Source organism: Ammospiza caudacuta, chromosome 31 (genome assembly GCF_027887145.1).
Source record: "Ammospiza caudacuta isolate bAmmCau1 chromosome 31, bAmmCau1.pri, whole genome shotgun sequence".
NCBI classification, from domain to species: Eukaryota; Metazoa; Chordata; class Aves; order Passeriformes; family Passerellidae; genus Ammospiza; species Ammospiza caudacuta.
Window position 1 is genome coordinate 548,377 of NC_080623.1, and position 71,427 is coordinate 619,803.

Consider the following 71,427-nt stretch of genomic DNA (forward strand, 5'->3'; position numbering starts at 1 on the left):
AGGTGAAAAGTGTGTGAGGCCAAAGCTGAAGGAAAAACTCGCATGCCGAGACAGCAAGGAGACAGAGAAAGAAAAACAGAAAAGACCACAAGGTCGATTTGCCCCCGACTTAGAAATTCCTTTGATAAAGAAGAACTGCTGCTAAATGTCACACGGAATGAATATGTATGAACCTATTGTGAAACTGTATGCATATGCATTTGGAAGGGGGATAAAAGAAGACCCGAGGTCTTCAGAGGTACGCTTGCCTTTTTGGGAGGCTTGCATCCGGCGCGCGTCGTAATAAAAGCATACCGGGCTTTACAACTTTTACAAAGTTGTGAGGTTTCTTCTTTTCTCCGCAAAACATTATGGCTAGCCAGGCAGGAGTTCTCTGTCCCTGCAGGGGCAGGGGGGATAGACGGACCTCCAAGGCGCGCCCTAGGATTTTTTTTCCTGGTGGGGCTCCGCTTGTCTCAACTTGCCACTTGCGACGACAGACAACTGCGGCCTGCGGAGGAAGATACGGTATGATACTGAGGGGCCCCTGGGGGAGGGAAAGGAGAGCAAGGGAGTAAACCACCCAGAGACGTCTAGGTTCAGCTGATGGAGCAGCTGTATTAGAGACGGGGTTCATCGTTCTGATAGAGCAGAACCACTAGTGGCTCTGGGGGTGAGCCAGGTGAACCCATGTATGTGTGTATTGGGGGTTCATTGTTCTGATAGAGCAGAACCGCTGAGCCTGTGTGTGTTTTGTTTGTGTGTGTGTGTGATGTCCAGACACTGTGTTGCTGTATGGTTAATGTGTGCATTGTGTGGTCAGTGCACTGTGTTTGCAATCGTGCAAGTGTATAAGTGTATGGTGTATAAAAGAGAGTAGATCTACAGTGCTATACGGTGCGGGGGGGTCGGTACTACCCATGTTTGAAGCAGCCGAGTGAGGCCTGAGGCACCGGCTGCAGCAGGCTGTGGGGGCAGGGAGAGAAGTGCCCCGCGGAGAAGTGAGTGGAGGAATGTCAGTGATGGTATTTATCGTGTTTAAATGTAGTGATTTGTGTAGATTTGGTACATTTTAACTGTGAGTATGAGCTCAGAGAGTTCCTTTGCCTTGGATGTTTTGATTTGATCTCTAGACTGTGTGCTGTTATTTTGATTGTGTCCAGGAAAAACTGATGTAAATGCCGCATTATGGTATGCTGTGTTGTGTCGAGAAAAGTGAGCACTTTGAGAGATATGCCCTTTCCCAGTGATTTTGTGTGGTGATTTTCTTCCGCTGCATTGTAGTAATTTGATTCTCAGATTGTATAGTAGTATTTGTGGAGATTTTAAGATTTCATTGCAACAAGAGTAGCATCTTACACAGGAGAACTATAGTACGGTGATTCATGCTTAACTACAATAAAGCGAATCAAAGGAATTCCAAGAATTCTCCCCCTCACAGCAATTAAAGCCTTGACTCTAGTGAATTTGAGATAAAAGGGGGGGGGGGGGGGGTGCGGGTGCGTGTGTCTGTGGGCATATCAGAATTTCGGCTGTGACTAGCACAGCCTTTTTGCAAAGCAGTAAAACAAGTGTAAGTAGACACAGTGCTTAATTAGATTGTGCAAGAAGAGAACTAGAAAAGACTGATGTCTTGTTTGATCAGGACATAGTGTCTATGTCACGTTTTTGATTAGCATGCTGCGTGAGGTGACAGTGGCTGTCCCCTGGGCACAGGGACAGCTCTGGCTGCCCTGTCTCCCCAGGGAACACGGGAATGACCTGTGGGCAAAAGCTGGATGTGCAGGTATTATTGCAGTGCAGTGTTTGTGAGAAACGCTGGTATTGCTGTTGTAATAAGCGTCAGGGCACATGCCCCGAGTGCAAATTAGAGGTTTCTGATCAGAACCTAAGGTCTTAGAGCTTGTGTGTGGGAATCACATCTGATACTTGCCACCTGGAGCTGTGTGTGTGTAGGAGGAAAACTGAGAAACTACTGTGAAGGTCTGTAAAAAGAGGTTTGAGTGGAAGCGAGATAGGGCAGGGAGAAAGAGGTAATGAGAACTGACCAGAGCAAAGAGGTTCCTAAATTAGCCCCTTTTGGGAGGGGCTTACTGGGAGAAGGCTGCCAGTAGGAGAAGCTCAGAAAATAAAAAGATTTTTAATACTTCATTGCAGTAAGTACTGTTTTATAATAGGAAGATAAATGGGAAAGGGTTTTTGTATGCTGAAATGTCTTTTTGTTTTAAGAAATCACCCAGAATGGCAAAGAGACTGCGAGATCAGACCGCCCTCTGGTCTTGGCCCTTGAAAAGGAAAACAAGGCAAAGAGAAAGCAAATCAAACATGTTGTTCAGCATGCAGCATAAGATAGCAACATATGAAATCAGGCAAGGATTATCATGCTGAAATGCAAAGCAATCACAGTTCACAAAATGAGTACATATGATTTGCTAAAGGCTCCTCCCAAGGTAAGGGAGGAAGGGTAAAGATGACCTCCCCAAAAGGGAAGAATTTTTGTTGACACAAGGGTCATATATTCAGTTTTAATAAAGCTTTAGTACCTGTGGAGAATGTTTATGTTGTAGTGTGGGGAATGAACAATAGGCCAGTCTGAGAAGGCATACTTGTGCAAAGCTTTAAAGTAACATGTGTACTATGTGTACCTAAGAGCTTTTGTACAATTCGCTCAATTTGCTAAACATTCTCAAATGAGAAAGGTTACTCTGGAGGCAAATGATATAAAGAGGTTAAGCTTAACATTAACAGACACTGAAATTAAAGACATTAGTAATGAGATATTAGAATAAGTAAACAAGTGTTTTCAAGGGTATGGGCCTCTGCTCTACCAGGGAGAGTGAAAGATGCTCCCCCATGAGCATCAAGCTTAAGGAAAGAACACAACTAGTAAGAACTGAGTAGTACCCTCAAAAGGAAGATAAGGAAGGAATCAGCCCAATAACTGATAGTACTGGATTAAGGGCTGTCAATAAGATAACACAGAATTTACACCCTGTGGTAGCAAATCCATATACCTTACTAACTTGTTTAACACCTGAGCTAACCTGGTTCACTGTTTTAGGCCTAAGAGATGCCTTCTTTTGCCTCCCTATCCACGAAGCCAGCCAGAAAATTTTTGCATTCAAACACAAGCTCACATAGTCCATGTGCCTGAAGGCTTCAAGATTCCCCACTCCGATTGGAGAACAGCTTGCAAAGACCCAGAGTCCCGGGAAGCTCCACGAGAGGAAAGGAGGCTGTTGCAGTACGTGGACGATCTTCTAGTAGCTACTCGGACAAGGGAAGCAGGAGAAACCTGGACGGTAAGCCTTTTGAATTTCCTAGGACTCCAAGGATGCAGAGTCTCAAAGAAAAAGGCACAGGTAGTGAAACAGAAGGTAATCTACCTGGGGTAAGAAGTGAGTGCTGAGCAGCAGACTTTAAGGCAGGGAAGCCCTATGCCAAACCCTGAAACCCCAGACAACGAAAGAACTCTGAACCTTCTTAGGCATGGCAGGGTAGTGCCAGCTGTGGGTTTATAATTATGGACTGTTCGCCAGACCCCTCTATGCTCTTATTGCCGATGGAAACTGAGATCTCCAGTGGACAAGAGACGCCACACGGGCCTTTCACCAGCTAAAGAGTGCCCTCATGTTGGCTCCAGCTTTGAAACTTCCAGATGTAAGTAAAGCACTCTTTCTATTTTTCCACGCAAGGAATTGCCCTGGGAATATTGGCTCAGGACTTGGGTCCATGCTGGAGGGCAGCTGCTTACTTCTCTAAGCAACTAGATGCAACACCCAAAGGATGGCCAGGTTGCCTCAGAGCTGTAGCAGCAGTTGTGCTGAATATTCAAGAGGCACGTAAGTTTACCCTGGGACAAAAATTACGTGCTAGTGTCCCACACAGTGTCCACAGTACTGGAAGTAAAGGGTGGCCACTGGCTTTCACCGCAGAAGTTTCTGAAATACCAGGCCATCATGGTAGAGCATGATGTAGAGATAGTGGTGACTAATATTGTCAACCCAGCTTCCTTTCTCAGCGGAAATCAAGGAGAAGCAGTACACCACGATTGCCTAGAGACCATTGAAGCTACGTACTCCAGCCACCCAGACTTAAAGGACACTCCTCTGGACGATGCAGAGACCTGGTCCACTGACGGGAGCAGCTACGTTGCCAATGGGAAGCAACATGCTGGGTATGCAGTGACCACCTACAGAGAGGTAATTGAGTCTGGACCCTTACCAACAGGGACCTCTGCGCAGAAGGCTGAGATAATTACCCTGACCCGTGCTCTGGAAAGGGCAAAAGGGAGGAGAATAACCATCTACACAGACTTGAGGTATGCATTTGGAGTCATACATGCACATAGAGCCATCCGGAAGGAGAGGGGACTGCTGACCTCACAGGGAAAGAAGAGACAATCCAGATGTTGGAAGCAGTTCAGCTACCTGGGAAAGCATATTAAGGCACACCAGAGAGTGAGCTTAAAATTGGAGGAAAGAAATGAGCTGGCGGATGGAGAGGCAAAGAAAGCAGCAAAGGGTGAGGTACAGATTTTCCTTGAAGGTAAGCCATAATACAATAATACTAATCAAAAGAGATGTACAACTGCAAGGGGTGGGCTACATTGAAAGAGAGCTAGTAATCCCTTCCCATTTTCATGGTTACTAGTGAAGGAAGGGCACTAGAAAATACACTAGGGCCTAACTACTTAAAAGCCTTTTATAGAGTGTGGCTCCTCTCTCAAAATGACCAAGGCTGCGAGTGATACTGAGTGCATTGAAATGAAGTGTTGACTTTGAAGCAGTAATTTCCGCAGGCTTTCTAGAACACACATCTGATTGAAAGAATCGTTGTATCATTGTCAGGAATTTATATGCCACTATCACTCAGGTGAGCTGATAATGTGATCCTTGCCTCCAGACTAACCTCAAAATACCCCCCCCGGGCCGAAACTCGGTCAGACTGGGAGAGGCCATGGGCCTGGACAGCGGTGGCAAATCAACTTTTCAGAACTCCCAAGGAAAGGGGGGTATCAGTATTTACTGGTATTAATAGATACATTTTCAGGGTGGCCAGAAACATTCCCCACCAGAACTGTAAAAGCTCAAGAGGTGACCAGATTATTTTTGCAAGAAATAATACCACATTTCAGAGTTCCAGCCACAATATCCTCAGATAAAGAATCACATTTCATTTCCAAAATAGTGCAATAGATTAGTAGCCATCTGGAGCAGGGAGTTAGCCTGGGGATGATGTATATGTTAAGTCTCTTACAGAGAAGACTTCAGAACCTCAGTGGGAGAGACCACTGCAAGTACTTCTCACCACCTTCACTGCAATCAAAATCAAGGAGCAGAATGCCTGGATCCATCACTCTCGGGCGAAGAAGGCCCAGAAGCCCCTTCAGGAGTGACACCAGGAGACAATGAACTGAGACTAAAACTTACTTGGGCAAAATGAGTATATTGCGGTCGGGAGTAGTTCATACTTTAGTTTACAGGATTGTTTTGTATGGAATTATAACTGAAGTTTTAGGACTAGAGAGTACCTCTATCCAAAGCAATGCTGAATGGCCTTGGTCCCTGGCATTTAATCATTATACTGGATCCATGGGAAAACCTTCTGAGATAAAAGATTTAAACATATCTACTGTAGTAATCCACGAGAATCAGGTATGTGAGGAGCAAGAATAGCAGGAACAGGAACTGTGAACACTTCAAGGAATCTGAGGAGAAGAAATCAAAGTAAAGTGCTGGGTCATCAATAGGACGGCTTATGGGAGACCAGATGTAATTAGTGTCTGAACCTCCCCTGGTGTATATGAGCACCAGCAAGTCTGTAATAACCTAAGTGAATCAGACTGTTTGTGTAATTTCACCTTGATGCAGCCTGTAGAAGTGACCTGCCTTTGAGCTCGAATTGCTATCAGACTTGCATTTGAATTCAAAGTGGACACTGCACTCTTTACCACAGCAGGGCCTTATACACCCCATACTAGTTCAGACTCTACCCAAACTCCAAACTTGAACCTAACGTAGTAAAGAATGTGACTGAACAACCGCTATTATTCAATCCAGAATGGTCTCTCAAATGTGTGGAGTTGATAATGCAAATTAACATCTCAAAAATCCAACCAGCCTGCTCCTCCTTCCTAAAAACTTCCTTTGAGGGCTGGACAACATGGTTACAAAAACAGGAATATCTCAGGAGCAGAACAAGAAAGGAAGGAGCCAGCTCTCCTGGTGCCTAAAACCAAGAACACCAGGAAATCAGTTTCCTTAGGTCATTTTCCAAGCTGGTTGGCTGAACACTCAGGCAATGGCTGGTAAAGGGTGCTGAACTGCAGGTGGTAAATTAACCCAAGCAAGGAAGGTGATTTTCTTTATTTATAGCTATCCCTTTTCCTACTGAAATTTGGATCAGTGATTGTCCCAGTCTGAGGTAGTTGGATTCTGCTTAAAAAAGGTAGAGAGAGAGACCCCCCCCTCAGAGCTCAGCAGCAGGCTGTAGGATTTTGAGCATCACTTTTGTGCTGAGTGTTTCAAGTAGCAGAAACCTGATCCCAGTTTCTTCTGAGGCACTGCAATGAATTTAGGCTCTTCTCTCAGACTTCCCCTTCATTATTTACTTGAGGCTTGGACCTGAAGCTAGGGGCAAGGTGGGTGAGGTTTTGTAGACCAGGAGAGACATTCCTGCTTGCCACACATCTGGGAAATCAGGTGCTTTGGAGGGGGAAAGAGATTCGCTGAGGTCTCTACATTTCAGAACAAACATCTGCCTCAAGTATGACCTAAACCTCTGTCAGATACACTTGTGAAGTGTGTCTGAATTGGCAGTGTGAGCCCAGCACATCCCTCTGGCAGGGAGGGATAGTCCTGGACAGAAAGCAGTTCCTGTTCCCCATAACAAACATCTAACTGGCATATTAGGGACAAGATTAGGAGTTTTAAATGGAATTGATTCAGAAATACTGATGAATAAACTGGCCACTGCAGCAGGTAGCCTAACAAAATTGAAGCAGCCTTTATAGTAATCTCTATTGGCATTAGGAACTTGCCAGTGACAGATTTCAAAAGTACTGCCAAAGTAAGGAAGTATGAAAAGGCCGGGGACCAAGACCACAAGTTGATAGTAGAAGCACTTAGTATAGTTGAAGATAATGTGTCTTTAGCTTTCAGTTGTATACAAGCACAGTTATGGATACAAGCAACAGCAGCTCTGATCATATGGGAAAGGGGTGAAGGTAATTTTCCAGCTGAAATTCAAGAAATTGTGTGGGATAATGCAATTCATTTTGAAAGGAAGTTTCAATCTTGGTGGACTATGGTGAATTTCACCTATGATCCTGTTTCTGATGTGGCCGCTGCCTTTGTGCTTACCATACGTAATGCCACTGTTTATGTTACCCATCCGATCATTGCCCTAGGATTAAACCATGAAAAAACAATACTCTGTCCTTCAGAACATAGAGTGTGGGCACAAAAGATGAATGAAAAGTGGCAGACAGTAAACTTAGAATCCTGCATTACTAGAGAACAAATGGGATTCATTTGTGAAAGCAATACTATTAATGCTCAGGATGTGTGTTTGGACACTGAACAGAGTATTTGTCACTTTGAAATTCATCCAGGTACTGACCAGAAAACTGTGCTTGTATATACTGGAAAAGGGTGTGTGTGTCTGAGGACTGCCTGTGCTGCTGTACAAATTGATAGCAATGATGTTATTCTGTCTAGTAGAAACCATTCTAATTTCTGTATTTGTAATTTTGTTAAGATTATCGGGTGTGATTTTTCTTATTTGGTACCAGTGATATCCCACCAGCTGATTAAAGCCAATTACACACTGTATCACAGACTACCACCTACTCCTATTGAGATGAACCTTACATTAGTGAAAAAATTAATTAAGCACCAAGACCTATTGGAAGGCTTGAGAGAAATCCAAGAAAGAGGAAAGAAAACCTTAATTACTGTCCAACATGATACAAAGGAGATAACCAGAGTTCTACAAAGAATAAAACAAAATATGGATCATCACTGGTGAGATGTGATCTTTGGGTGGTCACCAACTGCGAATGGAATCTTTAATAAGTTGTGCCACCCCATTGTAGTTTTACTAATATTAGTTGGGATAAGCTTAGGATTATATATTATATTGTTAATTTGGAACTGGAGAATGCTACAACGAATAGCTGTACTAACATCTTTGTCAAACGTACATGGTGAAGCATTAAAAGACACTTACTGTCGTGAAGATTTTCATTAAGTAAAAGAATTTACTTATTTCCTAGGAAAGGGGGGAATGAGACAGAGTAAAGATCCATTCTGAATTAGGTGAAGTGTCTAAGAAAGGTGAAAAGTCTGTGAGGCCAAAGCTGAAGGAAAAACTCGCATGCCGAGACAGCAAGGAGACAGAGAAAGAAAAACAGAAAAGACCACAAGGTCGATTTGCCCCCGACTTAGAAATTCCTTTGATAAAGAAGAACTGCTGCTAAATGTCACACGGAATGAATATGTATGAACCTATTGTGAAATTGTATGCATATGCATTTGGAAGGGGGATAAAAGAAGACCCGAGGTCTTCAGAGGCACACTTGCCTTTTTGGGAGGCTTGCGTCTGGCACGCGTCGTAATAAAAGCATACCGAGCTTTACAACTTTTACAAAGTTGTGAGGTTTCTTCTTTTCTCCACAAAACAAGGCCCCCCCTGGCCCTCACGTGACCATGCAAACCCTGCGCTGCTCCTGCCCACCAATCCCAGCTCGCGATCGCTCCCTGATTAGCATAACCACACCCTTTACTCCGCCCCTGCCCCCCGCCGGCTGTAGCCGCGTCCAGGCACTGTTTGCTCCCAGTTCCCTCCCAGTGCTCCCAGTAAGAGTGGCACCGGCAGGGAGAGCGCTCCCAGTTCTTGCCCGCTGCTCTCACCATCGCTCCCAGTGCTCCCAGTATCGCTCCTAGCTGAAATAAACAGGGCCAGGAGACTTCTTCTCCTTTCTAATGCCTTTATTAAAGGTGTTCAGCTCAGGATTGGGCGGCTCGGCAGGGCTGCAGTCCCCGTCGTCTCTCCCACGGCGGCTCAGAGGAGGAAGATATGCGCAGCTTTGTCCACTAGGGGCAGAGCTGGGGATCAGGTCCTCGTGGGAGCCTTTAGGGCCTGGTGATCCCTTCCAGTTGTTGGTTTGATCCGGGTCTTGCTTGCTCCCAGACCGGGCCCGGGGGCTCTCAAAGACAGGGTGAGGAACAATGAAGGTTTCCAGCATCTCTGCAGGCCTAGCACTCCGCTCCTCACATCCAGACATCACTCCAGTCTCTCAACTCTTATTTGGCTCGTTGTATTTGGGGTTTTCTCCGTGAGTTTGGAGTTGGGGTCCCACAAAAAATGCTGGTCTTGGAGTCACTTTGCATAACCCCCCCCACCTTCTCAGGTGTCTTCACTATTCTGGGAAAGGTACAACTTAGCCTCGGGCAAGGCTCTGCTAATACAAAAGGAGCGATTAACCTCAACGACCCGTGATTACAATAACAAAACACGCAGGACTTGGGCAGGGACAGTGATCTGGCTGCCTTTTTGTAACTTTTTCTCACAAAAAAAATATTAACCGAATTTTTGTTCATAACAGTCCCCCCTCTTTTTCTTTGATCAAGCTTAAATTCTAAGCTCACATCAACTCACAATTTTTTGTTTTGAATCTACTATATATCTCTTGTGCACTTTGGTAATCATGGTTACTTAACCTTGTTACTTTTCTTGGTTTCTTCAGGTTCGTCTGCACGGCCAGTGCTATTTTACTAAAACAGATAAATAAGCATAGTAAAAAGAGCAATCCTCCAAGTACACACACAGCAAGAAAAACTACCTTTTCCCATACATCCTTTTTGAAAATCTTCAGGTTCTCCCACTCACTGGGATCAAGTGTAGGAGTTTGTTCTTCATTATTTACACATGCTAATCTTTTTATTTCATTTGAAATGTTCCTAATAATTGAATTCTTTATTTTTAATACTGCCTGGAGCCGGATTACTTTGTTTAACATAGATATTGGGATTCGAACTTGGCTTTTACAATTTTGGATTTTCTCCATTTCTATTTCACTTTGCCTGTTTTGTTTAATTTCTCCCAAATCATTATATATAGGAACTCCCAAACTTGATCCAGTTTCTTTGGGTAATAAGAAAATTGGTTTTATCACTCTAGCGGCGCAGCTGCCAGACCAGATCAAACCTAGGGGTTTAGAGCTCCCCCTGAAATGTGTTCCAAAAGGGGTTTATCTCTTTTCCAGTACACTCATATAAGTACTTGTAAAAACCAATTTTTCTTACCATTTTCACCATTTCTTTGCTTTTTACTAGATCTGCTGAGCTTGTCTCAGCAGCATCACATTCAAAGCACAACCAGGCTTCCCCTATAGGGCACACTCCTAGGAGTGGCTGCCTAAAAGTGGCAGTATTGTGTGCTCTCCAATACACTCTGCTATTTTTCTGATAAAGGACCAATTGGGAGGGGTTAACACAATCAGGGTTAGAACTGATGTGGACTCTCGACAAGGAGCTCACTTCCTTCTCTTAGAGGGGTTGGTAGTGTTCACTGCACGGCTCAGCTGGGCTCCCCAGAGCACCACCAGCAATCAGAGCCATCATTACTACCCTTCCCAAGAGTCTGATATGGGTCATCTTGCACAGCCTGCCCACCCGGCCTTGCCTCTTGGGGAATTTTTTTACTGAGAAGAAGCTTCCAAGCTCTTTAGAGTCCCTTCTACCCACTTCTCTGGTTAAACCTCTCTTGGTCTGTTCCCTACCAATTTTGGTTTCCCCTCCAGGGGAGTGTCCTGTAGAGGATTAACCTGGAGTCTTTAGAATTAAATTGGGGAACTTAAACCAGAATCACTTATTTACAGTCTTAAACTTTTTTCCAACATAGTTTACACATAACAGTTTTGAAACATTTTAAGCAATATTAGAACTCTTGATACCAATTTTTTCCCACACAGTTCAGTCTTTTTGACTCTTCCTTCTGAGAGCCAACTTTAAATCCTTTGGTCCTTTTATCACAGTATACTCAGGTGATTTAGCTTGTGAAGAAGATGAATCTTGTCCAGCGCTGGGGGGTGAGAGTGGTGTGGACTCTGGTCCAATGCCAGAGGGGGAAGCTGATGTTGGATCTGGTCCTGTACCTGGGGGTGAGACTGGCCCTTTTATTCTTGTAATGTGAGTCCAACCTTTTTCTTTGGTCCGCACAGCTGAATTTGTGATCAGGAGCACCTGGGCCTTCAAATTTAGGCATTAATGTTCCTGTATTCCATGATTTTATCAAAACCCAATCTCCTGGGCTAATGTTGTGAACTTTGGTGTCAAGAGGGGAAGTTTGAGGAAGGTATCCTTTTTTTCTAATTCCTTCCAGAGTTCTTCCAATTCTTTCTAAATACTTTCTGGTAGCTTCTTCTCCTTCCAGATAGTCTCCTGTGCTATAAGGTGTTAACAAGAATGGCAGCCCAAACATCATTTCATAAGGTGAAATTCTTATGTCAGACCGAGGTCTTGTTCTGATGCGCAATAGCGTTAGGGGCAAACACTTCAGCCAATTCATTTTTGTTTCTTCAATCAATTTAGTTAACACATTTTTGAGAGTTTTGTTCATTCGCTCCACCCTCCCAGAACTCTGGGGGTGCCACGGAGTATGCAACCTCCATTTCATTCCTAAAGCCCCAGTTATATTTTGTAATGTTTGGGACACAAAATGTGGACCTCGGTCTGAATCTATGGTGTTCACCATACCATATCTGGGGATAATGTTCTCTAGGATTGCTTTTGCTACGACTTGAGCTGTTTCCCTTCTGGTCAGGAAGGCTTCTACCCAGTGTGTTAGATGATCAACTATAACCAATAAATATCTGTACCCTTGCATTGGGGGCATCTCAGTGAAATCTATCTGTATGCTTTGGAAGGGTCTCAAGGCTAATTCCCTTCCTCCAGATGCTACTTTTCTCATAACTTTCTGGTTCACTTTTTGACAAATGACACACCCTCTTGTAACAGCTTTAGCCAGGCTATATACACCAATGCATAGGTTATTTCTTAAGAAATGATCACATAGTCCTTGGACTCCCCAGTGAGTTATTTTATGTAGTTCTGTTAGCACTGTCCGAGCCAGTGCTTTATTCAAAAACACCCGTCCATCTGAGGTTAACCATTCTCCCTGATGTAACTTTAAATCTTTTATAGCTTCTAATTCTTCTTCACTAAATACAGGTTCTTCCCCTTTTTCAGGTGTCATTTTTGCCTTCAAAATTTTTACTGGATCCCCTGGTTCTAAAGCTGCTTCTTTGGCTATCTGATCAGCCAGTCGGTTTCCTCTAACTTCTAAACTGTCTCCTCTTTGGTGCCCCTTTATATGGACCACTGCTATTTCTGTAGGTTTCTGTAGAGCTTCTAATACTGATCGGACTAGGTTCTCATGGGCTAAGCTCTTTCCCTTTGAACTTAAATACCCACGTTCCTCCCATATTTTCGCAAATGTGTGAACTGTCCCATACGCATAGTGGGAATCTGTATAAATGGTTCCCCGGTCCCCCTCCAGTAAGTCCAGTCCCCTTTTCAGGGCATATATTTCACAACTTTGGGCTGACCAGTTTGGGGATAGTTTCCCTTTTTCTGCAATTTGTAATGTTTCTCCATCTATAATGGCATAACCTGAAGCTCTTTTTCCATTTACTACCCTCGAAGAGTCATCCATGAATAAGCTTCTTCCAGTTGCTAGAGGCTGATCTTCCCTAAATTATCTTGTTCCCTGGCTATTGCCTCATCGAGACTGAGCTTTCTACAAAACCTCCTGACGTGTCCTGCCTTTCCACAGTAATAGCAATGTCGCTCTCTCAAAGAGCCTTGAGGTGTCTCCATCCCGCTTGCACCTGACAGTACTGACCTATCCTTGCCTCCTCCTGGTGGTGGACCTGCCCACCCTGCATTTTCTCTAGCTACAGCAACCATGACCTTAGCCTTGGCCTTTGCTTTTTCTTCCTCCCTCCTTAAATACACCTTCAATGCCTCTTTTAATAACTCATTAATGTCCTTCTCTTGCCAATCTTCCATCTTTTCCAGTTTTCTCCTTATATCAGGCCAAGATTTGGTAACAAATTGGACTTTTAGCAGCATTTGACCTTCTGGGGTGTCTGGGTCTATTCTAGAGTACAACTGGAAGTTCCGCCTTAGGCGATTAAGCCAGGCAGCAGGAGCTTCATCTTTCTCCTGTGTACCCTCAAATGCCAATTGGGTGTTAGTTCCTTTTGGAACTGACTCTTTGATCCCCCGAATTATCAAAGACCTATATTCCATCATGGCCTTCCTCCTCTCCTCCTGGTTAGGGTTCCAGCTGGGATCCGTTAGTGGAATTTCTGTTCACCTGTTGGCACCTGGGATCCTGGACTGTTATCTTTCTCCCAAATTCTGAGGCCAGCTGCCCTAATCATCTGGACCTCTTCTGGGGAAAATAATATACTCAGGATGGAATTAATCTCCCCCCAAGTGTAGATATTTGGACCTAGAAATTGATACACTTGGTTGGCTATGCCCACTGGGTCCTCAACTAAATGCCCCAACTCTTTCTTGAATCCTCTCACCTCAGAAGCAGTTAGGGGAACATTCACAAAGCCAACACCTCCCGCCACTCCTCCCATAGGAACCTCTCTGAGGGGAAAGAGTCTCTCTGCCTTGGAGGTCTTGGATCTGGTGCTACAGTACGGCCCATCTTCAGATGCCAAACTACTTTGAGGGATATCTGGGTTACCCTGAACTTTCTGCCCATCAGCAGGTGCATTAGCTGATAGCTGTTTATTGGGCGAGGAGGCATTTGTGTCCCAGCTAGGAGGAGGTAAAGGGACAGCAATAGGAGGGGTAGAAGAGCCTGAGCGGATACTAAGCGGAGCTGGAGAAGGGGTGGGGAATGCAGCAGGTGGAGTAGGCACTTGTGGTGATGCAGAAGGAACTGAAGGAAATACTGGGTTTATCATAGCGGAAGCTGAAGAGGTAGAAGGAGGAATTTGAGCAGGTGGTAATGAGATGGCAGCTGGGGGAAGAACCTTGTTTGAGGAGCTTCAGCCTCCTCCACTGAACTTCAAATTTCTGCCTGATGCTCAGGAATTTATACTGAAACAACTGCCCGACCTCTTGATTGCCCAACTTTCCCAACATCAGGTCTTACATCTATCGGGACTTGAACACACGAAGCCTCGGCCTTAAGAAACCGGGTCGTGCCATTTGAGGTTCCTGAAGAAGAGGATTATAAAGTGGAGGGGCAGAAGGAGGCAAATAATCCAGGGGGTCCCATCTTTTACTAGTCCTATCATCCCCTCCTTCATTTCCCTCTTTCTTCCTCTGTACCTTACAAATTCGCATCCCTTCATCCCCAACAGTGCTCTTTAACCAGCAAGATACATACAGTAATTGCTCATGATCAGTATCGCCTTGAGCTGTCAGATAATTATTTAATTGTTGGCACATCCACTTATCCTTTGTCCCACACCAAGGCCATCCTCCTTGCAACTCTAATTCTGGCCACACTTCCACACAATAATGGATCATTTCCACTTTATCTAATCCCTCTGTGGCCTCTATAGAATCCCATTTTACTAACAATTCGTGCCTGACTCCCTCAGTCAGGAAAAATAACTGCCTGATTTTTAGTTTGCCTAACCCGCCAATTTTTAGGCTGCACCGTATCAGGACTTAAAAGCAAACCACAGCCTCCTTCGCTGGGGTTTCTGCCTGACTCCTTTGTCAGGACTTACTTTGCCTGCAGGGCTTGTGAACCACCTGAATCCTTCTCGGGACGGACAAATCTTATTCGAATCCTAAGGATGCTAAGACTAAGCTGCATGAACGGGGTTCTTTCTTTGTCTCCACATCAAAATGGAGCATCTCCAGCCAAGAAAAAAAGCCAATCTTGGCCTGTCTTGGTTTGTGCTAAGAGAAGAAGAACGATGTAGAGAAATCCAAACAAACAAACAAAAAAAACCAAAAGGCACAAAATATTCATGACTGTGGGAAGGAATCCGCCAGGTCACTGCCACATAAAATCCTCCCTATCGCTCGCTCTAGTCCAAGTCTTCATCATGCAAAGGTGCCTAAAAACGAGATTGACCAAAAGCTGTGTTTGGCCTTGATTGTAGCACTACTAACAATTCTCCTAAGGGACTATTGGGATGTATATACCTCAGTCTCTTGCCGGTCTTTTTACTATTACACCCTCCAATTTTCCAGGTTTCAATAAAAAAAGTCCCAAGGGTGCCTCTACTGACTGGGAATTTCAAAAAAACCTCTCTGAATTACCTGGGAGAGGCTGAAAATTTCTGTTCAGTGGCAAGCTGTGATTTTAAAAAATTGAATCCCTGTTGGATACCTTGGCTTTCCTTCCCAGACTTGCCTGCCAGCTGCTTTTGCTCTAGAGGGAACTTGCTGGAGTAGGGATGGGTTGGAAAATTGGTGTGTGTGTGTTAAATGTGCCAAGGAGGATTTACTGCAGCTTCTCCCTCTTTTTGGCACAGGTATCCCCCACTCCAAAGGCCAACAACTCCCTGCCACCACTGCCTCTGTATGACCAGCCTCCCACCAGTCCCTATCCCAGCCCGGATAAAAGAGGATCCCAGTTTTTCCCCAGGTCTCCGTCGACGAACGGTGAGAAATTTGCAAACGTTTTGGGAAAGGCTTCCTTTAGAAACCTTTCAGAAAAAAGGAGCATTTTTACAACATAAATTCAGCAATACTGAGGGGCTTCTTTGTAATGGGGTGTTGCTTATTCCCTCAGAAAACAGCTTTGGTTCAGAGTCTCCTGGATTCTCTCAACCTCCACGAATTCCTGCAGAAAGTTCCTATGGCAAACTGCGGCCTGTAAGTGACCAGCAAATTCTATGGGTTGTATTGATAAAATATTTTATAAAATATTATGTAAGGTTATATTATTACATTAATAATATATTATAATAATTTTATAAATATTATAAAATATTGATGTTCAAAGGGTAGCATTCCCTAAACAGAGCTGAAAAAGAGGTGGAGAGCAAATGCCAGAGGAGGTCAGTCCTATGGTTTATACAGTTCCTTTCCTGTATATTTGGGATTCTGTTTATTTCCACCCCCTTTGGTTTGAGGAGTTTGGGTTCATGATCCCTAATGATGAAGATTTTGTGTTGGTTTTGCTGCCTGGAAAAGGGAAATTTGCCAGAAAAGGAAGGGAAGAATTAAATCACTTAGAACTTGACAAATTCCATCTCCTACGATTAACTTTGAAATCAAGTTGTGGGGTTTTCAAATCCCTTAACCAAATCATACTAAAACATAACATTTTCCTTTTCTTGACTTTCTCAGTGAATGAGGTTGCAGAAAAAGAGCATTTTTGGATATTCAAATAATATATTCTGGCCGGGTTTCTCACGAACAGCCAGAAACGCAGTACTAAGGGGTCCACTCTCAGGTCGAGGGTCTGGCTGCCGGCCTCGTCTCACTCACACACACATGTGCACATCTCCCACTCCCGCCACCGGATTTCTCACCAGTCTGGTGCTCCGGTGCTGCTCTGCATCACTGCTCCTGAGCCGATCCCTCTGGTCCTGATAGCCAGCTGTCCTCTGAAGATCCAAGATGACCAGTCCTGAGTCCTCTTGCGGCGTGGCTATTCCGGACGAGCGCCCCCAGCTGAAATAAACAGGGCCAGGAGACTTCTTCTCCTTTCTAATGCCTTTATTAAAAGTGATCAGCTCAGGATTGGGCGGCTTGGCAGGGCTGCAGTCCCCGTCGTCTCTCCCACGGCGGCTCAGAGGAGGAAGATATGCGCAGCTTTGTCCACTAGGGGCAGAGCTGGGGATCAGGTCCTCGTGGGAGCCTTTAGGGCCTGGTGATCCCTTCCAGTTGTTGGTTTGATCCGGGTCTTGCTTGCTCCCAGACCGGGCCCGGGGGCTCTCAAAGACAGGGTGAGGAACAATGAAGGTTTCCAGCATCTCTGCAGGCCTAGCACTCCGCTCCTCACATCCAGACATCACTCCAGTCTCTCAACTCTTATTTGGCTCGTTGTATTTGGGGTTTTCTCCGTGAGTTTGGAGTTGGGGTCCCACAAAAAATGCTGGTCTTGGAGTCACTTTGCATAACCCCCCCCACCTTCTCAGGTGTCTTCACTATTCTGGGAAAGGTACAACTTAGCCTCAGGCAAGGCTCTACTAATACAAAAGGAGTGATTAGCCTCAACAAACCGTGATTACAATGACAAAACACGCAGAACTTGGGCAGGGACAGTGATCTGGCTGCCTTTTTGTAACTTTTTATATTAACCGAATTTTTGTTCATAACACCAGCCGCGCGGGCCGGGGCCACTTTGGAACACCCCCAGGGCAGAGTGCAGCTGCTTTTGGGTACCGGCACTGCCCGGGCTGGGCTGGAAGCAGAACAGTAGCGGGAGGGAGAGGAGGGACAGAGGAGGAGGAAAAGGAAAGGGAAAGGGCCAGAGAGGAGCGGGAAGTAGAGGAAGCGGAGGGCCAGAGCAGGAGGAAGAGGAACAGCGGAGGAGAAGCTGCAGCACCAACCCCACGCAGTTCCCCCGCTCAGGCCGCGGCTGCCCCGGTTCCGCCCCTCCGGAGCCCGCAGGTGAGCGGGGAGGGGGAGTTGCCCCAAGCCCATGGCGGGCGGGTCTCCGAGAGGGTTTTTTGGCGGGGCGGGGATGTTTGGATCGTGCAGGAGCCCAAAGCAGAGCCGGAAATGGCCCTGCAGGGATCTCGGGAGGTCCCACGGGGCGCTGGCCTGGTACCAGCAGGGAGGGGGCGATCCCGGCTCTGGGGATCCCCAGGAGAGCCGGGGGGGAAATGCGGGAGCCCAGGAGCGGGAAGAGCCCCGGAAAGGGGCGATCCCGGTGCAGAGGGACCCCCGGCAGCCGGGAGGGGTGCGGGAGGCTGGGGATGAGCGGGGTCCGGGCCCCTCGAGCCTGAAAGGGGCGCTGGCTTCTCCAGCTGCCCTTGGACACCGGGTCCATCACACCCAACATGCTCAGCACTTGTTTTGCTCCCCAAACCAGGACTTCCCATTCCCAAACCTTGGCCAGGTGGAGGAGGAGGCTGTGAGGAGGAAGGAGATGGCCCAGGGCACCTAGGCAAGTGAGGAGAAGTCAGTGCCCATTTCCCCCTCTGTCCTGCTCCATCTTCCAGCCCAGCATGGCCCCCGGCTGCAGGACAACCCCACTGCTGATGCTGTCCAGTCAGGGATGCACTTGGGGGAATCTCCTTCCCCTTCCCTCTGGCACAGAGGCAAATCCCATCCTCTCCTTGTCCTTCCTCCTCCAGGGAAGGAGCTGAGGATGGAGAGCAGGGAGGACAAATCCCCACGGCAGAACCTCTTGGCAGAGGCCATTTTGAGTGGCTCCACAGGACAGGAATCCAATGGGGAGGAAAAGTTCTGGAGATCCCACACAAGGAGAGGCTGCAAACGTGGATCACGGGGATCTGAGGAGGAAAGACCCACCCTGTTCCAGGGAGGCGGCCAGAGCTTGGAGCCAGGGGTCCCTGAGCAGCTTCAGGATGGGGAGAAGCCCCACAAGTGCTCAGAATGTGGGAAGAGCTTCAGCAAGAGATGCCACCTGACCTACCATTATAGAATCCACACTGGGGAACGGCCCTATGAGTGTGGGCAGTGTGGGAAGAGCTTCAGCCACAACTCCAGCCTGAGCTGCCACCAGCACGTCCACCCGGGGGAACGGCCCTACGGATGTCCTGACTGTGGGAAGAGCTTCAGAGCCAGATCCAGCCTGATTTTCCACCAGAGGAGCCACACAGGGGAAAAGCCCTATGAGTGTGACAAATGCAGAAGAGCTTTCAGAGTAGCTCCAGCCTCCTCCTGCACCAGTGCACTCACACCGAGGAGAGGCCCTTCCACTGCCCCCACTGCGGGAAGGGATTCAGGCACAAGCACAGCCTCCTCAGGCACCAGCTCATCCACTCCGGGGAGAGGCCCTATGAGTGTCCCAGGTGTGGGAAGAGCTTCAGTTTGAGGTCCAGCCTGATTATCCACCACAGCAGCCACACGAAGGAACGACCCTACAAGTGTGGGGAGTGTGGGAAGAGCTTTGCCTGCAACTCCAGCCGGATCTGCCACCAGAAGATTCACAAAGGGAAGAGGCCGTACCAGTGTGATAAATGCAGGAAGAGGTTTAAGACCACCTCCAATCTCCTCCAGCACCAGCGCATTCAACACAGAGGAGAGGCCCTTCCGCTGCCTCAGCTGTAGGAAGGGCTTCAGGGAGAACTCCACCCTCATCAGGCACTGGCTCATCCACACTGGAGAGAGGCCCTACGAGTGTCCCCAGTGTGGGAAGAGCTTCAAGACCAGCTATGAAGTGACTGCCCACCAGCGGAGCCACATGGGGGAATGGCCCTACAGGTGTGGGGAGTGTGGGAAGAGCTTCAGGACGAGCTCCCACCTGACTGCCCACCAGCACATCCACAGCGGGGAGAGGCCCTACGGGTGTCCCCAGTGTGGGAAGAGCTTCTCCCAGAGGTCAGCCTTGACCCAGCACCAATGCAGCGAGCACTGAGGGAAGCTGTGGGAGTGTCCCCAGGGCAGGAAGAGCTTTGTGTGCTACTCCAGATGCACAGCTCCATCCCTCATTGGAGGATCAGCACTGGATGATCCCCAGTGACCCCAGTGGGCAGAGCCCTGGTGACCTTTGGTGCCAGTGATCTGTGTTAGGAAGAGACCTGGCTGGCTCCTGGCTCCCCATGAGCACCTGGACACATCCACAGACCAGCATCAGAAATCCATTGTGGAGAGCTGTTGCCCTGATTTTTTAAGATTTTCTAAGCCTTCTGATGTTTATATTCTTGTAACAAACTTTCTCACACACTTCCTGTAAATAACTTATTGTTTTGCATTCTTTGATGGAGGAGGAGAAATTTGATGGTCTGTTGGTTTGTCCAGAGTCATTGGAGAGGTGGGACTTTCACCCTCTGATCCACTGTCACTTTTGGAAAACTATAAATGTTGGAGTCAGAAAATAAACTTTCCTTTTTTCACCTTGACAACAGTGGTATGTGCGCTCGTGTTGTTTTGTGTCTTATAGTGACTTCGAGCAGATTTGTTGACTTCTGACCCCAGAAAAATCTCACTTTTTGCGTCTTTTGGTGGCATCAAGTAACACTGGATGGCCTTGGAGGTCTTCTCCAACATAAATCCATCATTTTAATTCTCTCTGCCCCACAGGCATCTTCCACAACCAAATCAGGTCGGATTGGGGCAAAACCCATGATTTTGGAGACAGTGGGGTAGAAACCCCTCCAAAAAAGGTTCTTCCCACCCACCCAAGCACGTGGATGCTCTTCTGGCAGGGACACATAAATCCTTTTGTTTTGGCCTTCAAACACAAAGGTTTCTGTTCATCCCTTTGAAAACCCTGAAATTGGGGTAAAAATCAAGACATTGAACTAAGGCTTGGATGGGCACGTGTGGGGACACAGCCTTGGGTGGGGACCTGGGTTGGAAATGGCCATGGACAGGGTCATGGGGGGACACAGCCATGGATGGTGACATGGGAGGACATGAACATGGATGGGGACATGAACTGGGAAAGCATCAGTGCCACCACAGTGCCACCAGCACCTTTATCTCAGCCATGGCGCTGCTTGATGCAGTTCCTGCCACCACGTCCTCCCTGCCACCATTGTGGTGTCCCAACCAAATGTCACCCCCAAGCAGGGCAGGATGGGAGCTTGTTCAGCTGGTGACAAGGGGCCCAGGAGTGAGTGACAGCCACCAGGGTGTCCCAGGGCCACCGCGCTCAGGGGACCCCAACCGCCCCTGGGGACAGGGCAAGGGTCAGTGTCACCCACAGGGGCCATGCAGGGCCATGCTGGTGTCACTGGAGGCATCCTGGTGGCAGCATCCCCACAGGTGTAGGGACATTGTCCCCTGGTGCATGTCCTGCTGGCATCATGTCTGTTACATGTTGGTGACCCAAGTTACATCATCCTTGTTCTCCTCCCCAGTTCTAGAATGTTCCCCACTCCCACTTTCCTATTGGTTCCCGTTCCCTTCAGCTCCTCCCCTGAATCCCAGTTGGTTGTTGCCCTTTTGTCCCGCCTTTGCACTGCCCTTGTTCCCTCTGCCCATTGGCCTCAGACCCAAAGTGTGGTGGTGTTTGCAGGGGCCCCAAGATGAGGGAAAAGATGAGAATCTTGACTCCGTGTTTCAGAAGGCTGATTTATTATTTTATAATCTATTAAAAGAAAATGATATATTGAAACTACACTCAAAGAATAGAAGAGAGGATTTCATCAGAAGGCCAGCAAGGAATAGAAAAGAATGATAACAAAATCTCGTGACTCTCAGAGAGTCTGAGCCAGCTGACTGTGATTGGCCATTAATTAGAAACAACCAACATGGACCAATCAAAGATGCACCTGTTGCATTCCACAGCAGCAGATAATTATTGTTTTTCTTTTCCTCTGAGGCTTCTCAGCTTCTCAGGAGAAAACTCCTGGCAAAGTGATTTTTCAGAAAATACCATGGCAACACCAAAGCTCCACCTCCCTTGTCCCATATAAAACCCTGGACCCTGCTTTGTTCTTGGTTCTTGGTGCCTGGAGCCCTTGGGTGTGCTGGCCGATAAAGCACCACTGGAACTCCCAGCATGGATCCCCTCCCGCCTGTTTTCCCCTGAACTGCAATCGCCACCGGCTGGTGCTCGCTGGGCCATCCCTGCCCTAGAGGAGATGCTCTGGGGAAGGCAGTGCCTGGGGCTGGGATGGGCTCTGGGCACTGCTTTGGGCTGGGGAGACTGAACTTCCTTCCCAGGGGCTTCTCCGGGGCAGGGCTTGGGTTTGGCCTGGAAACAGAGGGAAGGTTCCAGGAGGTTTTTGTTCCTACCCAGAGCCGAGGCCTTTCCTGTTCCTCATCCTGCCCTGGCAGCGAGGGGCTGGGGGAGCAGCAGAAAGGGGCAGAGACACAGCTGGGACAGGGACTTTGACTCCTGCCCAGGGCATTCCCAGAACGTGTGGAAGAAGGATCAGTCTGGAAAGAGGGGGAAGGAGCAGAAAGGGGGGGATGCTGGCAGTGATGGCATTTGTGTGCCCTGCTCACCTGGGCACAGACGAACACCCACCTGCCTGTGGGAAGCAGGGAATGAATTCCTGGCTTTGCTTCCTTGCACAGCTTTTCCTTCCCCCATGGACCTGTCTGTGTCTGAGCCCAGGAGTTTGGGCCCTTTGTCTCTTTCACTCCCTGGATTCTCCCCCCTGGGTGCTCCAGGGAACTGGGCCTGAGGCCAGAGAGAGAGACAGGAGAGATGGAGCCGTGCACTGCTGCCATGGCCACAAGCAGGGCACCCTCATCCATTAATGAAAACAGGCACAGAAAGGGGCAGATGTGATTTTACACCCTTCCCTGCTGTTTGCATTTCCTGCAAGCTTTCTGCAGTGTTGCTGGCAATATTTTTGTACTTTTTCAGGTGATTGACACAGCACCTCACAGGACACACTCACAGGATCAGGAGAATTATGTGATACACCATGGATTCATGTCCCTAAAAAATACCAAGGCTCTAATTGATTAGTTACTGTTTGAGTCTAGAAGTGGGCAGTACAAACTTCTCATTTTTCACTTTCAGGTGCTCATGGGGAAAGCACAGCATATTCTTCCAGGTCTTTGCACAATATTTGTTAGCTACGTACAATAACAAATCTCATTTGCATCACTGCTCAACAGCTCAACATAAGGAACCCAAACTACTGGCCTATCCCTAAGACTACACAAAAATAATAAAACATATGTTTTGCTTCCCACTTCAGCTGCATTTGGGATTTTTGATTTTTCATGATATTTTAAGATGTACTTGTAGTTTTCTTGTTATGTCTAGGCTCTGAAGTAGGGTTTGTCATTGTTGTGAAACCAAGATTAATCAAGGATTAATACAGAAATAGATGTTCTAAACTATCCTTGTACTTGTGCTGGTCCCTAGGAAGGCCCAGTGGGTGATTTCTGTCTGTGTTCAAATATGTAAAGCAACAACAAATAGTCCCACACTTTATATTTCAGATAAACAATTTAATGGCATCTTAACATTGTCTTCACAATCTTATAACATGCATATTTTACTCCTTATGAAGCTGAAATCTTTTTAAATACAAGTAATTCTACTGAAATTGTAGAAGTTTCAAAACCATTTTAACATACTGAAAATAAAAAAATCTAAAAGACCGGTCTAACAGCCATTAAAATGCAGGAAAAAGCAAGTGGACTTCAGTAAAAGAACATTCATTTAACAGCTACATTTTCTCCACTAAGTATTTATGTGTTAAGAGAAACAGAGTAAATGTAAAAGAACAGAAGTTATTTAAAACTAGAATTTCTAATGCTAGAAACAGCTTTGAAACAACTTTCTATGTAGTTCTATTTATTTCCAAATTTAAAACTGGCCAATTTTTTTCCCAACATTTTGAAGCACAAGGGAGGAAAGGTGCAAAATGCTCTGCAGGGGTTGCAGTTATGGATCTCTAAAGTTTATTTGTGTAAAGGAATGAACATAGTATTAAACACACTGAGTATGACAGAAAAATGCAACAAATCACTAACTCTGAGAGAAAAACAGCCCTGCAAGAAATGCCAGGGCACTGGATATTTCTGCATTTTAAGCAAAGAGCTTTACAGCATCTTTAATTTTCCTTTTCCTGTCCATTTTGGAGAGGGCAGTCCAGCCTGCCTCGCGCATTCTCCTCATGGTTTTGAGTTTCAGAGCAGAGCCTGGAGATTGCACACTGCATGGAGCTGGGCTCTAGGAAGGAAAATAAAGCCATCCTTTAGTTTCTGTTAACAATCTGATTAACTGCTTGGTTTAATCTTAGGAAAGGCTAACATACCTTTTTTGGTGCTGTGGAATGTAGTTGTGAAGCTTGTGGATAATCTTTGTACAAATTTTTAAACATTTCTTCTTCCGAGACTATGCTCTATTAAATTAAAAGTTAAAAGTTAAATTGAAAGTTACTTAGTCACACTATATTAAAAATACTTTTTCTTTCCCCCTAAGGATATTAAACTATGAAAAAAAAAGTTAAGATGTCATTATGAGGCTTAACAGTTCCATAAAAAGAATGTTAATTATGTACATACAGCTACAATTCCAGAAAGAACCAATAAATTAAAAATATACACATAAATATTGGCTTGAATGTGGAAGCCCAAACTCTTTATTTCCATTCTCAGCCCCAGCAGTGAGCACAAAGAGCTGCTCAGCACATGATTTGTTCTCTGGCTCTTACCAGGAGGTCAGTGTGCTCAGAGCTGTCTGACTGAGTGTCCAGCTGCACAAGCACTTTCTGCTTTTTCCTGCTGCTCTGCTCTGCAGGCAGGTTTGTGCTTCTTCCACTCTGCATTTTATCCCTTGGAGGAGTCTTTATAACATATGTCTGGGAAAGAAAATGTTTCTCTTTTTAGATTATATTTTATGGGGTAAGTATGGAATCTAAAGCCAAACTCAGGACCCAGTTTACAGTCTGAGTGTCCAAGAATTCACCTGAGAGAAATGGTGGAACTCTGATCTTTCCATCCAAACATGGAGCAAAGATCCAAACAAAGTGGGGTGGGGTATAAATATCATTTTTTATACTATTTTTGTTGCCAAATGAGGAGAATGAAGGGGAAGCTATGGAAGAGCTGAGTTTCATGGCACATTGTATTTAAGTTCCCCATGCTTATCTGCAGAAATTTAGGTTATTCTGAACTGTAGCCACTCCATTGGACTCTATCAAACATCAAAGAAAATGGGAACAAACAAAACTGCAGGAAAAGGCTTCCAGAGAAAGACTGATAGCTATATCAAGATTGGTGTTACTTAAAATAGTTTTTTCATTAGAAGTTAAACTGAGAAGCATTGAATGGTCCAGTGCAACCCTTTTTTTGACAGATAACATCAAAATGCTGCTGGATTCCATTGTTCCAATATGAAAACCACAAGTGAACTCCTGACAGGAAGAAGGGTGAGTTCTGCAGTCAGGACTACTTTGATACTTTGACCATTTTTACAGCTATATCAGCTTTTTTCTCTTCCATAGAGGAAAAGTGCCTTTACAAATGGACACTTTTAATATAAGTAAAACAATTGTAGAGAATAAAAAAATCAACAACTGAGCAAGAAAAATTACACACTGGGAGCCCTTCCAGAAACTGCTCTCTAATATCTCCATGGAATGGTGTGACCCTTTAAAATCCCTTCTTATCCCAGGGGAAAAAAAAAAATCATCTACAGAGAAGTAAGAAATACAGGTAGAAAAATGCAACCAGAAAAATTCACTGTTAGGAGTTACAAAACTTCAATGTTGGACTGCCCAAGGGGCTTCCTGTTCAGAAGAACACATTTTTTATTTTTACTTTTATCTTTTTAATTTTAGGAATATAATTTGGAGACTTTCTATTTTTTACATGAATAGATTCACTGTATAGATCTAAACAAGGTTTAGGAGTACCAGGAACATAAGTCTGTATTTTCTATAATTTAAAAAGTTTGAAGTCAAAAGCATTCCAATGTCTTTTGTTGAATGCAAATAAACATGTCATTGTCATGGCATTTCAATTGATTCTACACATATAAACACTCCCAAATTCTAAAAGCAATTAAAAAGTTCAAGTTACCTTGTGTTTCTTTTCACTTTCAGGAATCATACTGCCAGAGTGCTCTTTTACGAAATTCTCCTACAAAAGAGTTATGTGACAGCAAGGAAATATTTATTTGATTTCAGTTGTTAAAAATGTTCTTGGTGTAATGACAGAGCACAGTCTATAATCACAGACTGCTACAAAGTTCACACAAAAATATGACCAGATTTAGCACAACCCCAGCATTCCAAAGTCACTATTTTTCTGTTCAGTTTCATTTCTAATCCAGCTCTTCCCACAGCACAAGCCCAGGCCACACCTCTCACGCCCACTGCTCAGGGAATAAAAAACTCCACCTTTTCTTCCATTTCTGCTTTCAGTTGTTCCTTAAGGGAGGACAGTTCCTTTTTCAAACATGACAGCTCATTTTCCTACAAACCATTAAATACAGGACAGGGTTAACTATGCACAGCCCAGAACAGTCCCAAGTGAGACAGGGACTAATTAACAGGGACACTCATTAGGTACACAAGATAATTCTATTTGCTTTTCAGCCCTATACTTGAAGCTTTGCTTTAGCTTGTTTAAAAAAGACTGAAGCACTGTTAGAAACAGGTACTTGATCAGAAGTGTTCAAGGTAATACCTTAAAACCCTTGGGAGAACAGGGGTGAGAGGGCACAATCTAAATATTTAAAACAAAAGTTTCCTATTCAAAGTGGGGAGTCAGAACATGACCCACTACCTGGAGGAGCAGACACAAACACACTGCTACTCCAATTTCTTTTTAGAAACATTTTGAGTTTTTAGTGCCCAGAATAAGATCTGGTGCAGCAGGTTGGGTGGGATTGCTACTAGTAAAAATTCAAACCACACTGGAAAAGTTCCCAGAGAACTGTCTCTGGTGGGAAAGACCCCAGAGCACAGCAGGAAAAGAAACTTTTGAAGCAAACTGAAAAAAGATCTTTAGAAGTCACACACTGACTGAAAATCACATCTTTTGTCTCTCTGTGCTGTGGGTGGGCAAGAGGGAGGGATTGGGAAAAAAAAGTGTTTTAAAGGTTTATTTTAATTCTCATTACTCACTTTTAATTCTATTAATAATATTTTTTTTATACTATTTAAGTTTGAATCTGCTTTACCCTCAAAGTGTTTTTCTCCTAATCTTTATCTCAACTCAGTCTCTGAATTTTTCTTTCCCCTCCACTGCTCAACTACAGCAGAGAAAAATGAGTGAATGTTTTTTTGTGTGTGCCTGGCACTTAGCCAGTATAAAACCACTCCACAAGGACATCAGCCCCTTCACTGAATTATTGACCATTGCAAAGTACTCCTTACCAGTGCTCTTTCTGATGATATCTGCTTTTGCTGTTTCATTTTGTATACTTTTAACTCTGCATCTTTTTCTTCAACCAATTTATCATATTCATTCTGTGGTAAAAAAACCAAACCAACAACAAACTCAAAACATGTGACTAAATGTTACAATTATGGAGTTATCCAGTCTTAAAACATCATTTTTTCAAACCAGGCTCTTAAGATTCAGAAAGAAAAGATTCGTTGATGCTTCTGCACAAACTGTAAAACAGAAAATGCTCAATTCAAATATTATTTTGTGGACTGGCAGAGAGTGCTTTATTTCTGTGGAGCAACATGTGCTCAGCACTAAGAGCCAGCTGTGCCATCTTTATTAATGCATCTGCTAAAGATATTGCAAAATGAGGAATAGAAAGGTAAACTAAAATGTGTCAGGCTAAACTGCTGACAGTCACTAGGTAACCTCTGAGAAAGAGGCCAAACTGATACTGAAAAATATTGCATTCACAGGTATCAAAGGAAGCCTGAATTGAAAAAAAATCTAAAAATCCCAGAAGTTTAGATGACCGGAATTATCTGCCCATAGGAATCTTTTCAAAATCTTCAATGAATTTGATTTTAGATGATGCAAAGTCCAGCATGTGTTCAGCTTCCTTTTCCCAGACTCAGGCCTGTTTCTGCTTTTGAAAGGTCATTAACGTGGTGTCACAAGTTATAAACATGGTATTGACATGGTATCACACATTGCAAACCACAGGAAGCAGGAAAATCTCTGACCTTGTGCTTTTCCATCAGTGCCACCATCTCAGTTATCTTGTGCTGACATCTGGCATCAGTTTCTCTCTGTATCATTGCAGTTTCATCACAAAGCAACCTCATCTTTTCTACCTGTCAGTAATAAATTGCATTTCATTCATCAACATAACAATATATTTTTTTTTAAATCTTAATTTCTTCTTCCCCCTGTGGGTACAAAGTTTGCAGTCCCACTTGGGCTTTATTTGCTTTTAAGATCCCTTTCAAATGCCTCATCTTTTCTGCAGATTGTTTACATGGGCAAGATCAAAGGTACAGCCATGGCAGGCAAGCTCACTCCAAACCAAAAGGCCATTTCAAGCACTCTGCCCTAACATTTCTTAGCATTGCCATCAAAAAATGTGTGGGCAGAAAAATACTAATGTGGGAGAAGTTATAATCTAATTTAACTGGGCTGACTTTACACCAAGGGTGGAATTTCTTTGAACTATATCTTGAAAGAAAGAATTTTTAATTGAGTTCTCATTTTCAAAGACATATTCAAATACTTCAACCTAAGCACCTAACAGTACTAAAGCTTTGTTCACAGGGATTCACAACAAGTTCCATTTATGTTAATAAGACTGAAATATGAGCAAGGACTCTGGCCAATAAATCTTCATAAAAACATTTTAAATTAAAAAAAAAATAAATTGCAGTAAAAATTAACACCTCTCACCTCTTCACGAAGTTTATTTTCATTTACTTTTCTTGTTTCTATGTCTTTTTTATAGATGTCAACTTCTTCCTTATGTTGCTTGTTTATATTTTCCATCTCTAACTGCAATTTATTCACCTTTGGAGAATGCAGAATTGCTGCTGTTATTTATTTAGTAATTACTATGTTGATGATTTTTTCTTACCTCTTATTTTTGAGCACAAACACTGTTACTTTTCAGGTATGATTGAAGTGTTTCCTATTTAAAAGTTCAGGGGTTTTTTTTTAATAAAGAGTTGAACTTTGGCCTGAAGTGAGTTAGAAAATACTCAAAGGAACAATGGCAACAGCACAATGGGGAAGACTGCCCTAAGCAGTCACCCTAAATGCTTTGAATGCCTCAGGAAAAAACAAACACAGATGTTTGTTTCTTCTCTCTTGTAAATCTGTATCAGATTTTCACAGGTTTTATGGTACATTTTCCTCCCAGCTGGGCATTTTGATTACAGTTTTTCCTTTTAAGTTTATCATATGAATATCCTCAAAAAACTCCACTTTTCTTCAAGTGCAGTACCCAAAGCTGGACACAATATTCCCATCAGAGGGATTGCCACTGCAGAACACATTTAAAGAACACACTAAAAAGAGTAATATATATATATATATATGTATATATATGTCTTTTAAATGCTTTTCTGTTACAATGAGGTTGCTGAACCCTGTTCAGTCCACTATCAACAAAAGAAAAAAAAGGTAAGGAACAGATTAGAAGCATCATAATTGCAATTTGAATCCATCTCTTAAATGTCCAATAGCCAGTGCCGAATGATTAAAATGGAACCATCTTCTAAAAACTATGAGCTCATTCCTGCAAAGTCTGTATCCTAGATCCATAAACCAGCTCAGAATGTATTTAACAAGTATTATCATTACTTACACTGGGACTTAAAACACTCACCTCATCTTCTACATGATGTTATTTAAACCTACCTTCCCTTCATAAGTGTTGCTTTTCTTGCTTTCTGTAGTAATTTTCTTTTTCAGCACCTTATTCTGTTGAAATAAAACGAAACAAGCACTTTATCTTAATAAGTTCATAGAATTATGTCATGGTTTAACTGCATCAAGAAATTCCAGCTTTCATCAGGCAAATAACTCTCTGCTGTGCAGCTCAGGTTCCAGAACAATTCTTCAAACAAATGAATGTTCAGCTAATTTCTGTGATAATTACTGTTTCTTCATGGCCTTAAGAAAGGCTCCTCCTGAGCAGCAGCAGGGAATAACAAATGAGGAGCAGAATGGGAATTAAAACTAAGATGCTGCTGACAGAAGGTGTGAAGATGTCATGACCAAAAATACAAGTTATTTATTTTTACACTGAAGTTTATACAATTTGTGCTAGTGCAGAATTCTTTTCTACTAGTGATAACTGAGATACTCATACAAGTACATAAATAACACTATGCACTAAATGAAAAAGAGTAGAAGTTTATTAAAGATATTATTTTTGTAATTGCTTTTTTCAAATTAAGGCTCATTACACAAATCAAGTGATTCCAAAGCTGACTCCCTAGTTTGCTCAGGGTTAGGATAAAAAAGGAGAATTTTTAAATTACATAGGTGTATCTAAAGACATCACAGCAGACACAAACCTGCTGAAAAGGCAATCCAAAGTATAATGTGTTTATGTATTTGTGACATTTAAAATCTCTACACACCTCCTGTTGCAACTCTTCCATGCATTTGGTTTTATTTTCCACCTGTTTCTTCAGATTATTCATCTGAAAGAGATATTTCAGACGTGAATTAGTAAGTTCAACAAATGACTCCCTATGTGAGCAATTCCTGTAAATGTTCTCAAATCTGCCCTTGCACCAGTCTGGTTTGTTCCAATGGGACTGAAACACCAGCTGACATGTTAGAATAATCAGAGTTTTAGCCATAAAGTACCACAAGATGTTAATTAACAGCAGTGAACCAGTTCCTTAGTGGTTATGGAATTAAGAAAGAAGAAGAAAAAAACCCCCAGCATTTTCACAATTTAAAAAATGCACTTGTATGAAGTTCCCTACATCCATGAAAAAATGAATTTTCCCAATTATTTTCTACAATCTTCAATGGCTTTTCCTTTCTTGAAATTTCATTTTCAGTTCTCTTAACCTGAAATTAAAATTGTAAATATTAGGCTTTTACAATGAAATTTTGAAATCCATTCTAATGCTAAAAACCCCAGGTTGCTTTGAACCAATAGAAAGAAAGTAAAAATGTTTGTATCTATTTAAGCTCAAACTCACAATACATATAAAAAGCTAATCCAGAGCCCATCCATCACTGAGTGGGTATATGAAAAACAGAAAAACAGGTTCTCTGTTTGCCTGAAAACAAACAAATCTTTAATATTAAACTTCCAGCAAAGAGTGAACATCCCAGTGACTGTGCTTGTCTTTTGAAATACCAGGGCTCACATGTGGACACACAAGGGCACAGCTGGCAGCAGCTGGGAAAGAAGAAACCTCTGGCAGAGATCACATCCCCCAGGCAGAGCTCTGCAGAAAAAATCCCAACAAAGATTTTACATTGAATGCTGCCCTGCAGGTTCTGTAAGATATTTTCATGACACAGGACATACATTTTCTTCTCTTTCATCCAGTGTACTTTTCATCTCTTCACCTGTCTTTGCCATTTTCTCCTTCAAAGACTCCAGTTCATTTCTAAGTACCAAATTAACAAACATTAGTATATATTTACATATTGCCTTTAACTTGTTTTCAGTACTTCTAATAAACCCATATTTTATTTTCTAAAAAGAGATGCTAATGTTGATGGGAACTTCATAAGCTGCTCAATGAAAATGTTCTTGAAATGCAGCAACAGGCCCAGTAAGTCAATATGTGAACTGTCCATACTTCTTTTAAGTAGGAGAAGATGTTCCAGGAACCCCAGAAAAATACATCCTGACCTGGACTATTGCAATGCAGCTGTGAAACATGGGAGCTGCCTATTGAACTGGGGATACAGAGAGTAACTCTGATCCAGTTTTGCCTTGTCACATTTCATCCATAACCTTCAACTTCCATTTGAATTTCCTTCACACCTGAGATGTCTAATGCAAAACAAGACAGCTCTTACTATGGAATACAAAATGACAGCAAACATTGTATCTGCAGCAATTGGTATTTCTAATCTGAGAAAATTTCTACTTGGCCAACAGCAATTCTGAATAGTTTCTGTTTAGCTATGTAATCTAGAAAAACATTAATCAAAAAATCCCAGAAAGCAGCATTTGAACACAACTAACTATTTGAGTCTACTTCCTTTAACAATATCAGTTAATAATATTTGCTTTTACTTGCCTTAGCTGGCTATTTGCCTCTTCTAGATTTTCAACTAACTGCTTTGTATTGTCTTCTTTTTTCTTACTATCCTAAATAAAGACCCATGTGTCAGCAAAGAAATAAAATTCAAAGTGACTTCTTAAAAAATTCAAAGCCATCCAAAGCACACAGACCTGCCTTGTTCACAAGTGTAAATACACTTCCTTTCCAATTCAAATACAAAAAGTAGCTCAGGTACTCTACAGACCCAAGTCATGTTGCAGCTCATCATCTAATTTGCAAAACTGAGTCATTTGTCAAACTGAGTATTGTCCTTTCAAGAAAGCTGGAAGTTTACAACTTGCCTCTTGTTGTTCTTGCAGTTTCTTGAGTTCTGCAGCCACAGCATTTTTCTCTTGTGCTGTTTGTTCTTTCTCTAGTGAAAGCTTACTGAGATACACTGTTAGCTGTTCATTCTTTAACCTAATTTAAAACAAATGGCCAAGAGGAATAAGAAGATGCATTTTGAAATCTCCTTTTAAATTAAACATACCCATTATCAAGTGTCATTCCATGCTGAAAGAAGTCTAGGCCTTTATCTACAAATATAAGCTTTGCAGCAGAGTCAGAGAGATGTAAAAAGGTGACAGAAGAAGGAAAGAAAATCAGAGTCAACTTTTATATAAATATAATGGTTAGTGAAGATGATGTATTTTAAAGCAAGATTAACAATGAATTCAGAAACTTCCTCTTCTTGTTAAATAAGTCAGAGAGATATGGAACAACTACATATGCCATAGAATACATATAAATAGAGAAAGGTGAATTTAGAAATGTAAGTATATAAATAATGTCATATATGTGGTTCAAAACTTCCATTAGAAAACAATCATAGTTCATTTCACTGTGGATTAAAGCAACTTCTATATTACACCAAAACTAATGAAATATTCTATTTTCAAAATGGTCATACGCCTCTTGTTCAAGATCTGTTTTCAGAGTCACAAGCTGCTTTAAATAATCTTGTTCCTTCTCAGCTGTACTTGTCAGCTGTGCTTTCAAACCATGGAATTCTTTCTGCAAAATGAAAAGGAAGAGTTTTGAGTATCCATGTGCAAACTCCAACTGCTGGAGGTTATCAGACATGAGCTAAGAGCACAAGGCTTTCAGAAGAACCAAACAACATCCATGCCATGGATTATCTAGATTGCATCTTTCCAATCTCTGCTGGGATCTGGAAGTGGCGTGAGACAGTGAACTGTGACACCAGTGCTGTTCATGTCTGTCCCCTGCTGTGAGTTTCATTACCTGGGCTGCAAAATTAGGGTGGGACCCTGCTCTGGGTGCTGTTTCTTATGTATAAACTTGTATACAAGTTCATGATGTGCAACTTCACTATTTCTAAAAATATGTTACTATTGCCCTACTTCAGACCTCTCTCATTTGGAGAGCATTTTCATTTCTCTCTCCACATTTTTCTCTCTCTGCATATTTTCTACAGTAGCCTCAAGATTCTTCTTCAATCAAAGTCCTCCAATTTGCCCATTTTAGAAAATGAGTGAAACTCAGTACAGAACACTCAATGCACAGATTATAACAACAAGCAGACACACCTGATTTCACACTATCTTAACTTGAGTTGATATGGATTCTTGTTAGGCTTCTAAATATAAAATCATAATGAAAATAAACTTCTGTTAAGAGTGTATTTCATATAGCTTTGACTTCTGTGACAGAAAATGGGCCTGTGTCACAGCACAGAAGGGTTCACAGAGGCCAGAGCTAATTACCTTCCTGGAAGGAAGAAATAATGGGAAAACTTTATATCCAGAGGGAGTGGCATTTGAGTGGGCATGAACAAAGAAGAAATAATCAAAAACCTTGAGAAGGAAAACTAAAAGCACAAGAGACAAGAAAAACCAAAAACATGGGAGACAAGAAAAACAGAGGCGATAAAGAAGTTCTTAAAAGAAAACACTGAAATTGTGTGTGAGAAAGTTTAGTAGAAATGTTAAGGTAGACTAGATGGTGTTTATTTATGGCATTTAAGATACTTACTAAGCAAGAGGAATTTCATATGAAGAGCAAATGCCATGAGATTAATAAAATGAACATTTACCAGAGTTTCTGACAGCTCTTCAAGTTGCACTTCTTTATCACATTTTACTTTAGTCATCTCTTCTACAGCACATGGAATGTAAAATTAATGGAACAGGAATAATTTTTCATTATTAGCAGGCAGTATAAAACATTTACCCTTTTGCAATACCCAGTTCTCAAAACTTGTTGGATTAAGTGAAGAAAATGAAAAGCTAATTTATGACTTAATCTAAATGTAGATTTGAAAAGATGATTCAGACATTAGCAAATCTATATCTGAAGAGAAGCTAAATATTTATCCTAAATAAAATTTAGAGCCTATTATGTTTTCCACAATTATAGCTTCAAATAAACCATGGACTGTAAGACTGGAGTATTCTCCAAGTATTGATGCACCTGCATTGTTCCAGAAAAAATCTGAACTGCTGAAGGTATCAGATGGATATGATGAGAAAGGAAACCAGTTGTTACTAACTTCCAGATGGTTTCTGTGTGCACAGTCACAATTCTGGTATTTTTTACAAGTTCTCAACAGCAAGGCAGAGCTCTTACTCTGGGGACTAAGGAGCACATCCCTAGAAACCACAGGGTATCAAATTGATGATATTTAAAGAGAACCCCTGCCAGCATCATTCCACTTCCAGCATGGGGAGGGTCACAGAAACCTCCATGGGAGGGTTTTATCTCTGCTGCAGAAGTCACTCCTGGCACCTGCAGTGCTGCTGCTCTGCGCTGCAAACCAAAATGACCTGCAGAGGAATTCATGCATGAATGGTCTGACTATTGGAGCTGTGCACAGCACTGCCCTTTGGCTGCTGCCAGTACCAATGACCCCCAAAGAAAAGGGATCAGCTGAGTAAAAATAAATCCAGGCATTCCTGACAGGTACAGGTACTGTAAAATCATTTCTTCAACTACTAGAGACAGTCCATTTCCAGAAAAGAGCAGAAAACATTTTTATTACTGCCCAGCTCATTTTCTGCCTTTCTACAAGCCTTACCCAGTTCAGCAGATTTATTCTGGAGCTCCAAGGTAAGCAGCTTTGAATCATCTTCAGATTTCTTTAATCTAGGAAAATGGTAAATGAAAAATACCAAATGTAGAGTACAAAGCACTGCATTTGAAACTTACAGGACAATAAGACAAAGTCTTACCACAAGCACTTTAAGAACATTTAACTTTTAACAGGCAGATAATTTATCTGCCTGCAACACACATCAAATTACAGTTTTACAACCTCAGAACAGTAGACATAAAAGTAAACAAATATATATCTACAGAAATCTGTATTTTTTAAAGACAGAATTATGCAAGTTGAAGGGGGCAAAATTTACTTTTTATACAGTATCAACTATCGCAAACAAAAAAAAAATTACATAAATTCTCTGCATTTAGACCACTGTGTGAAAAAAACCTCCAAATTTCAGCTTCATTTCCAATTGTTCTTGGTTTTGTTATAGACTGCAACCTGTAAGATCACTCTTAGAATTTCAACTCATTAATTTACCTATTTTGCTCTTCTTGCAGCAAGCTTTTCAAATTGGCAACAGAAGTCTCAAACTCCTCTGTCAGGGCTGCAAGCAAAGCCTTCATTTTTTTACATTCTTCCTCCTGCTCTTCCTTTTCTCCAGTGACCTGAATTAATGTTTTCACTGTAGTCTGGAATTCAGTTTCCAAGTTCTTCTGAGCAACCTTCAAGACATGATATCATTTCTAAACATGTTTTCCAACAAACAGCTACAGCTGTTTCGTGTCTAAAGTATCCATAATTATTTATGCAAATGATCATCCAGTCTATTTCTACTGTAAAGCTATAAGTAAGGGGTACCTCTGCCTTTTGCAATGAAATTTTAGCCTCTTCCAGCTCTACCCTCAAATGTTCTTTACTGACCTGGGATTCCTTTAACATTTCTTCATTATGTACTAAACAAAAAAAAAAAAAGTTTATATTGTTAAAAAAAGGATATTTACTAAAAAATGCTGCTAAAAATGGAAAATTACATACATTTAAAGAATGTAACAAAGACCAATGGTACTGACATCATCTACTATAAAATGATAGATAAAATTTGAATATAGATGGCTTAAAATATTGAAAAGTAAGTTCTGAAAAGTAAGTTTCCTCAGTGACATCTACCTGACTTTAAATTTGCAAAACTGAAGCAACATATTTTCCCCTTGCAATTTTCAAAAGCTCTCACTGCTTGACTCACCCTAAAAACTGCCCTGCCAGTCCTGCTCCCACATGAGCAGCTCCTGTTCCAAACAAAAATAAGGCCTTCAAGGCCCCAAAATTCTGCTGCCAACCAGCAACAGAATAAGACTATCATGGCCCTGTTTCCTATGCTTCTAATAAACAATTACATATAATAAATAAACAATCATAAACAACTACATTGAAATTCTGTAAACAATTACATTTAAATACAGCAGGCAGAACTCTTACATTTTGCTTCCATTAAGTCAGCAATCTTATTTTGTGATGTCTGCAGCTGAGCCTTGATGTCTTTTATGACATCATCTTTTTCATCTCTCTGTATGGTAAGAGCTGAAATCTAGAAAAATGCAGGAAATATCATCATGAAGTCTGGAAAAGGGACAGATAATAATTTTCATTTGTACCCCAGCTATGATAAGCAGACATTTTGCTGTCATTGAAGTTAGATTAGATAGATAGATAGATAGATAGATAGATAGATAGATAGATAGATAGATAGATAATATTTGGCTAGATACAATCTTAGCCAAATATTGATCAAGTCACATTACTCTAAACAAAATGTTCTCCAATTCAAAATCAAACCATCAATTCCAGTAGACTAAAGGTACTGAAACATCATTAAACTTAGCAGAATTTGACTTAAAAGCAGCTTCAGACATTATTTTGTCTTTTTTACTAATACCCAGAAACACTTCTTGGCTCTTGCATTGCACCTTTAGGCACAAATAAAGCTCTACATATTAGCTGGTAAAATAAGCAAACCTGCTTTTCCTTTTGGCTGACTTCCAGTCTGCATTCTTTCTCAAACTTGTCCACTTTTTCCGCTTCTTCTTTTACTTTGGAGATACAGTAACATCCATAGTTAACATTCTAGCTGAAATATACTCCAAGTTCAATACAACTTCCACTTTAAGATTGCTTGGAATTCTACAGCTCTACCATTTGTTTTCCAAGAGTAATTGTTGAGGCAATGTTTGATTTTATAATCAAAATACAAACAGAAAAGACCATGTGAAAATGAAACAAGAACATAGCAGGCTATACATACAGAGAGAGAGCATTTAGCTAAAGTTTCTGTAGCTATACACTAGTGGATTCTCATTTAAATAAACAAACTATGTGAAATAAATATTGATCTCTAGACTGTACTTCACAGACAAAACTTCAATTTTGAGTGACTGTTTGAAAAATAAAGTTTCAGATTTGGCCCAGTGGAACAGCAACAGAAGCGGCCAGGCAGTGACCAAAGGCAGCATGAATAAAAGAAGGGTCCCAGTGTCTCAGTGTGAGCTGCTCACCATTCCAGCACTTCACATCTGCCTGCCCTGACACTGCGTGTGTAACACAAGCTATGAAGTACAAAACTGAGCCAGCTGCATAAACTCAATAAACAGAATTCTCACATTTGAAACTCATTTCCAGTCTGTCGTTCTCTGCTTGCACACAAAGCTCTTCAAATGCCACTGTCATTCTCTAAAAACAAAATTTAATATTTGAAGTTCAATATTGGAAACCCTGGAACTTCTCCAGGGGCTGCTGCCCACCTCAGCCACTCTGAGGAACCAGCAGGGAGGTGAAACAGAGCCCAAAAAGAAGCCAGAAGTTGTGGCAGTGACCCAGCACTACGCACACATCACCCAGATCATAGGGATCTACATCCCACACACTGCTGCACTTTCTCCATTGAATGTGTTTGATGTAACACAAAAATAATTCTTGAAAAGGGATTGAAAACCCAACTTCCTGCATCACACATGACATGATACCCACACATGATGGATACAAACAGTATCCCAACATAAACATGGCACTCAGCTCAGCTCACATAACTCACATTCCTTTCATCAAGCTTGGTCACTTACTTCTACGTTGCTGTGAAGTTCCTCATACAATTGTATTGTTGCTTCCTTTTCCTGTTCATCTATCAAAGCAAGAACATAGGAGAAAGTTTTTCTTTTGAACAAGAATGCCAGCTGCCCAAGTCATAATACTTAATCAGCATAATGAATTAAAAAAGGAATTATCAGCTCCTTTCTTATTAAATAAGTCATTATGAAACATGGTGCCAAAAGTTACAATCTAAAAAAATTTAGAATCTAGGGAAAATGTGTATTTCATTGAAACATTGAGCAAGCTCAGCTTTTAAATTTCCTTCCCAAGATATTTTTTTCTGTGAAAAGTGTAATTCTGGATCAGCTTATGTGACCATATTAATTATTATAGTATTAATGCTGTTGAATAATAATGTATCAAAACTGTTAGTATTTATAAACTGCAATCTATAACCACAGATCTGTCATAAAATTGCAACACTCCATGTCCATATTTTCCTTCTTTTCTTTCCCTTTTGTAATTGATAGAAAACAATTAAAAAGAGAACAGTAACAGAAACAGGTATCAAAAAAGAACAGTACATCTATGCACTGTGTTTCTAGAATTAAGTGTATTCCAACTATTCTAGTGTTTCTAGAATTAAGACAAAAAAGACACAGACACTTCTTAAGTATCCACGATCAAGTTAGTAAAATTCTAAATTGCATATAAAGTAAAATTCCCAATCAAGAACATGTTTTAAAACCTCAAGAATTTAAACTTCATTAGGTTATCCAACTGTCTTGGCTTGTTCAGTTTCATGAGAAGAATTCCAGTTACTCATTATACCTTGGGGTTAAGACCTTTTTTCCCCACAAATGTGTGATGGCTGAAAACATGGAAATGTCAGCTCTGGAAATTTGTTCCAGAGTGCTGGGAATTTAGAGTAGATTCTACTGCCTAAAAACAGGCATGAAGTGTCACTTCTTATGTCTGAATATATTCCCAGAGTGTGGCTGGGACTGCAAAGCTTCAATGGGCTGAGCAGCCTTGGGGAGCCCTGCCCTGCCCTGCAGTGGCTCCAGTGCCAGTCGGGGCTGTGGGCACTGCCTCAAACCTGGAGCACTGTTTGGGCACCCAAAGAGCTCCCAGGCTGGCAACCTTGCAGCAAACAATTTCACTGCCTTCAAAAGCCCTCTGCATTTAGCATTACAAACCACAAGTCTGTTAGACCTGGGGCTTCACTTCCAATTTTGTGAGCCACTTAAAATTCACTTCTCATTCTGAGAGCCACATCCAGTCGATCTCAACTGGAGAACTTCTCTGAACAACACGAGAAATTTCTTCTTCTTGCTTCTGTTTGTGAATTCAGAGCAAGCTAGAAGCACATTTACTCTGATAAATAAAAACTAAAAAAGCATTTACATTTGCTGGTCTTCTCTGTGAAACGAGTGTAGGTTTCCTTGAGCAGATTACACAGATGCCTCGAAGCAGCAGCTCTAAAGGAGGGAAAAATATCATGTTTGCACAGGAGTGCACAGTACTTTGTGCACCTAAGGAGTAACAATGGAAATGACCTTCAATATTTAACAGCTACATAAAACTGCCCATGTGAAAATGGATTATTTCCACCACAAAAATATATACTTGGTTCTATTACTTACTCTTTCAAGAGATCTTTATTTTCACATATCTCATCTTCCAGTTTCAAATGGAGTTTTCCATTTTCAAACTGATTTCATAGGGAACAAATGCAAAAAGACTGTTATTGGAAAATGTATTAGAAATGCACTTTGATTTCTCAAATCCCTCATGAAACAGTCATTTAGGGCATCAGTAGACAGAAGTCTGTTTTATCTGGTATTACATGCTGAGTCATCTTTTTCATGAAAGATGCAGTAATTAATGAACAATAATTTACCAGCAAATGAGACACTTACAGGTATATTCTTCATACACACACTCACACAGGACAGGTGCCTGCAACTTCTCAAAATAATCACTTTCTCAAGGCACAAACCAAACTGCAACAGTCTTTAATATTTAATTGTATCAATAATAGTGTCATACTGAATCAGGAAACACTGAACTTCATCTATTCAATGTACACTATACAATACTGGCCTGCAGTTCTTGAATGGCTTTATTCTGTGCTTCAATAATCTTTCTATTCTCTTGGAGTTTTCTTTCTTTCTGGTTTAGTTCAGTTTCCACAGTCAGTTTCCACTGCTTGATCTTCTCAGCCTCTTTGTAGAGTTTTGAGAACAATTCATTCATTGTTTCTGGATTCTATTAAAACAGGTTCCACAATTTAATCTCAAATACTATCCAATTTATAGTATATAATATCTAATTAATATTGTTGTAGATAACATATTTCTCTCCTAGAAACATCACAAGAGTAATATTTTTCCACAGATGGTGATATAAGCTTAGATATGATCAGGAGTCCAAGTTTAAATCTTTGTGCATCCTCTATGTATGTATCAAAAGGCATTACAAAGCACACAGGAGAAACAAATACAATTAAATATCCCAAACCCCCTTCAGACATCACCAAATAGATGGGCCTAAAGACATGGATAACTTCAGTCCACCAAAATCAATAAAAGTTTTGCCAGAATTATCAGTGAAGCCAAAATTCCTTCTAGTAGGTTCTTCCCACCACTTCTGTCCTCTCCTTCTGACAGACACTGCTGAGTTAAGTAAAAGCAGCTTCAGAGACTTTGCCCAAGAGTACCTGTGATATTGCCATGGACACACACAGAATCACAGAATCACAGAATAATGAGGTTGGAAGAGACCTCTCAGATCATCGACACCTGCCCTGACACCTCAACTACAGCACCAAGTGCCATGTCCAGTCTTTTTTTAAACACATCCAGAGATGGTGATTCTACCACCTCCCTGGGAAGAGCATTCCAGCGCTTTATTATTCTTTTGGTGAAAATCTTTTTCCTAATATCCAACCTATCCCTTCCCTGATGTAGCTTGAGACTGTGTCCTCTGGTTCTGTCAGTGCTGCCCTGTGGAAGAGACCGACCCTACCTGGCTCCAACCTCCCTGCAGGAAGCTGTAGAGAGCAATAAGGTCACCCCTAAGCCTCCTCTTCTCCAGGCTGAACATGCCCAGCTCCTTCAGACGTTCCTCACAGGGCTTGTGTTCCAAACCCCTCACCAGCCTTGTTGCCCTCCTCTGGATGTGCTCCAGCATCTCAACGTCCTTCCTAAACTGAGGGCCCAGAACTGGACACAGCACTCAAGGTGCAGCCTCAGCAGTGCCGAGTACAGGGGCAGAATGACCTCACTGCTCCTGCTGCCACATCATTCCTGATCCAGGCCAGGAGCCCTTGGCCTTCTTGGCCACCAGGGCACACTGCTGGCTCATATTCACCAGCACCCCCAGGGCCCTTTCTGCCTGAGCACTGTCCAGCCACACTGTCCCCAGGTTGGAACGTTGTAGGGGATTTTTGTGGCCAAAATGTGGAACTCAGCACTTGGACTTATTAAACTTCATGCTGCTGGACTCTGCCCATCCATCCAACTGATCTAAGTCTTTCTGCAGAGCTCTCCTTCCTTCCAATAGATCAACACAAGCTCCCAGCTTAGTGTCCTCTGCAAATTTACTGATGAAGGACTCGATGCCCTCATCCATGTCGTCTGTAAAAATATTAAACAGAACTGGTCCCAGTACAGCCCTGAGGGACAGCACTGGTGCCTGGCTGCCAGCTGGATGCAGCACCATTCACCATCACTCTCTGGCCGGCCATGCAGCCAGTTCTGAGCCCAGCACAGAGTGCTCCTGTCCCAGCCGTGGCTGCAGCTTCTCCAGGAGTGTGCTGTGGGACACAGTGCCAAAGGCCTTGCTGGAGCCCAGATACACAACACCCACAGCCTTTCCTGCATGCACCAGGCGGTCACCTGCTCACAGAAGGAGCCCAGCTTGGTCAGAGATGACCCACCCTTGGTAAACACCTGCTGGCTGGGTCTGATAGCCTGGCCATGCTGTGAGTGCTGCGTGATAGCACTCAGTATGAACTGCTCCATTATCTCACCTGCTACTGAGGCCAGGCTGACTGGCCTGGAATTACCAGGATCCTCCTTCCTACCTTTTTTGTACATGGGTGTCACACTGGCCAGTGTTCAATCATCTGGAACCCCACCAGTGAGCCACAACTCCTGATAAATGATGGAGAGAGGCCTGGCAAGCTCATCTGCCAGCTCCCTCATCACCCTGGCATGGACCCCATCTGGACCCAGGGATTTATAAATATCCAAGTGTCCCAGCAGTTCTCTGCTCACACACAGAGCAGGAAGGAAAAGCACCACCCTTGTGCCCTTAGAACACCTTGAAAGTGCCCTACAAGCAGTGCTGGGCCAGTGGTCGAGGCAGGGAGAGCAACACACAAGCCCTAAGGGCCCTTTGGTTCACTTACAACACTCCCAAACACCATCCTTGTTTTGGCTGCAATACACTTTTGTTACAGTCCTGATGGCACTTTAATAGCTTAGGATTAAAAGAGTCTAAAAAGTTGTCAGGAATACGAAAATCAGCAGAGAGAGCACAAGAAATGTGTTTTATTTTGTGGTAGCAAACAGTGTTTTGTAGCTGCAAAGTACAGAAGGTATTGCAAAAAAAATGAGCTGTACTGAATTGTGCTAAAGCAGAGATGTGCTGGCAAAGACACTGTGAGAAGAATACAGTGCTTGAGGAAACCACTGAATTCATTGTTTTACAGATAAAATAAAGCCAGACAAGGCAATTGGGATAATCTACTTCAGTTTTCCAAAGAATACTCTGACTTCAACCCTTCTGCCCCTCAACAGAATATTCAGAACCAGTTCCACAAGGATACTTAAGTGTTTAAATCTTACTCTAAATAAAGCTCATAGACTTCGCAGGCACTTCAAACAAAGAAAAAAACAACAACAATATTGCAATCACCCTAATTTTTAAAGATTTGTTTCCAGGCATGTTCACTAAATCACAAATATCTCCTCCAAGTTATTAAGCTTTAAACAGGAGACAGAAAACATTATTCCCTTTTGACTACTCCCTTTAGCCCTAAAATATCTACGGAATAATGCTTTAGGCACTGTTTGGGAACAAATTCAAAAGACCCCAAGGAATTAATTAGATGGGCAGAGTTGATACTTAGCTCACCTCTTCATCTACTTCAGAGCAAAGTTTCACTTGCTGTGAAATTGTATCTGAAACATGAAGAGATTTTGATCAATGTATTTCTAAAACAAGTAACAGTGAAACTGTATTTAACAGTTACAGATATGGAACTGTGAGACTACTCATGAAAATTAAAACTTGACAATATATAAAAATCTAAAGAAGGTGCATGGCAAACATTCCAGTTGTACCTGAATCAGTGATTTCGCCACGGCTCCACACATCGAATGGCAGCTTAAAGTCATCATCTGAACATCTATTAAAACCCTGCACAAATTAAAAAATTAGTTCCTTATGGGTAGATTTGTAAAAAATGAATTGTAAAATCCAAGGGAAAAAAATCCCTACAGATGATGTGAAAATAGAATTTATCATTAATAAAACAGCTGCCTACAATTTTCAAAGCCCAAGGTATTGGTAATGGCTTTGGAACTCACTTCTTACTTCCCAGTGGTTGATCAAACGGTTGGTGTCCTGCAGTTTGATTTATAGACTGTGGCCAAAGGGGAGCTTTCAATGCAGGGAACTCAGCAGCTTCTGCCTGTCTGGGCACTGCTGCATGGCAAAGGACTCAGGGAGACAAATTACTTTTTTCAAGACCAGTAGTTGATATTTCTTTTTTGCTTTACTTCCAAGGGCACTTCTAAACCATATCTGATTATGTGTCAGCATGAGAATACCCTTTTACAAGGTTTTGAAGTCACAGAAGTTCATCCTGTAAACAGCTAACTCATCTGCTGTCAGAATATCTCATCCCTAATCTCAAAATACTTCATTAGGAGCTTCGACATGAAAAAATAACTTGTGGAATTCCCGTAACTCAGTGTGGGGCCAGTACATTTTCACTGCACACCTGATCTAGTGAGACCAAGACACCAATGCCAGTGCGAGCATCTGAGTGGGGCCTGTGGGAATCCATAAAATCAGAGGGGTTTCAGAAAGCTGCAAAAGGCAGCCTCAGAGACAGCAGAACTGGGATTAGAGCCAAGCAGTAGCCATGAGATAGGTCAGCAGAAAAAATAATGTAAAAAGTAGAAAAGTAAGGACAAATAGAACAATGGTCTGTGTATTAACGTTTGGCTAGAATAACTCCCTAAGTTACAGAAAAGTTTATCTAGCCAGATATTAGGAAGTTTTAAGGTTAATAATGGAGCTATGTGCATTTTGCTTTAAGGCTTAAAAGCAGGTATTGTATTCAAAATAAGCAAGCATTGTTTTAACCAAAGGTACGTGTGCTTATAGTGCTTGGACTGAACTACTGTCAATGTGCTTTTGATTTGTGTGACTGGTCAAAAAACTTTTAAAGTAAGTTGTAACATTAAGTTCTTGGTCAGCTGCCTGGGATGTGAGCTGCTGGCATCTTCCCACTGTCATAACCATGTAATGAGACTGATGCTGGAAAATAAAACAGCTCAAGTCAGTTCCTCAGCAATCCCATCCCGTTGGTGATTTGTACACAGACCCCGGCCAGCGATAGAGCCCTGCTCGCTCTTTGGGCTGAATTACCCACATCAAACACGGACTTACAACACAGAGCGGATGCTTGAGAAGATGATTCCCTTCAGTTTTGATAGATAACAACAACAAAGGTCTTTGAAATTCAAACCAAAGATGTCTGTGCATGTGCCACACTAGGCATACACACAGAAATGAGTCCAGCACAGGAGCCGTCTCGGCCTATACAGGGGCAGGTGTGTGTGTGCTCCAGCCCGGGGCAAGGGGCAGGTGTGTGTGTGTTCCAGCCCGGGGCTCTTTGGGAGCAAGGGGCAGGTGTGTGTGTGCTCCAGCTCGGGGCCCTGCCGGGGCACTCCCCGGGCCCAGCACTGTCCCCGTGTCCCCGGAGAAGGGCCCCTGCGCTTTCCCCCCGTCCCCTCCTCAGCCGCGGCCTCCAGAGCAGCACAGCCCGAAGGGGCAGCCGGGGGAGGGGGGGGGGAAGGTGTGATATGGGCCGCCCTCAGCGGCCCCGCGGCCGAGCACTTACCTGGGATCTGCCCGCAGACACCTGCCCAGCGCTCAGACGCGGCGGCATGAACAATTTAAAGCGGTTTTCCTTCTCCATGGCTCCGATAAAAGGGCGGGCGGGGCGGCCCCAGCTCCCGGCGGCCGCTGAGGGCGGGCGCGAAGGGCGGGAAGCGGCAGCGGCCCCTCAGCGCGGGAGAGCTCTGAGGGGAAGGGGGGGGTCACGCCTGCACAGGGAATAACTGGGAGAGCCCAGTCCTCCTGTGGCAAAAATGCGTATTTTATGATTGGCTTTTCGCGAATATTAAAATGAATATTATATGTGTTTTGTCAGAAAGTTATGCTGTATTAATGTTATGAATAAGAAGCTTGACTAGGCTAATATTCAAGCAGCAATCAATTTATTATTTAATATGGTAAAGTATGAGCAATACAGCGCTGGGTACAGTGGGGGAAGTTTTCCCTCCAACTGCACACCGATAATTGAGGGTTACAGGTATTTATAGGGGTACTCATCAGCTTTTTCAGCAGTTTCTGTTTCTAATTTTTTTACTCATCAGCAATTTTTATTCTAAATTATTACATCATGATTCTATACACTATTGTGATCTTAGTTTTTCAGGATGTATCTCAAAAGGAGTATCTCTAGATGGTGACGGTTTCATTTCTGAAAGAAGAAAGATGAATCTCATGTGGTGGGGTCTAGCACTTCAGATGTGTGTTCACCTTTTAATTGCAGAGACTATAAATCTCGTAACAGTGATGTTTAGCTTCTTTTTGGTCGAAACTATAAACTCTTGATGTGATGTTCATCTTCTTTTCTCAAGCTGTTTTTCTCTGCTTCAATAAGGCGTAAGATAAGCATATTTCTTTTATATATATTCTAAAGCTATAGTTTCAAGGATACAAGTAATATTCTAACATTATACTTCAAAAGGTTATTATTGCAGAACTCTTTATGGATTAAATGCAGGCAAAAAGCAACATTTTTAACACTTTAATTCTAATGCTCTTAAATCAACTAGGGTTAATTTGCAAACAATAGATAGGTTTAAGGCCTTTTTCTATGCTTTATTCTCTTCAGTTATTATTAGAATTCACAGCTCTCTCATTGTCGGGGTCTACACATTTCGCATTCACAACAACACACATCACCTCTTTGTACTTGACACGAAACACAACTTTGTATTTTACAATTAATTTTCTTAAGTAGTAGGTTAAATCTAGTTTTAGGGTATAACATAATGTTAAAATAGAAACCATGCTATGTGAGATACTTTTTTAAAGAAAGGACTTGCAGCGAGATAGCAGCCACAGGACACCTAAATCTTTCAGAGAAAGAGAATTTATTGCTCTCTTATCAGAAGAAACGAACTTCTTCCTGCCTGCTCAGCCATGAAGATGCCGTCAGCATTCAGAGCAAGAAGCTGACACTGACCAGACAGAATCCTGTGTTTGAATGGAATTTATGCATCATGGATGAGGGGTATGAATATGCAACAGGTTATTGTTTTTAAGGGTTAATCCTCTGTTAACCCGTGTCTTTTTTTGGGCTTATTTTGCCCAGAAAAGGTACCCGGATATCCGTAACTCTGTTTCTATTGTATCATATTGTCTTAATCCAAATTACCCAAATTATTATTACTCTAATTATATTGCTATTTTTATAACCATTTTATTACTTTTAAATTTTTATAAAACAAGTGATTGGTGTTTTTCACATCCTGTGACCCCCCCCCCCATGTTGTAAATGGTTCCCCCAGAAACATTGGTACATGGGATGTTGTGGCAGATACTGTGTGAAAAACGCCAATCACTTCTTTTTAAAATTTTCAAATTTTAGTAGTAATTAAATTGTTATAAAAAGATTAATATAATTAGGATAATAAAAATTTGGACAATTAAGTTTTAGGACAATATGAGACAAGAAGAACAAAGAGTCATGGATGTCCAAGTACCTTTTTCTGGGGAAAATAAGCCCAAGAAAGGACACAGGTTAACAGAGGGTTAACCCTTAAAAACAATAACCTGTTGCATATTCATACCCCTCATCCATGATGCATAAATTCTATTCAAACACAGGATTCTGTCTGGTCAGTGTCAACTTCTTCCTCTGAATGCTGACGGCATCTTCATGGCTGAGCAGGCAAGAAGAAGTTCGTTTCTTCTGTTAAGAGAGCAATAAATTCTCTTTCTCTGAAAGATTTAGGTGTCCTGTGGCTGCTATCTCACTGTAAGTCCTCTCTTTAAAAAAGTATCTTACATAGCATAGTTTCTATTTTAACATTATGTTATAACCTAAAACTAGATTTAAAACACTACTTAAGAAAATTAGTACAATATAACTTTTTAACACAACACATATAATATTAATTTTAATATTTGTTAAAAGCCAGTCATACAATATGCGTTTTTCACACAGGGAATGCAGGCCCTGGAGGCATCTCCTGAAGCTGGCACAGCCCCAGCAGATGGCATCGGTGAGGAGGGAGCTGCTGGGGGGCAGTTTGGAATAACTTTGCTGTCCTAGGGTGATGTTAGGACGCTTGTATCCCCAGTTGTCTGTTCTGTTTATGCTGGATACTATGTTCTGTGCTTTCAAGACTGGCTCTGAAGAGCGAAGTTTTGTTTTGGTTTTGCTCTCAGCCACTCCCCCACGGCTGGCGGGACACAGAGACAGGGCAGTACATGGTGCTGCTTTTGCTTTTTGCTTGGCTTTTTGCTTTGCTCTTGCTTCTGCTTTATTCCTGCTTTGCTCTTGCTTTTGCTTCTGTTCATTAATTAGTTTAGCTAAGCAGTCCGAATTTTTCCCTGTACTATTTCTCCTTTCCTTTTTTTAGAACCACTCAAACCTGCTCTGGACTGGGACCTGGGAAACACCAAGAGTTTGCACCTTGTGGCTGCAGCAGCTACCCCAGCACCTGAGGGACTGATAACAGAGCGACCGCCCCCAAGAGAGGCTTTCTGAATTTGTCATCTTTTTCAGACTGGTGAAAGAGTGATGTCACCCTGTATTGTTCATTTTGTGTGCTGGGGGTGCTGTGCCTGTTAAATAAACAGGTTCTTTCCACTTCTCTCCAGGGAATCCTTCCTGACCTGGTTGTGGGGAGGGGCAATGTGGGTTTGCTTTCTGGAGGGGCCCCTTTGGAGGTTTTCTCCCAAATTTGCCCTAAACCAGGACAAAATTTGGTGCCTAATGCGCGAGGCTTGAAAGAGAGTGGAAAAAACCCTGGTCTGAGTGCATTTTGGTTGCCATTACTCTGTGTTGGTATAAAGCAGTTAATGGCCATGTTTTTTTGATTCATAATGTCCCTCTGTGTCTCAGGCAGCTCCTTCTCCAAGGAAAGCAGGTGGGAGTTGGAGCCAAGGAGCTGAAAGCTGCAGGTGCAGCCTGGGCTGGAGGAAGCTCAGATTTGCACAAGGCTGCTCTGAGTGCCAGGCCTTGGATGGGGGAAATGGTGGGGTGGGGGTAGGGACAGAGTGTGATTGATTGTCAGCCATGAAGGGTCTTGATTTTCATATCTACTCAAATTCATGAGGAAGTTCACTTGGATTCAGTGTCAATTGGAGATTGCACATATCAATTTATCAACAGGGAAAAACCTAAATGGGACCTAAGAAATCTTTTCTCACTGTTTTTTTAAATAAAATATATTCTGTTTGAATGCATTTCTGAAATCTGCCCAATTAACCACAAAAGATTTGAAAACCTAAATCTAATTATTCCCAGAGGCTTGGCTTGTTAAGGTGTTCTGAATGTTATTTAGCCCTGGGACACTGAATTCCTGCACTGGAGAGCTGAAGGCTGAAAAAGCCTCTGGAGCAGGAAAATTCAGCAGCAGCCTTCAAGGTGCTGAGGATGTCAGCAGCCCCCACTGAGGCCATCCCTGCCCAGAGACCGTGGGGGAATGGGCAGACAAGGAGAGTGTCCCTGGGGCTGGGACAGCACAACTCAGAGGCACCAAGCAGCTTCAGCTGGGCAATGGAGTGTGGAGTGTGGCTGGGAAAGCCCTGCTGGGCTGTGCCAAGCAGGACAGACAAGCCCTGACTCCCATCCCCCAAAAAAATCTCTCAAGGAGACATTTAAAAGGAATTACAGCTGTTTCTGTACTCTGAGTTGGATGCTCTGGAGAAATACCAACAAGAGATTCTCAGGAGCTCAAAACAACAAAACAGCCTTTACTGGGAACTTTAGAAAATCAGAGAAACTTTGGCAAAAGGTTTATTATGACATTCAATCAACAAAAAACACTTCTCAAAGCACTGACTTGGCCCATTCAACTTCACTAACTCTGAGCCTGTTCAATTTTAGGTTACTCAAAATTTACAAGAAGAGTGAATTAGAAAGAGAGAAAGACAAAAAAGATACAGAGAAGCACACACACAGCTACCAACTCCTAGATTGCAGCAGTGTTCAGATAGAAATTCCAGGAGGAGGTAGGGTCAAGATGTGTGCTTGCCTTGTGGTCAGGCTTCAATACCCCCTGGACTTCCTGGGCCCTTCCCATGGGTGGTCCTTGGGCTCATTTGGTCCCTCAGGAGCTGGGCTGGGGGCTGCAGAGATGGCTGTGGAGCATTGCCTGTGCTGTGCCAGGGACTGGCAGCCACTGCTGGGCTGGGATAGGGGCTCTGGGGGGATTGGGGTCACAGGGCAGGGCAGGGCTGGGCTTACAGGGCAGGGCAAGGCTGGACCTGCCCTTCCTCCCAAGCACGTGAAATGTTTTGAGCCAACAATCTCCTCCAGTCTGTCACAATAGGCAATGCTAGAAGTGAAATCCCAATTGTGGCCATGGGTACCTGGCTGAGAAGGACAGTTCTTTTCTATAGGAAGGAAAGCACAGAGCCTCAGTGTTTGGAAGGCAAGTGAGAGTGTCACTGGGCCAAGGCCAGCCAGACTTGTCAGGAATGGCAGATTTTGTCTAGGAGCAGTCTTTGGATATAGGGAATTCTGGAGGTGGAAGTCCAATCTCAGCTATGCGTGCCTGGAGAAGTAGGACAGTTCTTTCTCATAGGGAGGAAAGCACGGAGCCTTCCCCAGTGTTTTGGGGACAGATGGGAGGTGACTCTCCTGAAACCATTGCCAGCCAGACTTGTCCTGGCAATATTCCTATGGGAAAAATTTGGAGTTGAAATCCCAATTCTGGCCATGGGTACTTAGAAGAGATTGACAGTTGTTTTCACAGCAAGGAAAGGACAGAGCCGCAGTGCTCCAGGAGCTGATGAGAGGCAGCCCTTGACATTTCAACACCAGCCAGAGCTGTCCGGTGGCCCCTGGGAGGCCAAGCCAGCCAGGCCTGTTTCATGTTCCCTCAGTTCCATGGGACCCAATGGTCCCTTGCTTCCATGTGTCCCTGAGGTGCCATAATGCCCCCTTGGTGACACGAGGCCCTGAAGGGTCCCAATGGTCTCCATGGTTCCATCAGGCCCCACAGCGCCATAATGGTGTCTGGGGTCCATGAAGCCCTGCTGTGTCACCAAGGCCCCTTGGTTCCACAGGCTCCAGTGGTGCCACAATGATCCCCTTGGTTCCATGAGGTTCTGTAGTGTCACCACGGTGTCCTTGGACCCTCTGGGACTCTCAGTGTGTTCCCAGTCACCCCCAGTATGGTTACAGACACTCCCAGTATATCCCAGTTGCCCTCAGCACACACACAGTCATTCCCAGTCACATCCACTTGGCCCAGTAAGGTTCCACTTTCCACCAGTAGGATCCCAGTCACTCCCAGTGAAGGGAAGGGACTGGGACGGACTGTGACAGGCTGGGATGGACTGGGACACCGGGATACACCAGGATACACTGTGATACACTGGGATACACTGGGACACACTGGGACACACCGGGATACAGTGGGATACACGGGGATACACCAGGATACACTGCGATACACCGGGATACACTGCACCCAGCTCTGGGACCCACTGGGAGCAGGATCAGAGCACACTGGGACTCAGCAGGGCCAGAACTGGGGCAACAGGGATCACAGTGGGACCAACTGGGATATACTGGGAGTGACTGTAACCATACTGGGGATGACTGAGAACACACTGAGAGCGACTGGAGTCACTGAGTCTACATTGGGGGCAACTGGGATTGACTGGGACTGTGCTGGGGAAGACTGGGATCACAGTGCATTCATACTGGGATCATACTGGGAGTGACTGGCTCTGTGCCAGGGTGTCGTGGTTTTGGTTTGCTAATTTAAGATCTATTTAATTTTGAGGCTTTTTTGGCTAATGGACTAAAGAATGTCGTGGGTTTGGTGTGGTTAATTACTAATACACTTATTTTTTGTTGTGAGATAGGATTAGGAGAAAGGTAAAGCAGGCTCAAAACTTTAAAAGGGTAGAAAGAAAAATTTTATTAATAGTAACTAAAAGAAAAAAAAAAGGTAGTAGGAATGAAAGCAAACTTTTTAGAATACTTCTCCCCACAATTTTTTCTTTCTCACTGACAATGTAAAGATACTAAACTTAAGATTTCTAGTCAGTTTACTACCTCTAAAATAGTCATTTTTTAGTTCACTTAGGGAGAGGAGTCCCTCTTGTTAAAGTTATGGAGACTTTTCTACAAAAGGAAAAAACAGTTTTCTCATGGTTCTCAATTTTGTCATGAATAACAACCGCCAGGGGAACCTTGCTATCATAAAATCTTTCTTATTTCTACAAGCCTTCCCACAGCTTGGAGATGTGCTATGTTGATTGATGGGGTATTGTTTTAAAGATGAGCTGTTCAAAGGCAAAAGTTCTCATTATCTATCTCTAAAATCCTCTTCATCTCTGGGAGCAGAGATCTTCATTTTTAGAAGCACAAGACTACGCTCTTTCTTTGTACAAACTTCTCATGGGATTACAGCTATTTCAACATCTGCTTACTTTAATGTAGAAGCCTTTACTGTCGGTTTCTAGGCTGTTTTAAAACCTGGAAAGGCCCGGGGTGGCCTTGGACAGCCCGCGCTTCAAAGGACGAGAAGAGGCTTCAGGTTTTTTCTCGGTCTTCAGTGTTTATTAGTTGTTTATCTAAAAGATTTTCTCTCAGCCCAACAGAGGTCTGCACAGCAAGCCAGCCATGAGCACACTGCGCGCCCCCGGGGCGGTCACCTATCTTTACACTCAAAATTACATATACAATATTTATCAATTTTCCCCAATACCTTTTGCCCTTATTGACCAGTGCACTTTTAGTAATAACCAACCCCAAAGTGCCAACATCACCAAAGAAGATGGAGGCCAAGAAGAAGAAGAAGAAGGACAGGACACGCCCCAATTCCTCCATCTTACTTCTTTAGACCCCCCTGTACAGAAATCTTAAACCTTGTGTTTCACACTCTAATTAACTTATCCCTTCACCATTTACCCCAGTGAAATCCTCCCATCCTCATACAGGTGTCGTCTCCCGTGTAGGATCAAAGCCCAGCCACCAGACACTTCTGGCAACATTCCAGGACTCCCGAGCCCCCCAAGGGTGGTCTCAGTCACTCTGCACATCAGTCCTGAGGTGCTGAGATCCCACACTTTACCTAATATCAATTCAAACACTTTCATTTCCTTGGAGTTTTATGTGTTATAAGGGAAAAGAGTTTTTTCTTTATATCTTACAAGAGTATTTCAGCTCTAAAAACAAAGCATCTTCTCACCCCTCCCATCTGGGAATTACTATTAACTTGCATCTTCATCTTGTTTTCAATATACTTGCATTTTGTTCTTTTCTCTCACTCAAAAGAAGATTGAAGTACTGAAAAAGTTAACATCACGCCTGAAGCCTACCTAACTCACCAATAACTTGTAACAGAAAGCTGTGGCTCAGTTGTGTTCAGAACAGCTTTATAGTTAGTGTTTAGTTTTCTACAGCAGCTACAGAAGTCTCTGATCTCAGCCATGCTCACAAGAAGAAGCAGCAGCCTGACGGCGAGATCTTCACAGCCACAGTCAGCCCTGCTCTGGCTAAAGCTCCACAGCCTCCCCTGTCTCCTTGCCCAGCAGCTGCTGAAGCCCAGCCTGGCCAAACCAGAGCCCATGGAGAGAGAAGCCAGCAAGAAACCCAGAAAATAGAAAAGAAGCCCAGCCTGCAGCAAGACTGCCCAGCCCAGCCCAGCCCAGCCCAGCCGAGACACAGAGCTGAAGCCAAAACCCAAACCCAGCACCTCCCTGCCGACCAACAAAGAAAAGAAAAGTTTCTGAATTTTTTGGTCTTTACCATGTGTGCTTCACAAAAGCATGTCTAACTTTTCAGCAGGTCAACAGACTGTCAGATCCACAAAAAACTTTGTATCACTTCCCTAAATTTCCTCCCATTCCAAAACATAACACAGGGGCCACTGGGAGCAACTGGGATCACACTGGGAGGAAATGGGAGCAACTAGGACCAAGCTGGGAGCAGCTAGGACCAAGCTGGGAGCAACTGGGATCATCATGGCATCAGATTGGGATCATACTGGGAGGGAGTGGGTCTGTGCTAGAGGCAACTGGGATCACACTGGGAGGAAATGGAACTATGCTGCGACAAATGGGATCATACTGGGAGCAACTGGCACCACACTGAGGGTGACTGGGATCCTTCTGGAATCATACTGGAAGTGACTAGGGGCAGGCTGAGGGCAATTGGGACCATGTTGGGGCAACTGGGATATACAGGAAGTGACTGGAATCATGCTGGAGGTGACTGGGAGTGTCTATGAGCAAATGGAATCATACTGGAAGCTACTGGGAGCAACTGGGAGTGAGTGGAAACACATTAGGGACAACTGGGATGTACTGGGAGAGACCAGGAGTGACAGGAATCACAAAAGAACCATAAAGGAAGTTACTGGAATAATACTGGGAGTATCTGGGAGTGACTGGAATCCTACTGGGAGTGACTGGAAATCATACTGGGTGACTTGGAGTGACTGGGACCATACTGGTGGCAAATGGCACTGTACTGAGAGTCACTGGGTTCATACTGGAATCATACTGGGAAGGACTGGAACCATACTGGGAGTGCCTGAAACTATAGTAGGGGTGAATGGAAACACCTGGGATCATACTGGGATCATGCTGGGAGTGACTGGGAGCCACAGGGCCCATGCTGGGAGTGACCTGGGGGAAACTGGCCCAGCTGGGGCTCAGGGTTGTTCTCCCCTGGGGCTGCCCTGGCTCCTGCTGCCACCTTGGGCCCCACAGAACCAAGGGACAGGGGACAGGGACAGGGCACAGCTGAGGGACAGGGGACATGAGCAGGGATGTGGAGAGGTAGAAGGGAGTTCCAGGGGGTCCTTGAGCCCAGGAAAGGGGAGTCCAGGATTTCCCAAAAAGGGGGGACCAGGGTGGGGATACCCGGGATGTTTGAGAACGAGGAGTTCAGGGGGTCTCTGATTTTGCACAAAGCTGGGGCTGGGGGTTGTGAAAGGCAGGATTGGGGGACCAAGGCATTCCAGGGCATCTCAGGGTCAAGCCCACAGCAAGTCTGGAGTCTGGGAGCCATGGGATGGCCAGGAGAAGGGAAGCAGGGAGCCCTGATGTCCAGAAATGGGGGATTCAGGGGGAGCCTTGTGCAGGATAAGGGGAACAGGGGGGTCCCCGTGCCGGCAGCTGCGGTTCAGGGTCCCCGTGCCGGGCCTCCCACTTCCCCCTGGCCCCCAAGGAGCGCCCCCAGCCCCAGCGCTGGAGCCATCGCGCTGCTCCTCCTCACTGCCAGTGTGATCCCAGGATGATCCCAGTAGAACTCAGTCACCCAGAATGATCCCAGTACAGCCCAGTCACTCCCACTCCTGGCATCCCCCCAGCCCTCTCTGCGTTCCGACCTGTCCCGGCTCCATCCCTGCCCCTCCCGCGGGCTGCGGGGGCTCCGGGTGTGGGGGAGGAGCAGGAGGAGGGAGGGAGGAAGAGGCGGAGCGGGGGAGGAGAGGGGGAACCACGCGGCTCCGGCGCTGCCTGAACTTGCAGCAGCCTCTTGTCCCCTCCTGTCAGGTAGTTGTGCAAAGCCAGAAGGTTCCCCCTGAGCCTCCTTTTCTCCAGGCTGAGCCCCTTCCCAGCTCCCTCAGCCCCTCCTGCTGTTCCGGCCAGGGTAGAATACTAGTGCGGCAAAGAGCAATGTATACACCTGACATCGGTGCCTTTATCCCCACATTTTAACCTTTCATTACTTACAGAAAGACTCTTGGGAAGCCCCAAACTGCAGTCAGTCGCTGCAGTGCCAATCTCCTTTGCAAATCCCTGTGGCCCGGCCCGGTCCCGCCCGGCCCCGCACTCGGTGCCGCGGTTGCCCGGTAAACGCGCCCGGGCCCTCAGCGCCTGTGACAGCGGCGCGGCCTCAGCCGTGTGAGAGCGCGGCCCTGGCTGGGTGTGCGCAGCCTGGGCTCCTGCAGGCGGCTGCACCGGGCCATTCGCCAGGGGAATTGTTCACGGAGCATTGCTCTGCACAGAGAATTCCTAAAGGTGCAGAGCATTGGCCTCTGCGAAAAGTTCCTCAGCGTGCAGAGCATCGGTCTCTGCTAGGGAGTCCTGAATTTCATTTGAAGGTAAAGACTGACTAAAGTTGAACTTTTTGGTTTTGTTTCATGTGTGCTCTGAAAGAGAATGCCAAAGGGAAATACAGGATGTGATCATGCCGGTCTTCTGGCACAGTAGTTCAGTGACATGTACACCTGAAAGGATGAACAGTAAATGCTCTACTGATTGTGCTTTTTTTCACTGAAGAAATGCAACATCTTCTAAATATACTAGTCTATGCATTTTTTTCCTATAGTAATTGTTTAAACTGCTTAAAGGTGAATAAGTCCTGTTCAAGTTTCAGTGGGTTTTTATCATCTGGTGATTAAAATTATTAGGGGGATGCCTCTGTATTGAGGTGCAAATATGCCAAAGTCAATAGTCTGGATTTTATAGAACAGTAAATGTGAGGAAGAAAGAGAGAGAAAGAAAAGAAAAAGTGAGAGGGGGATGAGGGTTGGGAAGGGGTGGAGAAAGAGAGTGACAGAGACAGATTTAGTAGAAAATATCACCATTCCATGGATGCCATCAGCATACCATTAAATCCTCTTCTGGTCTTCTCTGTGGTGAGGTCTGGCAAAATGTAAAACTCCAATGGATTAATGCAGATTTGGGCAAGGTGGGACTGCCCAGGTACCTCCCTGGGGTGGGGCAAGTTGGAGTCTGTCTCTTGCTACTGTCAAATAATACAAAATCTTTAGCACCCGTATATCCTTCGAGTCTGCCATGAGTTGGGTTCTGGATTTTCAGATTTGTTCTGTTAGTTTGCATGCCCTGCAGTTGTCTGGTGCAAGGCTTCAGGAATGGGTCTGGAGGCACTGTGGAGGTCTTTGCTGGGAGATTTGTGTGCAAACCTGGCCTCAGCAGAAGAGTCTGTGGGTATGACTTCCCCAGCCTGAACCCAAACAGGGCTGATTTTCAGGACAGCTGCTGGGTTTGGCTTTGTTGTAGATAGGTTTTACTCCTCAGCTTTGTTTACTTCTCCCCAGACCTGAGCTAATGGGACAGTAGTGTCACCTTGATCTTGTCTCAAGTTCCCTTAGGCAGCTTAACTCACAGTGCCAAGTTCCAGTCAGGAGGCATTTTCAGGGAAGGGTGGGCTTGAGTGGTCGCAGCTTCTTTATACAGTTTTGTCACAATGGGCAGCAAGTCCTTTATAATGACATTTAAGCCATTAGCCATAACATTCCAGTCTCTCATTAGTCTCTCAGCTGTGAGGACCAGCTGAGAGAGCAGGGGTGCTTTAGCCTAAAGAAGAGGAGGCCCACTCTAGCTATTTTTAAGTAATATTTAAGCTATGACTTTGTCTGTTCCAACTCTTATTAATGTTCAGCTTTTGAGCTCCAGGTTTCAGTATGATCCATCTGTGAATTGCACAAAGTAGCCATATAGTTCAAATAAAGTCCAACTAGAGGTCTAACTATACTAGCTATTTACACCAAACAAGCACTTAGCTACTTTCAAGTAATGTAACATTTTTAGCACCAGTATATGCCTTGAATGTACCATGAATTGGGTTCTGGATTTTCAGAGTTCCATTGTTGCTCCTTCCAGTTTTGTTGAGGCATTGTCAGTCATCTGCGACATCCTCCCTTGGAAATGGCGTCTGGATTCCCGGAAAAGACAACAACACCTCGTCTTTTGTCCAGGAAAGGACTGAAGTCTTTTACTGTGAGTACCCACTGGGGCTGTGTTAAGGCTGGCACTGCCCTGGTGTCCCTGCTCTCCCTGCCCCTGTTGTCCAGCAGTGCTGTGAAGCTGCAGAGCCCTTCCCCAGCCCTTTGTGCTGTGCTGCTGTTGCTGGGGCTGTCCTGGTGCAATAGGGAACACTGTGGGATGCTTCAGCTGTGTCTTGCCTGGCTGTGCCAGCGGAGCCAAGTGAAACCAATGTACAGCTGAAGGCCTGGGCATGTGTTCTGTCCCTTTCCCTTTGCCACAGGAATTCCTTCTGTCAGGCTGGGCACTCACCTGTGCTGCTCTGACCATCTTGCCCTTGGGCACCTGGGCATGTGGCGGGGGGAAGTTCATACTCTGCCCAAAGCCTTGAGAGCCATGGCTGGTCCCAGCTGGAAGAGCTTCCAAAGCAGCTGTTCTCTCCCAGCTCCTGTGCGGGCACAGATCCAGCCCTACAGGCAGCACTGGAGCCAGGGCCACAAAGGCCCCTTGCTGTCTGCAGCTCCCTTGGCTGAAGATGCCGCACTGCTGAGGCTCTGTCAAGGAGATGCCTCTGTTTTCTTCTGTGGAGGGCTCTGTCAGCCCAGACAGAGAAAACAATCAACAGGGAGAACTAAAACCTAGAGACATTCCTGTGCACCTCACTCTTGGTTCAACTTTGTTTTCTTTCATCTCTTGGACTCAGCCAGCAGCAATACCTCCTTGCTGTGAGTTCTGAGTGCTGTGCAGGGATGGAGTTCAGGCAGTTCTGAGAGCTCCTCCCCATTCTCTGGAAAGGTCACTGCCTCAATCCAAAGAAACGTAAGAGGAAACAAATGCCCAAAGAGCAGAAATCCCCTACCATGTCCCATCCAGTCACGGAGAAGCCAATGGGACAGAGCCATGTGGCTGGACTATGTGTGTTCCACTCTGTCTTATTATTTGACTGATGCTAAGTATTTCAGCAGGAAACTTCCAGGGCTCCCAGGGCTGTCCTAGTGGCTGTGATCACAAGTTATTCACCAGTGTCACTCGTTCAAGAAAAGCCTTTCTGAAAAAGCACATATCTGAGGCTCTAGCTGGTGTATTTTTGCCTTTCAGCTGCTTCCCTCTAAGTTTCAGAGGGAGAAGTTTCTCAGCAGGAAGAAGGAGGCCAACACTGGGGGGAGTATTCTGCCCAGAATTGGCCCATTTCTAGACAGGAGTGAGACTCGCCCAAAGGTAGCCTTTTCCTGCTCTTTTCCTTTCTGTTTCATATGAAGTTTGAAGAGGGTGTGTGCTTGTGACAGGCTTGCCTGCAGCAAAATACCTCAGTGTCCAGGTCCTGCTGTCATTGCCAAGTGCTGGGAGGGGTGGACTGGGAGTCCTGATCTGCACTAAGCCAACACAAATACCCTCTGCTGAAGCTGCTGGGGTGTGCTGGAGTGCAGCTGCCATTGCTAAAACAATAGGAGGAAGGCTGGGGACACAGAGGCCCAAAATTGCCCTTTGCCCCTCTCCTGCTGGAGGAGCCACCTCTTGCTTTGGTGTGGCCACCATCAAATGCTTGGGGTCACAAGATTCCCTCCAGAGTGGCAGCGTTGGCCTTTGAAGGACAAGGATCTGCAGGAATTACTTCAGATTTAACAGAACAAATTGCATTACTTCTTTGGGCTGGAACAATGTGTTGGACCCTGATGGGGTGTTGGATTTTTCAGGCTGCCAGATGTACAGGGGACTGGCCCTGGGCAGAGGGGAATGGATGTGCTTTGTCTGGATCAGCGCCTACTTAGAGGTGTGTTTAAAGCTGCTTTTCTGGCAGGACTAGCTCAGTATAAAGCACAGTCCAAACGGGTAGGTGACTGAGGTGGGCTGTTGAGCAGGAAATTGGCAGCAAGAGACACAGAACACAATCCAGGTGAAGGATTGTCCTGGAGAGGAGCCTTGGGAACACCTCAGGGAAGGGCACAGCTAAGGGACAGTGTGCTGCAGCCACTCCCTTCAGCAGAATGTGTCTGCTGTGAAGTCACAGAGGAGACCTGCTTGTGTCTCTGCAGTGACAGCAGTGTGGCAGACAAAGCAGGGCAGAGTTTTCTCCAAACAATGTCTCTGCTCCAGAAGCATTTGCTGTTGTTGTGTCATTCCAGATGTGCCTCTACAATGACATTAAATAAGATCGCAGTAATGACAAGAAAGCACCCATTTAAAGCTCATGGAAAAAGGAGATACCAACTCTACTTTTACCCAAGTTGCTGAGAAAATAACTGAAACTTATCCTCATTCAGCATTCACCTCACTTGTCTTTTTATTTTCATCTCATTTGTCTTTTTATTTTTGCTTTTCCCTCTGTTTGAAACGTACTAACTTTTAAGTACAATGAAAAGGAACAAAATCATCAGAGCAAAAGAAAAGTGTTTCTTAGTAACGATTCAGCTGAGCCGGGCATGTCTCCCTCCTGGAGAGCCAAGCACACACACACACACCCTCTGAGAAAATGGCAATCTTTGTATCCCCTTCGTACCCGGCTGGGGCGGTCCTTGTGCCCTTTGCCATTGGATGGGTACTCAGGTGCTTCCATTCTCTACTGAGCACCAACTTTTCTGTCCCCTCTCCTCTCATCCTCCTTCTTTTTGGTCAGGTCTTCAACCCCGTGCCTCTGACTGTGACACTCAACAAACCAACCTGAGCAAATCCAAACCACAAACAACACACAGAACCAAGAAATTCCATTCGTTTGCTTCATAAACTTTTGGCTTCAGCCAAATGTCACCTCATCTCTCACACCTCCTCTGGGCCTGTGCTCTTTTTACTGATGTCTAAGTTCTAGAGCAAAAAAGATATTGCAGTTGTGTGGGCCTCGGTTTCCCTGTCTCAGAGTAAAGGACATTCCAAAATCCTTTCCCATGGAGTCTAATGTAAATTCATGGGTTTTACTTGCTCCATGAGTGCTCAGTCAGTGCCCCAGAGCTCTGTGACCACATGGGCACAGGGCTGTGTTTTAGGAAAGTGCTGCCTGGCACTCTGGAGAAGGAAACCTGGAGAAATCCATGCCAAAAGAGCAGCTTGGCTTGAGCCTGCTCTGTGTGGCCCAGCAGCTGTGGATCAGCTCAGAGCAGAGGTGGGTGAGCCACTGTCTGCCCAGTGTGGGCTGGGCAGACGTGCTCCCTCAGAGTCTGTACTTCACTGGGGATCAGTGGAAGATTCTCCTGCATGAACCTTCCTCACAGCAGCTGAAGCTCTCCCTGCTGTCTCTCCTCTCCAGCTGCCGTCAGCTGCCCCGAAACAGAGCTGGTTTGGGGTTTCCCCACCAGAGCTGGTATTTCAGAACTTCGTCGCTCGGGAGGTCTCTGAAATGGTGCTGTCTCTCATGAATAAGGACAAGGTAAGTGCTGGCACACGAAGCTTTAACACTGTGCTGGAAGAGGAGAGTGCTGTCATTCTCCCAGTGTACAGCAAAGCAAGTTATCTGCTGCAGCACATGCAGAAGAAAATATCTCAGCACCTTGTTCTGCAAGGTGGTGGAAATCTTTCTGTGCTGAGACTTGTCCCCTGATTTTGGGCATGCATTGATGGTGTGTATCCCAAAGGAGTTTCCTTCTCTTGCAAGCTCTGGATTGACAGGAATGTTGAGGGCTGTACAGTTCTTACCTGCTCTCATGCTTTGCCTTGGGTCTACACCACACCCTGTGTCTCCTTGGTTAATCTTGGCTCCTGGTAGGAATCTCTGCTTCTCTCAGCCAGTTTGGCTCCCTTTGTGCAGGTCACAGCCAAAGCTCAGAGGCTGAGCCTTCTGCACTTTATGCTGGAGTCACTTCTCTTAAATGGCATTGGCACTGCAGGAACCGTGTTCTTGAAGACCCGTGCAATCACAGTGATGGAGCAGAAGCAGTGAGAGGCCTTTAGGTGCCACTTGAGGCTCCTGCTCAGCTTCCTCCAGCTCTGCTCATCTTTTCCAAAATCAACACTGTGCTCTGCTTTCCCTTTGGAGAACGACAGCACATCCAAAGCCATGTGCTCCTGGAGGTTTCCACCTTCACTTGAAGAAATTGAGATTGTTTTGCAGTTTCCCAAGAGAGCTGAGAGGGAAGAAGTTGAAAAATGTCAGCAGTTGTGTTCCACTGTAAAGAGGAAAACTTGAGACCATTGGAATTTCAGTCATGGGAGACATTTTCTCAAATGAGGCTTGTGCCAAGAGTGGGCTGGTGGGAGGAGACAGGAGGGAGTCCAAATCATCTGGTTTAGACTTTTGGAGAGCATTTTGGTGCTCAGGGGTTGATGATATCAGTGTGCTAGAAAATGCATGTGTGCTGTGTCTGTGAACCCCAGAGGGCAGAACAGAGGCAGGAATGCCCAGCAGCCCAGCTTGCCTTCACAGGCAGCAGGAATCCCTGGAGAGCCAAGATTGGCTTTTCATACTGGAACCACACTGTCAGTCAGTGCTGGTCCTGTTTTTCCAGGCAGAAAATGCCTTTGAAGCCCATAGTCCGTAAGCACAGCCTGTGTTTCTGTCACTTATGGCAAGCTGATTGCTGTCATGGTTTTATGATTCTTCCTTGCTGCTTTACTGCCCATTTAAATTCTCTTTGCCATCTCCTTGTTACAGGGATGGTCTTGGCTGTGTTCCTTCCTTCTTTTGCTTTTCAGGTTTGCTTTTATTCCCAGTAAGTCCACAGTGTTTGGTCTCCTCTCTTGCTGCTCTGCCTGCCTGACTATATCCCCACAACATCCCTACCCAAACCTGATCTGCTAGAGGGGAATTTCTTCCTTCCCCCAGGATAATGTGCTGGTTTGCTTTTAGGTAGCACATTCCCCCTCTGGAACATGACAACTTCATGGCTGTGTGCAGGCAGAAGCCAGCAGGTTTTCTGGCCTTGCCTCCCCCTAAATGCACTCTCTGTGTCACGGGAAAAATGGTTCTGTCCATGGCTATACAAGAGAAGTCCAGCCAAATGCCATTCCATCATCTAGGATTTTTCTCTACTCTTCTGATATCTTTCACTTGCACGGACTTTCATCACACTTGTCCATTTCCTTCTATTTCATCTCAATCTCTCTTGTCATTCAGATCCAGGAGGATCAGCATTTGTAAGGTTTCCATCATCCAAGAAAAGAGTTCAAATCTCAGGCTCTGCCTGTCCAGGACTCCCATGCTGGCCCTGCTGGGCACCTTCTCGCCACACCCTTGCTGCATGCCCCCCTTCTCCTTCAGCCGCGCTGCCAGCACATGATGTCAAATTTCAAGGTGGCACAAGCACAGGCACAGGCTCTGTCTCTCTCTGTCTCGGGGGCCGGGGGCTGCCTGCTGCCTCTCAGTGCTCCTCCACCCTTCCATCCTGCAGGGGCCTTCACCTCCCCTCTCTGCCCAAGGCCCCGGCCTACCTCACCCGGCCCCATGGCTTCCTCTCCCGCACCCAGCCTGCAGCTGGGCAGGGGAGCTCTGACCTCTTTCACCCACTGGAACCAAAAGAAAGTTTTCTTGGCAGTTCTCTGCTTTGAACCCCCTGTGTTCTCAGAGGCATATTCATGTCCTCAGTGGCCACACCATGTGCCAATATTCAAATCTGAGCACCTATTGGCCTAACCACAGCATCCCAAAAAACTCACCTCCTTTTCAAACCAGGACACCAGGATATACAACCCCAGCTCCCTCAGTTGCTCCTCACAGGACTTGTGTTCCAGACCCCTCACCAGCCTTGTTGCCCTTCTCTGGACACAATCGAGCCCCTCCATGGCCTTCCTAAACTGGCGGCCCAGAACTGGACACAGCACTCTAGGTGCTGCTGAACCAGTGCTGAGCACAGGGGAAGAATCCCTGCTCTGCTCCTGCTGGCCACACCATTCCTGATCTGTAGAAGTCCCAGAGCTTGGACGAGGGAAATGGTAAGGAGGGGTTAGGGGTAAAGTGGGATTCATTGTCAGCCATGAAGGGTTTTGATTTTCATATCTATTGAGACTGCATTAGGAGGTTCTGGGTGTCAATATCAATTGGACATTGCTGGTATCAGTCTATAAACCAGAAAAGAATACAGGACAAGACAATTCTCTCTGTATTGTTTTCCATAGTGTATTTTGCAGTGTCAAAACTGTCTCCTTGGTTCCACAAGGTCCTGCAGAGCCCCTTGGTTCAATGAGGCTTTGAAATGTCACAATGGGCTCCAGTATTCCACAAGGCCCTGCAATGTCACAATGAATCTTTGGTTCCATGAGTCCCACATTGTTCCATCAGTCCTGAGTTCCATGGAGCCCTGTAGTGTCACAATTTTCTCCTTGGTTCCAGGGTGCCACACAGTGCCACAATTGCCCTTTGGCCCAACAGGGCTGCATAGTATCCCAAGGGACTCCTTGGTTCCATCAGGCCTTGTAGTGTCACAATGGACTCCTTGGTTCCTTGGGGACACAAAGTGCCACGATGGCCCTTTGGTTTCACAAGGCCTCAAAGTGTAAAAATGGCCTCCATGGTTTCACAAGGCCGTGCTGTGTCACAATGGACCCTCGACTCCATGATGCCCCAGTGTTGCAGAATGAGGCCTTTGTCGGGGATGAGCCATTTGTCGATGAGGGGAAACTCGGACACTCAGTATGAGTGATAAGCAAGTTCCATTTATTGAAGAGAGCATCAGACACTTATACAGCAAATAATAAGCTTATGAATATTCTGTAAGCTAAGCGATCTATTGGTTAAACTATACTATCAACTCTTCCTCATTCCTTTGGGCTTACATTCTCTATTTCCCACGTCTCTCTGTCCACTTGTTATCATACCCAGCTAGGCCCAAGGACATGCTACCTTGCAGGTGCAGGACTTGGAATTAGTCACAGCCTTGTACTTTTCTAGTCTCTAGTCAGCTAAATTCTCAACATTTCCCCCGTTTTCTTTTGGAACAAGCAAAGTTCTATGGGCTAACTGCTTCACACTCTGCAACACAAGAATAGGCAATTCTAACAACTATTACATTACAAGCAGTATTCTCAACTAGCAAGCTTTTTCTCTTACAAGGGATCTAAGACAGGGAGACAAACTGAAAAGGCTATCACTATTTATAGGATATGCTATACGACAGACACAGAAAGGATTCTATGCTGCTACAAGGCTCAAACAAAGGTGTGCTAATATAGCTTACAAAAATAAGCTAATATAACTTACAAAAATAAGCTAAAGGAGCAACATGTGCGCAGGTTTCATCTGCGTTGATTATCTGGTAAGTTTGCTTTCCATTCTCAAGCAGCAGATATACTTAAAACAAGAATGGCTTTACTCACAAATGCTTCTGATTGTCTCTTTTAACTAGAGTTTCTCTGATGTTCATGACAACACCTTGCACACAGGTCATAAAATAAACGCTTAGCATAAATGCATAAATCTATCTAACATCACTTAAACTTAATAGCACTTAGACTTAAAATACTTAAACTTAAAATATTTAAACTTAACAGAACTTAACATCACCTAAACTTATTTTTACTTAAACTTAACAGAACTTTAACTCAACAGAACTTTAACTCAGCAGAGCTTACACATAAAATCACTTAAATTTAACAGAACTTAACTTCAACAGAACTTAACTGACTTTAAATTCTACATAACACTTAAACCTAATATAATTTAAATGTAACAGAATCTAACTTCACTTAAACTTAATACCACTTAACAGAAATTAAACTGAACAGCACTTAAACCTAACAGGACATAAACTTAACAAAACTTAACCTTAACAGTATTTAACATTTAATGGCACTTAATAGATAACTTAAGTTAAACTACTTAGCAACGGATGGAACTTACTATAGACATAGAATATAGCATTTACTATAACTTACTTACAGGCCTGACTCTAAAATACTAAGCTAAAACAACTTCCTTCATGTGTGTGCTACAGCATTTTTACACTTGAATGCACCTAAACATAAGGAGTTTGTTCAAGGTATACTTGTGGAAAAATTCTTTTGAATTCAGTATTACAGCGACCTGAGTGGGCCGCTGCTGGTGAGAGAGAGACGGTGAATCTTGCATCTTGATCAGAAGGCTGAATTTATTAATATATGATATAATACATTATAGTTATACTAAAAAGAATATAGAGAGAGGTTTGCAGAGCTGCTAGCTAAGCTAAGAATAGATCGAAAAGAACCCACAACAAAGTTGTGGCCAAGGACTCAGTCCCCTGGCTTGAACTGATGATTGGCTCTTAATTATAAACATAGAAAATGAGCCAATCAAGGTGAATCCTATTGCATTCCACAGCAGCTGATAATAATTGTTTACCTTCTCTTCGGGGGCCCCTGGCCTCCCGAAGATGCAGAAATCCAAAAGGAAGGATTTCTGTGGAGAAATGTCTGCGACATCTCACCTTTCTAAATTGTATAAAAATAAAAGAAAAATGCTGATGTGGAATGAACAGGAAATTCCTTCACCTATAAAATATAGAATACTAATAATTCACTAAAACAATCCTACAGTATAAGAAAATTGCAAGAAACAATGCAAAGAGAATTCAAGTCCATGCAGCTGAGTTTCAGGAACAGTCCATCAGTTGAAGTTGTTTCTTTTGGACATCTGAGAGTCCTTTTTGGTCCTGAAACAGCATAACACAATTTAAAATAATTTGTACAATTTTGAAATGTCCTTTCTGCTGGCCTTTCAGTGCTTCAGCGCTTCAGAGCTGCTGCCCAGTATTTTCAATCTTTTTTATTTAATTTTAAAATAATTTTTTTTTTTTTTTTTTTTTTTTTTTTTTTTTGATCGAAAAGCAAAAGAGCAGCAGCCGAGCAGAGCAATGCCAGATTAGGAAAGGCCCTGGGGGCCCTGGCCCATACTGGACCAGGAACCCCAAAACTGGCTCACACAGGGGGACCCGGACCGGTAGGACAAACCAGAATCCCCAAAAACATCAAGAGGCCTCGCAGCGGGCCCGGCCCAGGAATTTCCTGAGCCCAGCATCCCAGGCCAAACTCATGAGGGAGGCTGTGCTTTCCCACAGGCCTGAACTTTGCTGCCAGCACAATGGCAGCACGGGCAGTGAGACGCTTCCTTTCCCCTAAACCACTGAGGCATGCCAGCAGCAGGGAAATAGAAGCTGCCCCGAGAATCTTCATCTCGGGTCTGGGAATGTTTGTTTCCCACAGCAAACCAGCCATGGTCTCCTCCAACTGTGCCCTCTCCCTCTGCAATACATCGGGTTTGTCTCTCATCCGCCCCCTGGCTTCATCCCCATCCCCTCCGGGCTGGGGATCAGAGGCAGAACTCTCTGGATGCACCTGCCCCCCATGCCACTAGGACACAAGAGAGGTGGCAGCCTCCATGGGACAATCCCCGAAAAACCACCCCCCAAACCGCCGAGAATGCTGATCTTAAAAACAGGCAGCTGGACTGCCACAACAGTGAGCTGGCGGGCAGCCCCCGCTCCACGGAAGGAGAGACCCGCTGCCGGAGCGACTGCTGGGACGTCCGGTGGAAGCATCGGGGAGGGAGCCGGAACCGGGGGGGGAACCGCGCTGAGCGTGGGATCCGCCGCGGGCTGCTCCGAGGGTCCCGCGGGCTCAACTCCGTTTTCTGCTGCTGACTCTGGGGTCTGCTGTGGAGGCGGCGGGGACACGTGGGAACACGCTGGTGCTGCGTCCTTGGGCTCTGAAAACGGCGGCGGGCACGGCACGGGCACCAGCGGAGCTGGGAGGAGCGGCGAAGCGTCGCCGTTGCTTAGCAACAGGTCAATCGACGGAAGTGCTGTCTCTTCTGCCTTCTCCGACACAGGCTCTGGCGGGGGCAGGGAGGCCGGTGAAACCGCGGGCGGGACCTCCTGGAGAGGCGGAGACGGGATCTCCTGGAGTGATGGCTCTAGCAGGGCCGTGGAGGAAACCTCGGAGACCGGTGCCGCCCCCGTTTCTGAAGGCGGAGTCTGAGAGGCCGGCGCTGGCTTGAGCGGCCACTCCCATCCCCCCGGAGAGAGAGAAGGGGGGGAAGGAGGACACTCCATCTGAGCATGCTCCGGAGCAAGAGTAAAAAAAACTTCTTCGCGCCGCGAAGTTTCGGCCCCCCCCGCCGCAAAGCAGGGGGGGGGAAAAAAACCCAAAGTCGTCCCCCACCGGGTCTTCTGCCAAAGGCGGTGGAAACGGAGCCTGGCCATAACAGTTAGAAATCCATTGAAAACAAGCTGCTCTGCGTTTCAGGACTGGGAAAAGCTTTATAAATGCTGGGTAGATGGAAGGCAACACGCGTCCCTCCAGGTAGACGCACTGGATAATCGAGTCCATGCACTCCCAGACAAAAACATCCAAAGCATACAGAATATCAGCAAAGAACCCAAAAAGCTTTGCCCATCGAAAGAACCCATAGATATCTGTTTTTGACAAAAAGCAACCATCTTCTCTGCACCAATGTTTCCAGAGGGCTATGATTTTTTCCTCTGCAGAGGAGAATTGAATCTCTTCTGGCAAGGCATGGGTCTGCCATACGAACAGCCACAAGCTACGAAGGGCTGGTTCATCAGGGATAGAAAAGTGAACAGTACCTTCTGAAAGAGTCCAGCTTTCTCTGGCCAGCTCCACAGGTCTGCTGCTCTTTTCCATCATCTTTCCTGATGATTTTCCAGAAGAAAGATTCTCTTTGTGGTCAGCCTTGGCTGTGAACTCTGTCCAAATCAGGATCTTCGGTTCTTCAGCTCCTGGCTTGAATCCACTTTCTGAGGTCACTTCAAAGCAACCCTCAAATGCTACACATACAGGATTTTTACCCAGTGCAGCAATTTTGCTCCTCTGGTCTTATCAGATTAATTTTTGCTCTGACACGAGGGGTCACCAGATATTACAGCGACCTGAGTGGGCCGCTGCTGGTGAGAGAGAGACGGTGAATCTTGCATCTTGATCAGAAGGCTGAATTTATTAATATATGATATAATACATTATAGTTATACTAAAAAGAATATAGAGAGAGGTTTGCAGAGCTGCTAGCTAAGCTAAGAATAGATCGAAAAGAACCCACAACAAAGTTGTGGCCAAGGACTCAGTCCCCTGGCTTGAACTGATGATTGGCTCTTAATTATAAACATAGAAAATGAGCCAATCAAGGTGAATCCTATTGCATTCCACAGCAGCTGATAATAATTGTTTACCTTCTCTTCGGGGGCCCCTGGCCTCCCGAAGATGCAGAAATCCAAAAGGAAGGATTTCTGTGGAGAAATGTCTGCGACAATTCAGTGCTTGCTTTTACATCTACCACATCCAAGCAAAGCTCAAAGAATGCAAAAAGCACACTTATTACATCTTACTTATACATTTGCTTTAACACATCTTTAACATTTATAAATTTTTCAAAATACAATCTCAGAGTTTGATGTTCCACCGACTGAGTTATCTGGGCTTCTGATGTTTAAAGTCTATGTTAATACAGGTGATTTGAAGACAGTATAATGGACGCTCAGCTAAATCGGCCGAAATTTGGCTCACGCATTCACTACTCATTCTCTTTCACAGTCTCTGCCAGGAAGAACAAAAAGTCTTTTTAACTTAGGTGAGGAGTGTCTTGATAGCAATGCTGTTCGGTGTCGCTTATTTATTATCACAAGTCTCTTAATTGCAGTAGGGATCTTTTCTTTTGTTGACAAGAGCCACATTTATTATGGCTATTAGGTCTAAAACTGAAGCTTTTGCCGGCCATGGGGCGGAGGTGGGAAAGTAGTCGCGCTTGGAAGGCCCTGGGATCGGGCCGCTGCTGTTCGTGTCACTGTGGTGCGGTGGGTTAACGGAGCTGCTGCTGGACGCAGCGCAGCATTTCGGCTGCGCGAGTCGTGGCCCCCGAGGCGGGGGGCCCCCCCACCACGCTGCGCCCTCTTTGCGCCGTTGCCGCCACCGCTTCAGGCTGCCAGCAGGGCACGGTGGGCCCCGCCACAGGCTGCCCGCCTGCTGCTGAGTTCCGTGCACCCAGCCTTGCCGGTGCGCACCACACCGCACCATGGGCACAGCACCCGCCTGGCTTGCGCTCTGTGGCTGTTCGTATTGTTGCTCGCCTAGCGCCGGCCGGCCGCACCGAGTTTTGTGCGCCAGAGACACTGTCTGTGGAGGCGCCGGCTGAGCCGCGGAGCTATACTTGGAGTCTGTCAAAGTACTGTCTGTTTAGGTTGCTAAGTCGAAACTGACTCCTGCTGGCCGCAGGGCGGAGGGAGAAGCGCTCACGCTGGAAAAGCGCTCTGGTCATGTGCCGCTTGTGTCAGAATGCGCGACCCCCCCGCGCTGGGATTCTGGTTTCGCAAGACTCGCCGGCAGCCTGAATCACTGCGTGCGCCGCACCCAGCACTGCACCCATGGCAGCGTGGGTCGCTCCCCCCACGGCGGCTCCGCTCCCCCCGCAGCTGCCACCGCTACCGCCGCTGCAGCGCAGCATCTCAGGCGACCACCCGCCGCGGCTCCTCCCCATGGCGCAGTGCCCATGCCGAGTTCGGAGTGGCACAGCCCCGCAGGCGCCCCGAGCCGCGGCTACTGCTGCCATCACAGCAGGGTTGCTGACCCACTGTGCGTATACTTGCAGCGCCAGCACCACAACTCACGTCTTTACAAGTCTATATGCAGCAATCTCGGGAATTCTCTTCCCAAGTCGACAGTCTATAGTCCCCGCTTTTCTAATAAGCAGATCTATACCCTGTAATCCTCGTTTCTCTAAAAAGCATCTAAAAAGGTGATTAGCCACTTGCCTTTCCATTACCTTCTAACCTGATAGTCAGCGCTGCTGCAGCCCTTTGCAAAACATCGACGGCATTCAATCAGCTGGACTCTCCTGTGAGGTTGCCAGGCATTCAGTCAGCTGGACTCTCCTGTGAGGTCGCCAGGGCACCGAAGCCCGCCCTTTTGCCTTTTTCCAGGACTCCTCTGTAGGGTCGCCTAAGGCAGGGCCCACTTTTTGTGCCTCCTGGGCTGCGTCGGGACCGACACCAAAATACTGCACCGACCGTGACTCGCAGGCCCAAATCTTCTGTAAAGTCCGTAGGGTCTGTAGGGTCTGTAGAGTCTGTAGGGTCTGTAGAGTCCATAGGGTCGCTGTTCAGGCGTCATTTGTTGCAGAATGGCTCTCAAGTTCAAACTTCCTTTAGGTCCCTGTTTGGGCAGCCATTTGTTGCAGAATGAGGCCTTTGTTGGGGATGAGCCATTTGTCGATGAGGGGAAACTCGGACACTAAATATGAGTGATAAGCAAGTTCCATTTATTGAAGAGAGCATCAGACACTTATACAGCAAATAATAAGCTTATGAATATTCTGTAAGCTAAGTGATCTATTGGTTAAACTATACCATCAACTCTTCCTCATTCCTTTGGGCTTACATTCTCTATTTCCCACGTCTCTCTGTCCACTTGTTATCATACACAGCTAGGCCCAAGGACACACTATCTTGCAGGTGCAGGACTTGGAATTAGCCATGGCCTTGTACTTTCCTAGTCTCTAGTCAGCTAAATTCTCAACACCCCAGAGTGTCACAATGGCCTCCTTGGTTCTGCACTTTAAGAATGCTCCTTTGATCCCTTGGAGCCCCACAGTGTCACTATTGGTTCCATGAGGCCCTGCAGTGCCGCAATGGTCCTTTGGTGGCACAAGGCCCCATGTGTCACAATGGTCTCCATGGTTCGATGAGGCCTTGCTGTGTCACAATGGCCCCTCGGTTACAATGGGTTCCGAAGGCTCATAAGGTCCCCTTGGTTCCACGAGGCCCTGCAATATCCCAATGGACCCTAGGTTCCAATGGGTTCCGAAGGCTCAGAATGGTCTCTGTGGTTCCATGAGGCCCTGCACTATCCCAATGGACCCTTGGTTCCAAAGGCCCCGCTGTGTCACAAGGCTGCCTTAGTTCCACAAGGCCCTGCAGTATGGTAGTGGCCCCTTGGTTCCATGAGGCAAAGCAGAATCAGAATGGCCCCTTGGTTCCATGGAGCACCTTGGTTCCATGGAGCACCACGATGTCACCATGGTCCCTTTGTTCCATGGAGTACCACAGTGTCACCATGGTCCCATTGGTTCCACAGGGCCCCACAGTGTAACAATGGACCTTTGGTTCCATGAGGTTCCACTGCATCACAATAGACTTTGGTTCCATGAGGTTCCTCAGTGTCTTAATGGCCCCTTGGCTCCATTTGGCCCTGCTGTGTCACAGTGGCAGGGGGTTCCATGAGGCCCCACAGTGTCAGAATGGTCTCCTTGGTTCTGTGAAACCCCACAGAGCCACAATGGACCCTTGGTTCCATGAACTTCTGCACTGTCAACAATGGACAGAGTTCCACAGCGACACCTTGGATCCTTTGTTCCATGAGGTTCTATAGCATAACATGACCACCTTGATTCCAGAAGGTTCTGCTGTGTCACAATGGACTGTTGGTTCCATGCACCCCCAAACTCTCACAATGACCCCATGGCTCCATG

General features: G+C 44.8%; 2 protein-coding genes and 1 long non-coding RNA gene across 3 annotated transcripts; 2 read left to right on the forward strand and 1 right to left on the reverse strand.

Annotated features, from left to right (window-relative positions):
• The first annotated feature begins 18,297 nt into the window (after window positions 1-18,297).
• Window positions 18,298-19,530, forward strand: LOC131569695 (zinc finger protein 418-like). The gene is given in 3 exon segments (XM_058821958.1): window positions 18,298-18,799; window positions 18,802-19,184; window positions 19,186-19,530. Coding segments are annotated over 3 exon segments (1,230 nt in total).
• A 3,507-nt stretch (window positions 19,531-23,037) lies between these two features.
• LOC131569846 (synaptonemal complex protein 1-like) lies at window positions 23,038-45,064 on the reverse strand. The gene is made up of 28 exons (XM_058822148.1): window positions 44,956-45,064; window positions 43,166-43,241; window positions 42,957-43,003; window positions 39,918-40,082; window positions 39,458-39,525; window positions 39,219-39,292; window positions 37,844-37,902; window positions 37,385-37,454; window positions 36,744-36,817; window positions 36,207-36,315; window positions 35,652-35,683; window positions 35,268-35,452; window positions 34,761-34,828; window positions 33,780-33,841; window positions 32,634-32,737; window positions 32,026-32,143; window positions 31,700-31,770; window positions 30,976-31,057; window positions 30,065-30,127; window positions 29,337-29,399; window positions 28,368-28,484; window positions 27,671-27,781; window positions 26,915-27,007; window positions 25,934-26,008; window positions 25,614-25,673; window positions 24,245-24,391; window positions 23,846-23,932; window positions 23,038-23,760 (listed from the first exon to the last, which is right to left on the reverse strand). Exons 1-28 carry the CDS (start codon window positions 45,031-45,033, stop codon window positions 23,617-23,619), a joined length of 2,502 nt encoding a protein of 833 aa, XP_058678131.1. The 5' UTR covers window positions 45,034-45,064; the 3' UTR covers window positions 23,038-23,616.
• Window positions 45,065-55,301: 10,237 nt separating this feature from the next.
• LOC131569933 (uncharacterized) lies at window positions 55,302-58,271 on the forward strand. The gene is made up of 3 exons (XR_009275822.1): window positions 55,302-55,429; window positions 56,955-57,071; window positions 58,155-58,271. It is a non-coding gene; the product is annotated as an uncharacterized LOC131569933 (long non-coding RNA).
• The last annotated feature ends 13,156 nt before the right edge of the window (window positions 58,272-71,427 follow it).

Bases quoted from the DNA above. Each gene is read 5' to 3' on its own strand.
- LOC131569846 (XM_058822148.1), bottom strand. From the start codon at position 45,033: ATGGAGAAGGAAAACCGCTTTAAATTGTTCATGCCGCCGCGTCTGAGC. The intron at 32,144-32,633 runs GTATGACCATTT...GTTTTAAATTAG, and splicing joins ACAGATCTTGAACAAGAGGC to GTTAAAGAATGAACAGCTAA. The intron at 27,008-27,670 runs GTCAGAGATTTT...TTTTTACCACAG, and splicing joins CACTGATGGAAAAGCACAAG to AATGAATATGATAAATTGGT.